At 46.0% G+C, this 71,279-nt stretch overlaps 2 protein-coding genes across 2 annotated transcripts in view; both read left to right on the top strand.

Annotated features, from left to right (window-relative positions):
• Positions 1-25,362: 25,362 nt before the first annotated feature.
• On the top strand, positions 25,363-30,536 carry C8H4orf36 (chromosome 8 C4orf36 homolog). Its single transcript, XM_062198916.1, has 3 exons — positions 25,363-25,427; positions 29,916-30,070; positions 30,292-30,536. Exons 1-3 carry the CDS (start codon positions 25,363-25,365, stop codon positions 30,534-30,536), a joined length of 465 nt encoding a protein of 154 aa, XP_062054900.1.
• Positions 30,537-55,652: 25,116 nt separating this feature from the next.
• Positions 55,653-71,279, top strand: part of SLC10A6 (solute carrier family 10 member 6) — a 25,615-nt gene continuing 9,988 nt past the window's right edge. The window contains exons 1-3 of the mRNA XM_062198543.1: positions 55,653-56,268; positions 66,906-67,024; positions 69,602-69,690. Coding sequence (XP_062054527.1) covers positions 55,892-56,268; positions 66,906-67,024; positions 69,602-69,690 — 585 coding nt within the window. The 5' untranslated portion in view covers positions 55,653-55,891. The remainder of the gene's footprint in view (positions 56,269-66,905; positions 67,025-69,601; positions 69,691-71,279) is intronic.

Here is a 71,279-nt window from a genome sequence, read left to right as displayed (position 1 = left end):
GTCCTCATTCTACTTTGAAGCTTGAATGATAATTTGGGAAGGACAGTCTATAAATTGGAAAGGACTTTCTAGAATGGTAAATGTTTCCTTCATGATTTTGTCAGTGAGCTCTCAGAGGTGTTGCCTAGAAACCTGATTCCTGATTCGTTATGTGGGATCTAAATTTTCCTTTGAGCCTTATTTCCAACCATGTCCTTGGTTTAGGTTAGAAAGCCTTCAACAGCAAGCACATGACAATAAAATCAAAAAGAAATTTTACTTACCTTACCTGAAATGTCCAAGTGGGGGATGGCCCCGAGATAGCCGACAGTTAATTCATCAACAGGCGACTTTATTATTGATACTGGTTTTTCTATTTTCCAGTCTCTCCCTCCTCTCTCTTTCCTTGGAGTAATTCTCCTCAGGGTCACAAGGTGGCTGCAGCAGCTCCAAGTGCATCCAGTATCCAAAGAGACTGTATAGAAGAAGACAAGACAATCTCCACAATTCTCTTTTTTAGGTATGAGGAAACCTTTCCCAGAAATCTCCAGGCCGGGGCCAGCATTGTGGTGCAGCAGAGTAAGTTGCCGCCATTTTTGAGTGCCAGTTTTCTTGTTATTTGTTTGTTTGTTTGTTTTGAGTCCTGGTTTCGGAGAGAGCTTTGAATCAGAGAGCAGAATGCTTGGAGCTTCACACTGCTGCTTTCGGCTCCTGCCTGAGGGCTGGGCTGCATTCCTGAGGTTGGGATAAGCCAGGATCCTTATTATACAGCCCCCTGTGGTTTAAACAAGTTCCCCTTGGAAGTTCTGTTATTTTTAACCAAGACACCTTAATTTAAGGAGTTATGGTCAGTCCTTTTGGACTATGGTTATGAAACCTCACAGCTTGTGACTTCATCCCGTGGCTCAGGGCCTCTTTCTCTCTCCCTCATCACCAGGTTTTACTTGTTGTAAACCTTGTGGGATATCAGATAGTTTGGGGAGGGGAGTGGAGCAGGTGTTAACAGGCAAGGGCTGGTACAGGGCATAGGTTTGGTTCCTGCAGCAATCACCAGGCTGCTTCCTTTCCATGTGGTATCTTCACAAATATTTGAGCAGATGCGTATGGCATATCAGCCTGAACCTGGTGATAAATTAAAATTTAAAGTGGTTGTGGGTCGCTGTTGTGTCCTGCAGAGATGCCAACAGGGGTCATCCGGGGCTGGCATTGTGGCTCAGTGGGTTAAGCTGCCATTTAGGACTCCTGTCTGCATCCCATATTGGAGCATGAGTTCAAGTCCTGGCTCCTCCACTTCCAATCTAGCTCCCTGCTAATGTATACTCAGAGGAAGAGGATGATGGCCCAAAAACTTGGCTTCCTGTAACCCATGTGAGAGAGCTGGATGGAGGGCCTGACTCCTGGCTTTGGCCTGGCTCAGTCCTGACTGTTGCAGGCACTTGGGGAGTGAACGGGTGCTTGGAAGATCTGTGTCGCTGTGCCATTCAAGTAGATGAAAACAAAAAAACATACATTAAAAAACAATAAGGGGGCTGGCGCACTGGCATAGCGGGTAAAGCTGCTGCCCGCAGTGCTAGCATCCCATATGAGCGTCGGTTCAAGACCCAGCTGCTCCACTTCTGATCCAGCTCTCTGCTGTGGCCTGAGAAAGCAGTGGAGGGTGGTCCAAGTGCTTGGGCCCCTGCACCTGCATGGGAGACCAGGAAGAAGCACCTGGCTCCTGGCTTCGGATTGGCCTGGTCGTTGTGACTATTTGGGAAGTGAACCAGTGGATAGAAGAATTCTCTCTCTGCCTCTGTCTCTGCCTCTCTGTAACTCTGCCTTTCAAATGAACAAATAAATCTCTTAAAAAAAAAAAAAAAGAAAAAGGAATGAATTTTTAAAGAAGAAAGTGATTATTTTAAAAAGATTTATTTGAAAGGCAGAGTTACAGAGAGAGAGAGAGAGAGCGAGAAAGAGAAAGAGAAGTCTTCTATCCACTGGTTCACTCCTCAAATTGCCACAATGGCCAGGGCTGGGCCAGGCTGAAGCCAGGAGCTTCTTCCAAGTCTCCCATGTGGGTGCAGGGGCCCCAGCACTTGGATCAACTTCAGCTGCTCTCCCAGGTGCATTAGCAGGAAGCTGGTTTGGAAGTGGAGCTGCTGGGACATGAACCAGTGCCCATATGGGATGCTGGCACCACAGATGGCAGCTTAAGCCTTGGCACCACAGCACCGGCCCCCAGGGATTATTATTATTATTTTTTAAAGTGGTCACCCTTAATTGTTTCACCTGCAGTCACTGTGCTGGGTGCCAGGCTCACCTTTATTCACCAGCCCGCCTCTACCTTCATGCAGTCAGGTTTGCTGTGGACAGGACAATTCCTGTACTGACATCCAGAGACGTATTGTGAGAAGCTGCAAACCGTTTGGGGCTTAACAAACACTTGTGTTCAGAATCTGAGTTGATTTTTTGCCATCTTGGGCAATGTGTTGACTTTCTGGAAATTCTGTTTCCTGACTGCTTTTCATTGGAAAGGCAGAGAGACACAGACAGACAGGTCTTGAATGCCATCTAAGGAGTTCAAGCATCTTCCAGGATAAACGTTTGACAGGTCATTTGCCACCTCCTAGGGTGTGTGTTAACAAAAAGCCGGGTTGAAAGAAGAGTAGCTGGGACTCTAACCAGACTCTCTGGTATGAAATGAAGCCATGCCAAGTGGCATCTTCATTGCTGCACCAAGTGCTCACCCTGTCTTCCATCACTTCTTTTTTCTTTTCATTTTTTTTAAAGATTTTTATTTATTTTTATTTGAAATGTAGAGTTACAGAGAGGCAGAGATCTTTCATCCGCTGGTTCACTCCCCAAATGGCCGCAATGGCCAGAGCTGGGCTGGCCCAAAGCTAGGAGCTTCTTCCGGGTCTCCCACACAGGTGCAAGGGTTCAAGGACTTGGGCCATCTTCCACTGCTTTCCCAGGCCTTAGAAGAGAGCTGGATTGTAAGTGGAGTAGCCGGGTCTCAAACTGGTGCCCATATGGGATGCTGGCACTGCAGGCAGTGGCTTTACCTGTTACGCCACAACGCTGGCCCTTTCTGTCACTTCTTGACTCAGTTCCTCATATATATGGAGTTAGCCTGGCCAAGTTACAATCCCCAGAGTCCTCTTCCTTGTATGATTTATGTTAGGATTGGGAACTCTTCACGAGATTTGGTAGATAAATTAAACCAGCCTTATGTTGTGGGAGCAAGACACAGAGAGGTTGGCATGTGCCAGTTTGTCCCCACTCCCCGAGCACACTGAGACACAGACAAAGGTGGTGAGGGTTCCCTGTGCCCTATTTTCCTTGTGTCCTTGCTCCCCTCCTGTCCACACCCAGCTCTCTTCCCAAGTACAGGCTCTGCTGACCAGGAGTGACCCTGGGCCGCAAGGTTCCACTCGGACAGCTGGAAAGGCGTGGCTTCCTGATGGGACCGTGTCCACCTCTGTGCGCAGGTGCTTCCGGGCACTGATTTGCCACCTTTCTCCGATCCTCCAACATCTGTTTTGGACTCTGAGTCCCCCAGTTCTTCCAAGACGAGCGGGTTGTACCTGTGTCTCCTTGCTATCCCAGAAGTCACCCCAGCTTCTGGCATACAACGAATCCTCAATAAACAGTCACTAAATTGATGATCTTTAGTTTAGAGAAAGAGAAGGGTGGGGAGAGAAATCAAGAAAAGAAACAGATAGGAACTACTTCTTTCCCTGCACTGGCCTAGATGGTAGATTCTCTTCTGCACACTGTTGGCTAAGAGGAAAAGGTGCTTTCCAATTTCTTATTATGTCTTAAAATAATCCCACGAGGCATATTCTTTTTTTTTTAAAGTCATGGTAGAAATAGAGAAATGAAAGTAGTTTGCTCAAAATCCTCAGGCAAGAGAGGAAGTGAACCCAAATCAGAACATATAATCATATTTTCCCCAACTACAGTCTAAGACTACTCAGAAACTCGCTGGAATTTATCTCCTTTCCCTGACCAAACCCCCTGTGCGGGCGGCAACCCCTGTGCCCCTGCTGCAGGCAAAGCAAGGATGAGTAGAGGGCAAATGTGCTATGGTATCCCTACTGAAACTTTACCAAAATTTCTTTCTTTTTTATTTATTTGAAAGACAGATTTCCCATTCATTGGTCCGCTTCCCAAATGCCTGCAAGGGCCAGGACTGGGCCAGGCCAAAATCATAAGCTGAGAACTCAGTTCCGGTCTTCCACTTGGGTGGCAGGGACCCAACCACCGGAGCCATCCCCAGCTGCCTCCCAGGAAGCTGGAATCAGACGTGGAACCAGGACTTGAACCCAGACACTCCAATATGGGATGCAGGGGTCCCAGCTGGTGTCCCAACCGCTGCCCCAAGCACCTGCCCCTTAAGCAAGATCTTATGCATAATCCTTGAAGTGCTGCCATTCTTGCTCATGACTTAACTTCACATCCCTAGTACTTGACCTTATTCTCAGTCCTCATTTGGGTCTTGGGGTTGTGATTTCCTCATGAACATACACCCAAAGTAGCTGAATGAGATTCATTAGGGATAGTTGCCCAAGGTCACGGTCTATCCATCCAAGACAGCATTTTATTATTCCCTTGGCAGGTGTTTCCTACATGTTACCAACAACCCTTTGGCAGAGAAGCCTCTTTAAAATGCAGAATCTTGGGCTCCACCCACTCCTGGAGAGGAGAAGTCAGGCAGTCCAGAAATTGGTGTTTCTCACAAGCTCCAGGGGGTCATCTCACTCCAGTGTGCTTCCGTCACTCTTGGGGAAATTATTCAGAAGAAGAATCATCTGGGGCACTCATTTTTACTGAGCTAATTCTTGATCCCTAACCCAGACCACCTGCATCAGAATATTTGGCAGTAGGGCCTGGGGATATGCATTTTTACTCATTCCCCGCTTGATTTTTCTGGAGCCCAGAGAGCTCCCTTTGAGAAGTTTGTTTGCTCCCCTATATTAAAGTCCACGAAATCCTGGTGGAGAGAGAAATAGAAACAATCAAGCCCTCCTTTGCAATAAACATCGATTTTTAAATCATCCCTTCCTAACCCTTAGAGTCTGTTTCTAACCTGTTGTGCATCTGAGCGTTTCCTGGGAAATGGTTGGGTTCCCAAGGTCAGCCACTCTTGCTCTCTGAAGAGCTCAGGGTTATAGAAGGGCCGGTCCAAGCCAGCCCTGCTTTGCCGGCTAAATGCTGTCTCCTACCGTCCAACTGTGGTCAGAACTTCAGACACCTAAGGGTATGCAAACTGTCTTCCTGGGAAATGGGGACTAGGCCTTCCTGGGGTCAAGTTCAAGCAACCATCTGCTCCCCTACCCCATCTAACACTTCACACCAGATGTCAGTTCTGTAAAAAAAAATTGTCATTCAGATGATTTGGGGGCATGATGTGGCTTCATGGATTGAAGGGGGATCCTGGGATGGATGCGAGTTTGAGTCTTGGTCTCACCTCTGACTAGGCCTGAGTTTGGGCCAGCTACTGAGCCCCAGAACAAGTCCAGAGGGTCAGCACTGCGGCTGAAAGGCAGCTGTGTGAGGTGAGGAGGTCAGCTGAAGGGGCTTGGCCCAGGACAGCACCCTTCCTCCTGATTCCACGCTTTCTTTCTTTTTTTTAAGATTTAATTTTATTTATTTGAGAGACAGAGAGTTACAGAGAGGGAGAGACAGAGAGAATGGTATTCTATCCGCTGATTCACTCCCCAAATGACCACTAAGGCTGGGGCAGAGCTGATCTGAAGCCAGGAGCCAGTGGCTTCTTCTGGGTCTCCCATGCGGTAAAGGGGTCCAAGTGCTTGGGCCATCTTCTGCTTTCCCAGGCCATAGCAGAGAGCTGGATCGGAAGAGGAGCAGCTGGGACTCGAACCGGCACCCATATGGGATGCCAGCCCCACAGGCAGAGTTTGGCCTACTGCACCACAGCATTGGCCCCCAGTGCTTTCTTGAACCTCACTCCTCCCTCTTCACTCACCCTTCCTGCCTCAACACCTGGACCATTTGTAGATTTGGACAGGGCTTCTCCAGTTCCCCCCAGCTTTTCTCCCTTTATGGAGGTCTCTCTACTTGCTCTCACCTGCCTCCTCTAACCAGGCTCTGCTCCTTGTCCTTCTCTCTAGGGTGGAAAGGGAATTTTGCTGAGCCTCAGGCAGGTGCGAAGCATCAAGGAGTTAGTAAGGTGCAACAGGAAATGTCTTTGGACAGTGCCTAGCTCCTCAGTAAGCCGTAGCTACTGCTTGCTGTTGTTATGCTATTTCTGTTTCTCCAAGACTCTACAGAGTGAGTCAAGATTGCTGATAGGCTCTTCTCGAAGGTGAAAATCACTTGTTCCTGCTCATACAGTAAGGAAGTGGTGGAACCGGCATGTTAACCCAGGCTCTGTGGCCTCAAAACTCAGGATTTTTCAACTACAATGTTTAGGATCTCAGCCTTAGGTCCTACATTCAGAACAAATACAGGAAAACATGAAAAGAAATGGCTAGGGGCCGGAGCTGTGGCGTAGCAGGTGAAGCCACCACTTGCAGTGTCAGCATTCCATATGGGCGCTAGTTTGAGTCCCGGCTGCTCCACTTCTGATCCAGCTCTCTGCTATGGCCTAGGAAAGCAGTGGAAGATGGCCCAGATCCTTGGGCTCCTGCACCAGCATGGGAAACCTGGAAGAAGCTCCTGGCTCCTGGCTTTGGATTGGTGCAGCTCCAGCCATTGAGGCCAATTGGGGAGTGAACAAGCAGATGCAAGACCTCTCTCTCTCTCTCTGTGTAACTCTGACTTTCAAATAAATAAATAAATCTTCAAAAAACAAAAGAAATGGCTAGTTCTATAGACACATACATAGTTAATTTTTAATAAAATTATAGTGATATAATTAATGAATTTAAAAAGAGTTACCCATTATTTATGGGTCTCCATAAGCAATTACTTAAGCAAGATAAAGGATGTTTTAATCATTCTGGCATTGGGTGAAGGGTAGACAGAGATTTGGTATATAAATCTCCTTGCTTTTGGATCTGTTTAGAATTTTCTTCATTGAAAAGTTAAAAACAAATGCCTCCCACATCCAGGCAGAAGCCAGGAGCCAGAAGCTTCAAATGGGTCTCCCACTTGGTCATCTGCTGCTTTCTCAGGTGCATTAGCAGGAAGCTGGATCAGAAGTGGAGCAGCTGAGACTTGAAATGGTGTTCACATGGGATGCAGGTGGTGGCTTAACCCAGTATACCACAATGCAGTCCCCCATAAAGCCTTTTAAAAATGATTTTTATTTATTTTCATCTACTTGAAAGGCTAAGTGACACAGAGAGACAGAGACAGATACACACACACATAACACACAGAGAAAGTGACATCTATCTCCTGGTTCACTCCCCAAACACCTGCAACTGCCAGGGCTGGACCAAGCTGAAGCTAGGTGCCTAGAACTCCATCCAGGTCTCTCACGTGGGTGGCAGGGTCCCAAGCACTTAAACCATCATTTGGTGCCTCGATGATCACTAGCAGGAAGCTGAACTGGAAGTGGAGTAGCTAGATCTTGAACTGGTACTCTGTTATGCAGGTAAGCCAGTGGCAGCTTCATTCATCAGGCCACAATGCCTGCCCTGCAATATGGATTTTTGTTTAAAGTTTCTCTAGAACACAGAGAAGTTAATGCCAAAGACCTCAGTGAATTTTCCTACATGTACCTTTTTTTTTTTTTTAAATTTTTGACAGGCAGAGTGGACAGTGAGAGAGAGACAGAGAGAAAGGTCTTCCTTTGCCGTTGGTTCACCCTCCAATGGCTGCCTCGGCCGGCGCGCTGCGGCCAGCGCACCGCGCTGATCCGATGGCAGGAGCCAGGTGCTTCTCCTGGTCTCCCATGGGGTGCAGGGCCCAAGACTTGGGCCATCCTCTACTGCACTCCCTGGCCACAGCAGAGAGCTGGCCTGGAAGAGGGGCAACCGGGACAGAATCCGGTGCCCCGACCAGGACTAGAACCCGGTGTGCCGGCGCCGCAAGGCGGAGGATTAGCCTAGTGAGCTGTGGCACCGGCCAAGGAGAATTCTTATGCAAGTAACTAGAAAAACATTAATTAAGTCACTAAAAGTATTATTTTGCTTGTGGGGTTTCAAATATTCTTTTAAAGACTTGAATCCCATGTGGGTACCAGTTCAAGTTCCGGCTGCTCTACTTCTGATCCAGCTCTCTGCTGTGACCTGGGAAAGCAGTAGAAGATGGCCCCCAAGTCCTTGGGCCCCTGCACCCGCATGGGAGACCTGGGAGGAAGCTCCTGGCTTTGGACGGGTCCAGCTCCAGTCATAGCAGCCATTTGGGGAGTGAACCAGTGGATGGAGGACCTCTCTCTCTGCCTCTGCCTCTCTATAACTGCCTTTCAAATAAATAAATAGGAGCTGGCACTGTGGCACAGTGGGTTAAAGCCCTGGCCTGAAGTGCTGGCATCCCCTATGGGTACCAGTTCTAGTCCTGGCTGCTCCTCTTCCAATCCAGCTCTCTGCTGTGGCCCGGGAGGGCAGTGGAGGATGGCCCAAGTGCTTGGGCCCTGCACCCGCATGGGAGACCAGGAGAAGCTCCTGGCTCCTGGCTTTGGATCGGCACAGCTCCAGTCATTGCGGCCATCTGAGGAGTGAACCAGCGGATGGAAGACCTCTCTCTCTCTGTCTCTACCTCTCTCTGTAACTCTGTCTTTCAAATAAATAAAATAAATCTTTAAAAATAAATAAATCTTAAAAGAAAAAAAAAAGACTCACAACTTGGAAAAACATAAAGCATGCCCTGGAATAGGAAGTATTATTCTCAACACTTTCAATCTCCTGAAATTTAGAAGGATTACCTGATTTAGAAACTGGAGGAAACTCTGTAAATCTACCAAAATACACGTGAGAGGATTTGCTTAACATTGGTACAGAAATGAGCTTATCCTGAAGGTGGGCATTATGGCATAGCTGGCGAAGCCATCCCTCCAGACACTCACATTCTGTATCACAGTACCTGGCTTGAGTCCTTGCTACTCTACATCTGATCCAGTTTCCTGCTGATGCATGTTAAAAGGCATCAGATAGGGGCAGGCGCTGTGGCATAGTAGGTTAAGCCTCTGCCTTTTTTTTTTTTTTTAATTTATTTGATAGATAGAGTTAGACAGTGAGAGAGAGAGAGAGAGAGACAGAGAGAAAGGAGAGACAGAGAGAAAGGTCTTCCTTCTGTTGGTTCACCCCCCCAAATGGCCGCTACGGCTGGAGCTATGCTGATCTGAAGCCAGGAGCCAGGTGCTTCTTCCTGGTCTCCCACGCGGGTACAGGCGCCCAAGTACTTGGGCCATCCTCCACTGCCCTCCCGGGCCACAGCAGAGAGCTGGACTGGAAGAGGAGCAACCAGGACTAGAACCCAGGGCCCATATGGGATGCCTGCACTGCAGGCAGAGGATTAGCCAAGTGAGCCATGGCGCTGGCCCCAAAGCCTCAACCTTTGATGCTGGCATCCCATATGGGCACCAGTTTGTGTCCTGGCTGCTTCTCTTCTGATTCAGTTCTGCTTTCGGCCTACATGCTTATGGCCTGAGAAAGCAGTGGATGATGGCCCAAGTGTTCGGGCTCCTGCACTCACTTGGGAGACCCAGATGAAGCTCCTGGCTTCGGATTGGCCCAACTCTGGCTGTTCTGGCCATTTGGGAAGTGAACCAGTGGATGGAAGACCTCTCTCTCTGTCCCTCCCTCTCTCTATATAACTCTGCCTCTCAAGTACATGAATAATTTTTTTTTTTTAAAAGAAGGCAGCAGATAGTGGCTCTAGTACTTTGGTCCCTGACAACCATGTGGGAGACCTGGCTGGAGTTCCTGACTCTTGGTTTCTCCTGGCCCAGCCTGGCTGTGGTTGGCTTTGGGGGAGTGACCCAGTGGATGAAAGAATTCTCTCTGTCTCCCTCTGCCTCTGTTGCTCGGGCTTTCAAAAAGATGAAAATAAACAAATATTTAAAAAACTGAACCAAGGTAGGGCCAGTGTTGTGGTATAGCAGGTAAAGTTATTGCCTGTGATGCCGGCATCCCGTAAGGGAGCCAGTTTGTGTCTTAGCTGTTCTACTTCTGACCCAGTTCCCTGATAATGGCCTGGGAAAAGCAACAGAAGATGGCCCAAGTGTCTGGGCTCCTGTCGCCTCTGTGGTAGGCCTGGATGAAGCTCCTGTTTTCAGCATGGCCCAGTTTTGGCCGCTGTAGCCATCTGTGGAGTGAACCAGCACAGATTTCTGTCTGTCTCTGCCTCTCTTTCTGTAACTCTTTCAAATAAATAAGTAAATCTTAAAAAAAAAAAAAAAAAAAAGGAAGACCACTTTCCATCACTTTACCTTTCAAATAGATGAAAGTAAATATTAAAAAGAGAGCTTGTTTTGGGGGCCAACACTGTTGTGCAGTGGGTAAAGCCAGTGCCAGTTCAAGTCCTAGCTACTCCTTTTCCGATCCAGCTCTCTGCTATGACCTGGGAAAGCAGCAGAAGATGCCCAAGTGCTTGGGTCCCTGCACTCATGTGGGAGATGTAGAAGAAGCTCCTGGCTCCTGACTTTGGATTGCACAGCTCTAGCTGTTGCAGCCATTTGGGGAGTGAGCCAATAGATGGAAGACCTTTCTCTCTGTCTCTGCCTTTCTCTGTCTGTAACTACCTCTCAAATAAATAAATAAAAATAAATATTTAAAAAAAGCTTGTTCTAGCATTTTCTCTCTCATCTTTCTCAAATATATATGCGATCAACCTTAGAAATAGAAAGTATATTAGATTGCAATGCTAACAATGAAATAAAATTGATTTATTGCACGTTCTTTAAACTGGGAAGCTGAGAAATAATCAAGAATTTCTGTTAAGAGTATCAAACAGACAAAAAAGAATCAAAAAGTAAAATTGTTAGACAGTTTTACCACTAGGAAGTCAGTGCTTATGCAATTAAAGGAAGTTCTGTGTTTTGAAAATTATTTTTATCCTGAGTTTAAGTAGACTGATATTTATTGGTGAGGGGGGCTTATATGCACTCTAATTTTAGAGTTTTACTTAAAAAAGGATCTTAATTTTTAAAGACAACTTTCACAGCTGACAAAGAGAGGCAATAATAATTGCCTTTTTTCATATTTCCCCACTTGAAAAATGTAAATTTTTTATTATTGACATAAATCTTAAGGTAAAAAGAGAGCTTTTTCACTTTAAGACTTATTTATTTATTTGAAAGAGTTACAGAGAGAGAGAGAGAGAAGGAGAGACAGAGAAGCAGATCTTCCATCCACTGGTTCACTCTCCAAATGGCCACAACAACTAGGGCTGGGTCAGGCAGAAGCCAGAAGCCTGGAACTCCATCTGGGTCTCCCACATGGGTAGCAGGGGCTCAAGCTCTTGGATCATCTTCTGTTGCTTTTCCAGGCTTTTTAGCAGGGAGCTGCATTGGAAGTGGAGTAGCTGGGACTTGAACTCGTGCTTATATGGTATGCCAGCATTGCATGTGGCAGTTTAACTCACTGTGCCACGATGCCAGCCCTGAGATTTTCTTATTTATAGAGGAGGTGGGAGGTGGTGGACAATGTTGTTATTTATCACAGAGCCTTGCACACAGAGAATGCTTATTAGATGTGTGTTGAAGTGTTTTGAATCCGATTGAATTAAAGCTTAAGATGAAATAGGAATCACTGAAATGCATACAATCATAAGAGTATACATACAAGGTAAACCTAGTATACAAATCTTCAAAGGAAGAAGTTTTAGAATATAATTTATGTACTTTTACACACTAAATTTAATGTTTTAAATATAAATCTATAATATATTATTTTCATTGAATAACTTTTTTTTTTTTATTTGACAGGTAGAGTTAGACAGTGAGAGAGAGAGACAGAGAAAGGTCTTCCCCCCATTGGTTCACTCCCCTAATGGCTTCTACAGCCAGCGCTGTGCCGATCCGAAGCCAGGAGCCGGGTGCCTCCTCCCAGTCTCCCATATGGGTACAGGGGCCCAAGCACTTGGGCCATCCTCCACTGCACTCCTGGGCCACAACAGAGAGCTGGACTGGAAGAGGAGCCAACGGGGACTAGTACCTGGCACCCCAACTGGGACTAGAACCCCGGGGTGCCAGCGCCGCAGGTGGAGGATTAGCCAAGTGAGCCACGGCACCGGCCTCAATAACTTATTAAAGTCATAATACTATAATATTTTTATGAAACATTTAGACAAATGAATCAAAAATGTTTTTGAGACCTATACATTAGCTTTCATAGATGATACAAAGAGGCCCAGAGCATTCCACAGTCATAAAGAATCTATAGTCCAGCTTTTTTGAACCATAGACTTCCTATCAGAACACGTCAGCCACTTTGGTCTCTACTTCTTCAGGAAGAATTCCATTAAATGTGATTATATCTGAAAAGTCAATAAAATGTGACTCATTTAAAAATATTTAATCTGGCATAGCGGGTGAAGCCTCTGCCTGCAAGGCCAACATCCCACGTGGGTGCTAGTTTGTGTCCCTGCTGTTCCACTTCCTATCCAGCTCCCTGCTAATGGCCTGGGGAAAGCAGCAGAAGTGGGCTGGCGCTGTGGTGTAGTGGGTAAAGCCATCCCCTACAGTGCCGGCATCCCATACGAGTGCTGGTTCATTCCCAGCTGCTCCTCTTCCGATCCAACTCTGCTATGGCTTGGGAAAGCAGAAGATGGCCCAAGTCCTTGGACCCCTGCACCTGCGTGGGAGACCCAGAAAAAGCTCCTGGCTTCAGATTGGCCCAGCTCCAGCCATTGTGGCCATTTAGGGAGGTCTCTCTCTCTCTGTCTGTCTGCCTCTGCCTGCCTTTCTGTAACTCTGCCTTTCAAATAAATAATTTTTTTTTTTGACAGGCAGAGTGGATAGTGAGAGAGAGAGAGACAGAGAGAAAGGATAAATAATTTTTTTTAGAGCAGCAGAAGTACCTGGATCCCTGCCACCCAAGAGGGAGACCTGGATGAAGCTCCTGGCTTCGGCCTGGCCCAGCTCGGGTGTTGCAGCGATCTGCAGAATGAACCAGTGGATGGAAGATTTCTCTGTCTTTCTCTCTCTGCCTTTGTAACACTGACTTTCAAACAAATTAATTAAACATTCTAATCAATTGTTAGAGCTCTCATCTCAGTTTTCTAATTGCTCCTGGTTTCAAGCCAACCATATGCTCTTGAAGTAACTTTTTGTAAATTGGCGTGAAATTGGAATTTCAGTTGGACTGTTACAGAGTGACACTGTAATACCCCCAAAGGCCTCCTGTATTAGGATGTGTAAAGAAAGACCTCTTTCCTATTCTTAGAATGTACCTGTTTGCTTGCCTGATGTGTAGCTTCAAGTGTAGTCCCCGGGGGCTGAGGTTTCCCCAGGTAAGCTGGGTTAGTGGTGTTCTGGCAGAGGCTCTTGTCTTTGGATTAGACTTGTTCCTAACTCACGTGATTAAAGCTTGTGGTAGAGGCCTTCCCAAGGTCAGAAGAAGAAAAAGGGAGGCATCCGTCCTGGCAATGAAATGTGGTTGTTATCTGCTTGCCTATGAATGCTTCAACTGTAGTCCCTATCTGCTTCTATGTAACCATTTCAGGTTCTGCTAGCTAGTACAGAGCAATGATGTTAACTAACCCCTGCCAGACAGCAGATGGCTTCAGTAGCTATGTTTGCATGTGCAGTATTGAATCAATCCAGGGCCTCCGTGTAACATTAGAATACCCAATCAAATGAATGGATGTAACCATATAACGGAGACAGAGACTAAAACCATATATAAGGAAAAACCCTTATTTGTTCTGGGCTCAGCCTTTTGGATAAGAATTTCCACCTGGGCCTTATGCCGGCATAACAAAGGACATCTTCCTGTTAAGAGGCCTTGGGGTCTTGTCTCAGCACACGAATCCTGCTACCGTGCTAGCTAGAGCCAGCAGGGATCCCCACTGCTGCACAGTTCGTCCTGAGGAGATCCTAAGCTGTAAGTCACATACTTTGTTAAAAAGATTTTTATTTATTTGAAAAGCAGAGTTACAGAGAGAGGGAGAGAGAGAGAGAGAGAGATCTTCTATCTGCTGGTTCACTCCCCAAATGGTCACAATGGCTGGGGCTGATCAGCCTGAAGCTCAGGAGCTGGGAGCTTCATCTGGGTCTCCCAAGTAAATTGCACACTTCTGGATCAGGATAATGGATTTTGGTGCGCTTTGCTTCTCAAAGAAGAGCACAACTGGGAGATTGTAACTTCTGCCTCTAAGGAGAGTAGAGGAGCCTGCACACCAGCCCTGGCCGTTGCTTTCTGTTCTGTTCAGGAAATAATATGCTGAAGAGACAGGAACCCATCTGATCCACAGCAAGCAAAATGGATGAGTGGGTGAATGTTATTGCAAGGATGCACCAAGACCCTCATGGCCAGGGAGTCCAGGGAACTCAAAGGGGTAACCCAGGTGTGAAAATGACCTGAGTTCAAATTTGGCTTTGCATCTTTCAGGTTAGGTAATCATAAACAATCACTGTACAGCACTTTAAGCCCTTTCTTCCTCTAACTCTAGGGAAACAATTTTCTTGCCTCCTAATCTGTGAGCTCAGATGTCATGCAAAGTGGCCATGAATGATAGCTGGGTTTAGAGTCAGTGTGCCCAGAAATATGCTTTAAAAGAGACTCCAATGAGGAAAGAAATAATTGAAATTAGAGAGGAAATAAACAAAATTGAAACCAAAACCACAAAAGATTAGTGAAATGAAGAGCTGGTTTTTTGAAAAAATAAATAAAATTGATACACATTGGCTCAACTAGACAAAAGCAAGCAAACAAACAAATAACAACAAAAAAAGGAGGGAAAAGATCCAAATCAATAGAATCAGAGATGACAAAGGAAATGTAACAACAGATACCAGAGGGGAAAAAAAAGAATCATAAAGAATTACTAAAAGAGCTATATGCCAACAAATCGGAAAACCTAGAAGAAATGGATAGATTCCTGGACACAAACAATCTACCACAATGGAGTCATAAAGACTTAGGAAACCTAAACAGAATGATAGCCAAGACAGAGATTGAAGGCCCTCCCAACAAAGAAAAGCCCAGGACAAGATAGCTTCACTGCTGAATTCTATCAGACTTTTAAAGAACTAACTCCGATTCTTTTTGAGCTATTCAAAACAATTCAAAGGGAGGGAATCCTCCCAAACTCCTTCTATGAATCCAGCATCACCTTATTCCTAAACCAGAAAAAGATACAACAGAGAAGAATTATAGATCAATATTCCTGATGCATATAGATGCAAAAATCCTCAATAAAATACTAGCTAACCAAATCCAACAACACATCAGAAAGATCATTCACCCAGACCAAGTGGGATTTATCCTCGGTATGCAGGGAGGGTTCAACATTCACAAATCAGTAAATGTGATACATCACATTAACAAACTGAAGAATAAAAAACAGATATGATCATTTCAATAGATGCAGAGAAAGCAGCCGATAAAATACAACATCCTTTCATGATGAAAACTTTAAGCAAATTGGGTATAGAAGGAAAATTCTGCAACACAATCAAGGCAATTTATGACAAACCCTCAGCCAGCATCTTAATGAATGGGGAAAATTTGGAAGCATTCTCACTAAGATCCAGAACCAGACAAGGATGCCCACTCTCACCATTACTATTGAATATATTCCTGGAAGTTTTAGCCAGGGCCGATAGGCAAGAAAAAGAAATTGAAGGGATAAAAATAGGAAAGGAAGGGGCCCAGTTCTGTGGCATAGCAGATAAGGCTGCCGCCTGCAGTGCTGGCAATCCTGTATGGGTACCAGTTCAAGTCCCAGCTGCTCCTCTTCCAATCCAGCTCTCTGATATGGCCTGATAAAGCAGTAGAGGATGGCCCAAGTTCTTGGGTCCCTGCACCTGCATGGGAGACCTGGAAGAAGCTCCTGGCTTCGGATTGGCACAGCTCTGGCCGTTGCAGCCAACTGGGGAGTGAACCAGCAGATGGAAGACCTCTCTCTCTCTCTGCCTCTCCTTCTCTCTCTAACTCTTTCAAATAAATAAATAAATAAATCTTTAAAAAAAATTGGAAAGAAGAAGTCAAACTATCCCTATTTTCAGATGACATGAATCTATATATAGAGAACCAAAAGATTCTTCTAAGAGACTATTGGAGGTCCAGCACTGTGGCTTAGTGGGTAAAAACTGCAGCCAGCAGTGCCAACATCCCCTATGGGTGCCGGTTAGAGACCTGACTGCTCCACTTCCAATCCAGCTCTCTGCTATGACCTGGGAAAGTGGTGGAAGATGGCCCAAGTCCTTGGGCTCCTGTACTAGCATGGGAGATCTGGAGGAAGCTCCTGGCTTTGGATCGGTGCAGCACTGGCCGTTGCAGCCAACTGGGGGAGTGAATCAGCTATGGAAGACCTCTCTCTCTCTCTCTCTACTTCTGCCTCTCTATAACTCTGTCTTTCAAATAAAGAAATAAATCTTTTAAAAAAAGGGAGACTATTGGAACTCATCAAAGAGTTTGGTAAAGTGGCAGGAATTTTATATAGCCTTTGTATATACAGACAATGGTATGGCTCAGAAAGAACTTCTGAGTTCAATCCCATTCATAATAGCTACAAAGAAATTAAATTTATTGCGATAACTTTAATCGAGGAGATCAATTATCTCTGATGAAAATTACAAAACATTAAATAAAGAAATAGAAGTAGACACAAGAAAATGGAAAAATCTTCCATGTTCATGGATTGGAAGAATTAATATCAAAATGTCCATACTACTGAAAGTAATTTACAGATTCAACATGATCCCAATCAAAATACATCTCAGATCTAGAAAAAAATGCTTAAATTCAAATGGAAATACAAGAGACCTTGAATAGCTAAAGCAATCTTATACAACAAAAAGAAAGCCAGATACATCACAAAATCAGAGTTCAAGACATACCACAAGGCACTTATAATCAAAACAGCCTGGTACTGGCCAAAACAAAACAAAACAAAACAGGTGTATAGATCAATGGAACAGAGTAGAGACTGCAGAAATCAAACCATGCATCTACAACCAACTTATCTTTGACAAAGGAGCTAAAATCAATCCCTGGAGTAAGGACAGTCTCTTCAACAAATGGTGCTGGGAAAACTGGATCTCCATGTTATTGGAAAGAGCAAGGGTTCTTGTCTTCGCGCAAGAAAGAATTCAGGTGTGAGACAGAGAGCAGGGGAAAGCAACATAGCAAGGTTTATTAGGGTAGGGACATCCGTAAGAACGGATGGGCGCCTCTTCAGACAGGCCCTGAGAGACAATGCCCAGTCGCTCAGACTGGGGAAGAGTGAGGTTACATGGCTGAATGGAGAGAGTACACCTGGGCAGGCCAGGTGGGAGGCTCAGTAGAGAGGCAGAGGGCTGAGCGTGCAGTCCAGTTGAGGCCAGGGTTTTTAAAGGGATGGGTCTTGTCTTCTCCTCCAGGAACAAAGGACTTTTTGGATGTAAATACTAAAAATTCTTTTCTGAGTTTTCCCCCTGAAGTTATCAGACAGGAGGAAGCCTGGCTGGCGTTGCCCCGGTTAGAGGAAGGATGAGCAGGACCCCCTGGAGGATCAGGATCTGGGGCAGGATGTTTGAAGTGCAGATAGTGGGCTGCACCTGGAAGGTTATTGGGTAGAAGGGGCAGGAAGCACACCCGGAAGGTTATCAGGTAGAAGGGGCAGGGCAGGATGTTTTAAGTGCAGATACTGGACTGCACCTGGAAGGTTATCAGGATGACTTTGAGATGCAGATGCTGGACCTAGATGTCAATTCCTTAGGCCTTTGTCACACACACATAAGCTCATTTCTGACTTCCTAACATCCACATGCAGAAGCATGAAACAAGATATCTACCTTATATTTTACATAAAAATCTACTCAAGATTATCAAGAACCTAAATCTACAAGTAACACCATTAAATTACTACAGAACGTGGGGAAACCCTACATGACACTGGCATAGGCGAAGTCTTCTTGGAAAAGACCCCAGAAACATAAGCAATGAAAGCCAAAATTGACAAATAGGATTCCATCAAGCTGAGAAGCTCTGTATTGCAAAAGAAAAACTCAGCAAAGAGAAGAGGCAAACCAACAGAATGGGAAAAAATTTTGTAAATCATGAAACTGACAAAGGATTAACTTCCAGGATCTATAAAGAGCTCAGGAAACTCAACAACAACAAAACAAACAATCCAGTTAAGAAATGGGCAAAGGACTTGAACAGGCATTTTTCAAAAGATGAATTTCAAATGGCCAACAGACACATGAAAAAAAAAGGCTTAGGGTCACTAGCCACCATGGAAATGCTAATCAAAACCACAATGAGGCTTCACCTCACCCCAGTTAGAATGGCTCTCACACAGAAATCAACAAACAATAATACTGGAGAGGATGTAAGCGAAAAAGGTATCCTAATCCATTGTTGGTGGAAATGTAAACTGGTGCAGCCATTGTGGAAGACAGTATGGAGATACTTCAGAAATAAGAAAATAGATCTATCATATGACTCAGCAATCCCACTCCTGGGAACTTACCCAAGGGAAATAAAGTCAGCATATGAAAGAGTTATCTGCACTCCCATGTTCATCGCAGCTCAATTCACAATAGCTAAGATATGGAATCAACCCAGATGTCTACCAACTGTTGAGTAGATAAAGAAATTATGGCATATATATACTATGGAATACTGCTCAGCAGTAAAAAAAAAAAAAAAAAGAAATGCTGTCTTGCAACAAATGGATGCAATTGGAAACCATTATACATAATATTAGCCAGTCCCCAATAGACAAATAGCATACGTAACTGATAGAGTATCTAAAATGTAATGTATAAGAGTGAAATGGACATTTTGAGATTTGATGATTGTTTACAGCTCTTGTCTCTGTTGAGGAACAGTGTTTTTTTTCCCCTCATGCTATTTCTTGAACTCTTTACTTACTGTAGGGTTAATCTTATAAGTATAAAGTAAACTGAAAATATATCATTGTAAAAATTAAGAGTGGGGGCCGGCGCCGTGGCTTAACAGGCTAATCCTCCACCTTGCGGCGCCGGCACACCAGGTTCTAGTCCCAGTTGGGGCGCCGGATTCTATCCCGGTTGCCCCTCTTCCAGGCCAGCTCTCTGCTATGGCCCGGGAAGGCAGTGGAGGATGGCCCAAGTGCTTGGGTCCTGCACCCGCAAGGGAGACCATGAGAAGCACCTGGCTCCTGGCTTCGGATCAGCGAGATGCGCCGGCCGCAGTGGCCATTGGAGGGTGAACCAATGGCAAAAAGGAAGACCTTTCTCTCTGTCTCTCTCTCAGTATCCACTCTGCCTGTCAAAAAAAAAAAAATAAGAGTGGGAATAGGAGAGAGGAGAGGAAGAAGGGTGGGAGCATGGGTAGGAGGGAGGGTATAGTGGGAAGAATCCTGTATTCCTAAATATGTGTATATGAAATGCATGAAATTTGTACACCTTAAATAAAACTAAAAAAAGAAAAAGAAAATAATAAATTAAGGTGTTCTATTGCACAGTAGGGTAGCAATACATTATGATAATGTACTGTATATTTTTCTTTAAAAAAATTGAGAAAGGACTTTCGAATGTTTTTACCATAAAGAAATGTTATATGTTTGAGTAGATAGATATGTTTACCATGATTTGAACATTACACAATGTATGTGCATGATGAAGTGTCATGGTAGCCCAGGCATATGTACAATTTTATGTATCAGCTGAAGATAAAAATAAAATTTTAAAAATAAATCACCCCTCCAAAAAAGTGACTCCAATGCTCTAAGTCCGCCCATGGGAGACTCAGAGGTCATTCTCAGAAATGAGCGAGCCAGAGGAGGTCGTTCAGAGAGTAGGTGATGAGTTCTATTCGGGTTACGTTGAACTTTTCACCTGTACAGCACAGTCAGGAAGGTCTGATAGACATGTAGGACATGATTCAGGCAAGCAGCCAAGTCTTGCTAGGGAACTAAGACTTAGGACTCATCCCAAACATTGGGTAATTTTATCAGTAAGAGCAGAGCTCTTGAGAGTTCTGAGACAGAATGAGTTTGAGATTTCAAAAATACTGAAATAGTTATTATGGAAGAATATGTATGGCTTCCAGTGTTGTTAAATTCTTTGATGATTTTAAAGTTCTTGCATATGTGTTGTTTTATCATTATCTTAGGGTTAGTGTCATTACTAAAGAAACTTTGGAAACAGCCATAAAAAAAGTTTGTTACATCTGTACTTTACACAGGCAGTCGAAAGAAATAAAATATCACTGAAATTAAAATGACTAAACACACATGCACACACATACATCATGAGGAATTGTCAGAGTACTTGAAAAGGGAAGCTGCAAAAATATTTACAAATATGTAATCCAGGGACTGGTGATGTGGCACCACAAGTTAAGATGCTGCTTGTGGTGCTGGCATCCCAAATCAGGGTGCTGGTTTGAGTCCTGGCTACTCTGCTTCTGATCCAGTTTCTGGCTAACATGCCTGGGAAATCAGTAGGACTTGGGCCCCTGCCACCCATGTGGGAAACTAGAATGGAGTTCCTGGCTCCTGGCTTTGCATCACACAGACTTGGGGGAGTGAACCAAGCATGAAAGTGTGCGCGTGTTTTCTGTCTTGTTGTGTGTGTGTCTCTGTCACTCTGCCTTTCAAACAAACAAAAAATAAATAAATCTATAAATCTAAATCTTTGCCCCAGTTACAAACACAAACCCAGAACCAGCAGTGTTGGGCTGAAATTCTGTGACCTTAGAAAGGTTCCTCATGCTTAAGATGCCTCACTTTTTCTTCTCTAATACCCCCCAATACCATCACTAAATTAATAGTACCATCTATTGTATGATAACTAAAGGAGACAATCTATACGAAGCACAATGAACAGTAATCCCACAGTCAATGTCATTACATTAGCCTTTTGCTGTTATTTTTCCTTTGCCTTCCTCTTTGTACTTTAGTACACTAGGTGGCAGTAATGCTCTCTCGACCAATTAAAATGACAATTGCCATTCCTGTAACAGGAAATGGGTGAAACCTTACCTAATTGAAGATGCGTATAGGGCAACAGCAAAGGGGGAAGGGTACAAAGAGGAGGGACATGGAAAGCAAGAAGGAGAGAAAAAATTTTTAGAGTTTGATATTTCAAAAACACTGAAATAGATATCATGGGAGAAAATCAGATTTTTATTGGACAATTTTCTACTTTCTAGAAAATTCAGTGTTACTTTTGCTTTTAAACACATGTCATGGGGGCTGGTATTATAGTAGCACAGTATCATATTTGTGATACTGGCATCCCATGTCAGGGTGCCAGTTTGAAATTCAGCAGCTCTGCTTCCAATCCATCTCCTTGTTAATTGTGCCTGGGAAGGCAGCAGAAGATGGCTCAAATACTTGGGCCTCTACCATCCATGTAGCAGACCAGGATGGAGTTCCTGGTTCTCAGCTTTGGCTTGACCCAGACCTGGCTGTTGGAGGGGCCATTTGAGGAGTGAACCAGCAAATAGAAGATATCTCTCTGTCATTCTGTCTTTAGACAGAATATAAGTACATGTGGTATATATATTTTTTTGTGCAGGTAATCTTTAAGATTTTAAGTGGTCCTGGGTGAGATTTAGCAAAATCAGCAACATAGTAATACTGTCTGTAAAGCATAATAATGTGTTCTACCACTATTTGGTATCTCAGTATTAGTCTCGATGACAAAAATATGACCATTTTCCTCCATGTAAAACATTCTTTCCACAATAAGACATTTAATATGTTAAATATTATCTATTGCTGTGTAACTATGACCCCAAAAGCTGGTGCTTTAAAATGACAAACATTATTTTTTCTGAGGACCAGGAATCGTGGAGCAGCTTAGCTGGGTGGATCTGACTCAGGGTCTCTCATGAGGTTCCAACCAAGACATCAGCTGGAGATGTAGTTATCCAGAGGCTTGACCAAGCTTTGGACTCTCTGTGTCCAAGATGGCTCACTCACATGGCTGGGGGCCAATGCCTCCATCGCTTTGCACATCCACTTGTCCAGAAGCAGCGTGGGTGCCTTCGGGATGTGGCAGCTGATTTTCCCAGGGCAAGTGATCCAGGAGAGACTGCAAGAAGCAAGCCACAATACCTTTTTTTTTTTTTTTTAAATTTTTTTTATTTTTGACAGGCAGAGTGGACAGTGAGAGAGAGAGAGACAGAGAGAAAGGTCTTCCTTTGCCGTTGGTTCACCCTCTAATGGCCGCCGCGGTAGCGCGCTGCGGCCGGCGCACTGCGCTGTTCCGATGGCAGGAGCCAGGTGCTTATCCTGGTCTCCCATGGGGTGCAGGGCCCAAGCACCTGGGCCATCCTCCACTGCACTCCCTGGCCACAGCAGAGAGCTGGCCTGGAAGAGGGGCAACCGGGACAGGATCGGTGCCCCGACCGGGACTAGAACCCGGTGTGCCGGCGCCGCAAGGCAGAGGATTAGCCTGTTGAGCCACGGCACAATACCTTTTATGACCTCATCTCAGAAGTCACACACTCTAACTTCCATCATATTTGTTCAAAGTGAGTCACAGGAAATAAGTGGACACAATTGTTAGGAATTTCATACATATGTAGGAAACGAAGTTTCTCACACAGGGAAATTAGTGGCTGTCGGCTCTCTTTCAGTGTGGCTCTGAAACCATGCCTTTTGTCTCTGCGCCTTGATTTCTTCATTTAAAGAGTGTTCAGGGGCTGGCACTGTGGTGCAGCAGGTTAACGCCCTGGCCTAAAGTGCCAGCATCCCATATGGGTGCTGGTTTGAGACCCAGCTGCTCCTCTTTCGATCCAGCTTTCTGCTATGGCCTGGGAAAGCAGTGGAGGATGGCCCAAGTCCTTGGGCCCCTGCATCCATGTGGGAGACCTGGAAGAAGCTCCCGGCTCCTGGCTTTGGATCAGCACAGCTCCGGCCATTGCTGCCAATTGGGGAGTGAACCATCAGATGGAATCTCTGCCTCTCCTTTCTCTGTGTAACTCTTTCAAGTAAATTAAAAAAAAAAAAAAAAAAAAAAAGTGAGAGAGAGAGAGAGAGAGAGAGAGAGAATGTTCATAAATCCATGAGGTGCCCTATCTGGGTATGACCTCAGGTAACTGTTTTTTCACCTCTAAAATGAAGTGATCTAAGACAGTGGCTTTCAAAATGTTTACACCCACTCTAAGAACTGTATTCTGAGCACGTACACGTGCATGTATGTCTGTTTACATCCAGAACAGCAATGAAGCCTTCACAGAACAGTATCTTCTTCTATTTATTTGTGTGTCGTAACTCTATTTCCTCTTTGAGGTTAATACATGAAAAGTAATTCTAAAAAGTCACATAAAAACCTATTACACTGGTCTCATGATCCATTAAGGGCTTCATCATTCTTTGTGTGAAAACCCAATATGCACTCTCACTCCTGGGTGCTTTTTTTTCCACTAGGACTACAACAGAAAGGTTAAAGGGTGAGCCAGACCTCCCCTTCAAGTTTCTGGCAGGCAGAAAATAAACTTGTAAAGATGGGTGAGCCCTGGGAGGTGCTACCTAAGTGGACAGGTTATTGTGGTTAACTTCAAAAGTTGGTTCTGAAAAAAAAAAAAAAAAAAAAAAAAGGTGGCTCTGCCCCTTGCCATGTGACTTTGGTAAGTCTTCTCTCCAATCAGAATAATCAGCAGTATCCCCTTGCCTATGTCATAAAGTTGTTACTAGGCTCACAATTAGGTAATTGGGCACTCACCGGATGACACAGAAGCTGAAGGCCTGATCTTTAATGTCCACATCTGTCTAGGATAGAGATTATCCCTGTTTTATAGACGCAGACAGATGTACAGAGGTGATACAAGCAAGATTTTCAAGTTAGCAAGTGGTAGGGCTGGAATTCAAAACCAGTTCTGACTGCAAACCCTCATGCCAATTGGAACAGTGAGCTACTTCCTGCGACCTCAACTGGTGGCCATCTGATATATAAAGATACAGACTCATAGGGAGTCACCACAGTGGAATGGCCTTAGAAACTGGCCCTGACCCCGTCATGATCTTAAGGTAAACACAGAAAATATCACGTGTGGGCTATGTGCTTGAGCGGAAGCTAAGGCTTTGGCACTTCAAGGTCGCCAGAGACACTGCTCACAGCCAGCCCGTCAGAACTGGGCACATTTCTCCTCATTTTTAAACATTAAGAGAGAGAGGGAGAGAGAGGGAGAGAGGGAGGAGAGTGTTTCTACTCCATGGTCCCCTCCCCAAATGCCTGCATCAGCTGTGGCTGGGCCAGGCCGAACCAGGAGCCAGAGACTCCTTCCCGGTCTTCCTCGCGGTCAGAGGGGCTCAGGTACTTGGGCCACTGCCTGCTGCCTCCTAGGGTGCGCGCATTTCGTTAAGTGGGACCCTCACGATCTCCAAATGTCTCCCATACACCCCCTGACCCTGGGGAGCCCCCTGAGAGAAAGGCCTGGCTTCCGGCCCGCTCCAGCACGCCCCGGTCTAGCTCCAGCGCTCGGGGAAGCAGACGCTGGGTCCCCGGGAGACCCCGCGGGGGCCTCTCCGCCGGCGGGCTTGCACCACAAAGCCCTTTATTGAGGCCCCGAGTGACGCGCGGCGCCCGCCGTTCCGCCCGCGAGCAGGCAGGAGGCGGGTGCCCGCCGCGCGGGTTCGCGGCGTGTGCGCGGCCCTGTGCGCCTAGGCCGGCGCCCGCGCACCCCTAGAGCCCGGGTAATGAGGCGGCCGGAGCCCGGGCCTCCCCGCCGCGCGTTCCGGCCACGGGGGCGGAACGGGGAGGCCCGGGCGTGGGAACGTGCGAGGCCCGGGCGAGCCTCGGCGGCCTTGCGCCCCGGGCTCTGTCGGCGGCCCAGGCCTCCACCCGGCCCGGGAACCGGTTCCCACCGGGAACTGCGCCACCCGCCCGGAATCGGCGTGCGAGGGCGGGACGCGGGAGTGGTGCTCGGGGTTGGCCCCTTCTTAAGCTGAGCATTGTGAAAGCGTGGGGAGGAGTGCTTCGTGTCCTGGGCCCAGGCTGGAGGCGGAGGTGCCTGTGCCCGGGCGAGCACGTTTGGTGAGGTGGTGTTTGTTGCTGGGTTGGCCCGCTCAAGCAATGACAAAACACCACGACAGAGCACCCATACAGTTAACTGAAACCTTGTCTCACGATGACAAATCCCCCCCCCCATATGATGGCGAGAAATGATAAGTTTTGTTCATGGAAAAAATAACACAATTGTAAATTCGGGGCTCAGGTTCAATGACCATTTATTAGGGACCTTCAGACATTCAGAAATGCCTTTTCTTGTTATTTGGCTATGAAAATATTCAGGGGAAAACCATTAATGAGGTGCATTGGAATCATTTCAGGCAAAGTGAACCAAATCTCTGGCATTCCCTCAGGCTCCTAGGTAAGACAGTGGGCCTTAAGAGTCTACCATGGCTTATGGCTTGCCAAGAAAGAACACAGTGAAAACCATTTTGAGGGGCAGTTGTTATAATGTGTAAGTATTTTTATCAAGGTAAGCATTGAGTGGGGTGGGGTATGTCTTGGCTAAGAATGAAAGTTCTGGACTATATGAGGTACTACCAGGTATCTAGATCCTTTTCTTTGTTTTCAAAGGCAACTGCTTTATATATATATATATATATATATATATATATATATATATATAAGAAATCTGTGCTTTGTCCTGTAGATAGTGGATCATTATGGGAACTTTGTTGTTGTTTTTTAGATTTATTTATTTGAAAGGCAGAGTTATACACAGAGAAAGAGATCTATCTTCCATCTACTTGTTCACTCCCCATAATGGCTGCAACAGTGGAGGCTGGACCAGACTGAAGCCAGGAGCCAGGAATTCCTTCTAGGTGTCCCACCTGGGTAACAGGAGCCCAAGGTGGCAGGAGCCCAAGCATTTGGGCCATCATCTGCTGCTTTCCCAGCAATATTAGCAGGGAGCTGGATAGGAAATGGAGCAGCCAAGACTTGAACCAGTGTTCCTATCTGATGCTGGTATTGCTGGCAATGGCTTACCCTGCTGTGCCATTATGCCAGTCCCAAGGCAACTGCTTTTATAAGAATATATAAATTATCTTTCCTGGCCTTTGCATAAAACAATATTCTCAAATGAAAAGATTGAGGTTCAGAGTAGAATTCAAAGTCAACCATCTAGTACAGTACAGGCTAAGGTGTCTGGATCTTCTTATTCCAAAACATTTTCTGCTGCCCCCACCGTCTTAGAATACCTCTTTCCTGCAGCCATTCTTGACCTAGGCTCCAAGCCTTGCCTTGGCCCTGGGCTCCCTGCCACCTTCTCTGTGTTTTGACATCTACATTTGTAAAATGGACACAATCCCCATGTGGTATGGATTAAAAATAAGTAATTCATGTGAAGTACTTGCATGTTGCCTGGAATATTGTGACTATGCAGTGAACACGTGTGGCTCCCATGTAGTAGGTTCACTCTGTGGTGTTATACTGCTACCTTTCCTCCTTTTTTTTCTTTTATGTTTGGATTTGTTTTATTTTGTTAACCCCTGTGCTACTGCTTATGACCTGTTTGCCATTATAGGTCAGTTGAATTTTTCTTCTTCACAATATTGAGATGTAAGTAGGGATTCCCTTACAGGATTATCAAACAAGAGCTATTGGAATAACCCAAAAATCTCATCATTGTATTTTGTTTAGTTTTGTCAGTTTGTTTAGACCTTGAACTATAGGCAAGTATTATAGTAAAGAACAACTTCTGGAGAATGATTTATTTTATTAAATAATTAAAATTTATTTATTTTAAGGGTAGAGAGATAAAAAGACAGACATAGATCTTCCACCTGTCGATTCATTCCCCAAATGCCTGCAAAAGCCAGGGGTGGGCCAGGCCAAAGGCAGGAGCCTGGAACGCAGTTTGGGTCTTCCATGTGAGGGACAGGAAGCCAGGTACTAGGGCCATCACCTGGTGCCTCTCGGAGTGTGCATTAGCAGGAAGCTGGAACTGGAAGTAGAGCTGAGACTTGAACACAGTCACTCTGATAATGGGACACAGTTATCCCAAATGACAACTACTGTGTCAGATTACTGCCCCCCCCCCCCTTAAGATTTATTTATTTGGTGCTAGCACTGAGGCACAATGTGTTAAGCCACAGCCTGCAGTGCCAGCATCCCATATAGGCACCGGTTCAAGTCCTGGCTGCTCCACTTCTGATCCAGCTCCCTACTGATGCACCTGGGGAAGCAGCGGAAGATGGCCCAGGTCCCTGGATCTCTGCACCCATGTTGGAGAACCAGAAGCTCCTGGCTCCTTGGCATCAGCCTGGCAGAGCCCTAGCCATTGGCAGCCATTTGGGGAGCAAACTAGCAGATGAGAGATCTCTCTCTGTCTGGTTCTAACTCTACTTTCAAATAAATAAATAAATCTTTCATTATTTATTTATTTATTTGTTTTGTAAGTCAGAGTTAGAGGGAGAGGCAGAGAGGGACTTTCCATCTGTTGGATCACTCCTCAAATAGCTACAGCAGCCAAGGCTGGGCCAGGCTGAAGTCAGGAGTCAGGAGCTTCATCTGGGTCTCCCATGTGGGTGACAGGGGCTCAGATGCTTTGGGCCATCTTCCACTGCTTTTTCCAGGTCGTTAGCAGGGAGCTGGATCAGAAGTGGAGCAGCCAGGACAAGAACTGGTGTCCATATGGGGTAGTAAGTGCAGACTTGTCCTGCAAGGTCCACACTGCCGGGGTGGTGGGGCAACGGCGTTCTTCTGCAAGAAGCGCCGGAGACAGGTTTTGGTGAACATGTCCGCTTTATTAAGGACCAGGCACACCTTTTAAAGGGCAGGCAGAGGAGGCGTAGCTAATTCAGGGCAGCACTAATTCCATAGGATAGAGCCGATATTGGCGCCGCTGTGCTTCTCCAATCAGTTTGAAGGTCACGTAGGCTATGGCAGCCTCCTAGGTGGGCCGGGGCCACACCCAGCAGCAGTTTATCTGATTGGCAATTACAAGGCTCTTCAACAGAAGGCGGGGGTGGGGGAAATGTGGCCTGGGGCTCCTGCTGCCTGCCAGCAGTCATGCTAACCTCCTGCATGGGCTAGGCAGGCAGTCTCACAGGATCACTCACAAGTAAGAGCTTATACCTTCACATGGTTGCTGTAGCAATTATGTAGTGTCCAGCATAGTGCCTAACGTAGTATTGCTATACTTATAATAGCTTTGATCAACACAGAAGGATAGATCTTCCTTGCATATATGCTCTGTATTATGTTTAATTAGGCTCTTGGTAGACATTAAAGTGATTTCTGTGTTTTTTTAAACAAGCAAAAACCCCAATGAACATTCTTATAAATACATATTTGTGAATTGTTCAAGTCTGCCTATAATAATTACAGACTCTGAGTCACTTCTTTTTTTAAAAAAATTTCATGTATTTATTTGAAAGAGTTACACAGAGAGGAGGAGAGGCAGAGAGAGAGAGAAGTCTTCCATCTGCTGGTTCACTCCCATTTGGCTCAATGGCCAGAGCTGCACTGATCCAAAGCCAGGAGCCAGGAGCTTCCTCCAGGTCTCCCACGTGGGTGCAGGGGCCCAAGGACTTGGGTCATCTTCTGCTTTCCTAGGCCATGACAAAGAGCTGGATCAGAAGTAGAGCAGCTGGGACTTGAACTGGCACACATATGGGATGCTGGCACTGCAGGCAATAGCTTTACCTGCTACGCCACAATGCCAGCCCCGAGTCACTTCTTGAAGTTAGGTGATACAGTAACAAGAAAGCTGGAGGAGATAGGGTGGCTTGTGTATGACACTGTCACTGTCACTTCCCTTACTGGGTCCAAAGCAGACCCTTCATTTTCCTCATGCAGGTGAGGATGGACTCATACTGATTACAGATAAGAAACAGGTAGCTGATATTTTAAATAGGATTTGGCTAAATAAAACATTTATTTAAGGTTCATAGTGGTTATTTCTTTAACATTTAAGTTATTTATTATTTATTTGAAAGGCAGAGAGCTTGAGAGAGAGAGACAGAGATACATATAGAGAGAGCACCCATCCTCTGGTCCATTCTCCAAATGCCTGCCACGGCCCAAGCTGGGCTGAGCTGAAGCTGAGAGCTGAGATTGTAGTCCAGGTATCCCCACAGGCAGCAGGAATCCAAATGAACCCTCACTGTTGCCTCCCGGGGTCTGCATGAGTAGGAAACTGGAGTCAGGAGCCAGAGCTGGGTATTGCGCCCAGTACTCTGATGTGGGACATAGGTGTCTTAACCTCTGGCAAAACACGCTCCCCATAGTGGTTATTTTCCATGCTGCAGTTTGGAATTTCATCCCGATCCCTAAAACCCACAATGAAAGTATTAACATATGCTATATTTTTAAATGGCCAGAAAGACTTTGGAGCTAACAGTGCTTGTCCACATCCTCTTACGTGGAAAGATGGAGTTACCATGGGGCTGGTGCTGTGGCTCACTTGGTTAATCCTCCGCCTGTGGTGCTGGCATCCCACATGGGCGCCGGTTCTGGTCCCAGCTGCTCTTCTTCCAGTCCAGCTCTCTGCTGTGGCCCGGGAAGACAGTGGAGAATGGCCCAAGTGCTTGGGCCCTGCACCTGCATGGGAGAACAGGAGGAAGCACCTGGCTCTTGGCTTCGGTCGGCGCAGCGCGCCAGCCGTGGTGGCCATTTGGGGGGTGAACCAACGGAAGGAAGACCTTTCTCTCTGTCTCTCTCTCCTACTGTAACTCTACCTGTCAAATAAATAAATAAAAAGATTGAGTTACCTCCACGGAGGCTTCACTGTGAACAAAAGTTCCTGGCATTAATATTTCTGGTCATTTTTTAAATCCTTCTTTGCTAGAGTGGCAACTCCAGAAAACCCTGAGAACTTCCCTGTAATCCAGAGTGTCCAGTGGCAAAAGAATTAAGAATGAATGTGATGTTCTCTGTACATTACACAGTATGGCTGCTCAGTACATTTATTGAATGAATTAATGCATTTTTGTCCCAGACAGGAACCTTGGGATCTTGCACTGCTTACAAAGACCTGGTACACAAACTTAGCCAACCTCAAGTTGCCTTTCTTGGAAGAAATTACATTTGGTAGTCCTATAAAGCTCACAAAATGTAAAACTGTTAAGGATGGTCTGCTCCCTTCAGCAGAATGTAAGTTCCTTAAGATCTATTTTAATAAATGGTAAATTGTCAGTAGCATTTGCTCATCAGAGAAATGTGTGAATGTACTTCTCCACACCCCTACCGCTCATCTAGTCTTACCAGCTTGTTCATTATTCAGAGATGTGAATTGTGCTGTGTGATAATGGTTTTGACTGAACTATACCTGGTGAAAATGGCAGTCAAATTGCCCCGTGTATTTTGTTTTTCAGCCATCAAAACTGAAAGGGAGTATGAAGTGAAGCGCCTGACGAAGCTTAAAAGTCAAGAAAAAGCCTCTGAGGGAGTTCAGTTATCCCTAAGGGGAAGGCCAGCTGGTTTCAGAAGGCCTTTTCCACCGAAGTCCCAAGCACCTCAGAATGGAGTCTGTGCTGTTCCCTGCGTCAGAGGGGATGGAGGTCCTGAGCCTTATGCTGTTGCAAGTTCGGTGTCGTCCTATGAGTACATCGTGACCTGACGGGTGTGCAGGTGCCACACATGTTGGCAGGTGGGACGCTCTGGCAGGTCTTCTGCATTCCTGCCAGGGCTCTTTGCCTTTGTGTCACAAGCGACAGCACTGTAAGTAGATGGAAATGCCTCTGGAGATGAGTCACTTACGCTACTCACTTTTGATTTTTGCAAACTTGCACTAAGCGGAAAGGAAACTCCTTGTTAGAGGCATTGTTTTGAAGAAATATTTTGAATCTGTGTCTTTGAAATTCCAAGGAGGGACTAAAAAGAAAGCAAGGAGCAATTCTCTTGACAATGATAAATGCTGAAAAATTTCATTTGATTAAGAAAAAATAACAGAGCAAGTCTTCAGTTTTCAATTTTCAGTGAAACATCACTGTGTTACTTTAAAGTAGCAAGTAGAACTTCCTTTGTTTTTTTGCCTAATTTCCTGTTTTTTCTCTGCATGACCCTGGAACATGTGGAACACGCATACTTACGTATGTGAAAGAGACATGAACATACAAAGAAAGTCTTATTATGAGAAAAACTGAATTGCACAGAGGGATTGGGGAATGGGGAAATTGATTAACTAGAAAGTATTGGATTTGGATGAACCAATTTTTCTAGATTTTGAATCCAATAAAGCATATTTGTAAATTAAGGTTATATTTTAGCACAGTTTGTTATTTATGTATTTTTATTTTATTTATTTGAAAGAGTTACAGAGAGAGAGGGAAAGACAGAGAGAAAGAGAGATCTTCCATTCACTGGTTTACTTCCCAAAAGACCACACTGCTGGGCCTGGGCCAGGCCAAAGCCAGAAGCGTGGAACGTCTTCCAGGTCTCGCGTTTGGGTGGCAGGGGCCCAAGCACTGGGGCCATCTTCTGCTGCTTCTGCAGGCACAGTAGCAGGGAGCTGGATCAGAGGTGGTGCCTATGGGATGCTGGCGTTACAGGCGGCTGCTTACCCTGCTGAGCCGCAGTGCTGGCCCCCAGCACAGTTTAGTGTTAGATGATTCAGTAGGCATTTTAGGATCTTCTGTTATCTTGCCCTTGATGTGAAAGAAGCTATGGCATAGTGTTTAAGAGGACAGACTTCAGACCTGGCTACCTCTCTTTTAAATCTCAGTTCAGCGGCTTATAGCGCTCTGATCTTTGGGGTAAGTTACTTTGTCTCTAAGTTTCCTTCTATATTAAACAGGAATCATACTAGTTCCTACTTCAGAGGGTTGTCATGAGGACAAAATAGAAACTGCCAGGTGCACTGAGAATTACTCTAGCATTAGCTGTTACTGTAAGCATCAACACCTTGTACCACTACAGTCTAGGTATAGAAGAGATGTACTATTGGACTGTGTATTAGCTGGATTATTGTCACTGTAGTGGGATATCTGAAACAGGCTCAGAAGAAAAGGAGATGTTTTTACCTCACAGTTTTGGAGGTTTAAGGGCATGGTACCTGCATTGACTGAGTTCTGGTGAGGGCTCCTCCCTTGGCTATGACACATCATGACACATGGCAGTCCGGGGAGTATGTGTAGGCGCAAGATTACATCTGGGTACCAGGAAGGAGAGAGGGCTGGAGGGCCAGGCCTGTTCCTCCTCGTCTTCCTCTCCTCCTCCTTTTTTTTTTTAAATTATTTATTTTTTTTTTCTTTCTTTCTTATTTTTTGACAGATAGAGATAGACAGTGAGGGAGAGAGACAGAGAGAAAGGTCTTCCTTCCGTTGGTTCACACCCCAAATGCTGCTATGGCTGGCGCTGCACTGATCTGAAGCCAGGAGCCAGGTGCTTCCTCCTGGTCTCCCATGAGGGTGCAGGGGCCCAAGCCATCCTCCACTGCCTTCCTGGGCCACAGCAGAGAGCTGGACTGGAAGAGGAGCAACCGGGACTAGAACCCAGCGCCCGTATGGGATGCTGGCACCGCAGGTGGAGGATTAGCCAAGTGAGCCACGGCGCTGGCCCTAAAAGATTTATTTTTATTTATTTGAAAGACAAAGAGAGAGAGGTAGAGACAGAAAGAAAGAGGTATTTGCTATCTGCTGGTTTACTACCCAAATGGCTGTAACAGCCAGAATTGAGCTGATCTGAGTCCAGGAGCCAGGAGCTTCTTCTGGGTCTCCCATATGGGTGCAGGGGCCCAAGGACTTGGGCCATCTTCTACTGCTTCCCCAGGTGCATTGGCAGGGAGCTGGATTGGAAGAGAAACAGCTGGGACTTGAACTGGTGCCCATATGGGATGCCTGCGTTGCAGGCCTGGGCTTTAACCTGCTGTGCCATAGCACTAGCCCCCAGTCCTGCTTCTTCTATGATAGCTCTCTGGAAAACTCCCAGGGGACAGCATGAGAACTGCCTCACCCTCTCAGCAATCAAAGAATCTCCCTCTAGACCCTATTTCTCAAAGTTTCCACTGCTCCCAGTACCACCATCTAGGAACCACGCCTCCAGTCAGATGTACCTTGGGGGACATCCAGACCATATCCACACCCTAGCAGGCTAACGCTGATAGCTTTGTGGAGACCAGAGTCTTGAGTTTGCAAAAATTTGATTTGTTCTTGTCAATGTATATTGCTTGCCACATCATATGACTTGGTTTTATAGTTTAAAATATGGCTACTGTATGTGTGTGTGTGTGTGTGGCAAATAATGATCATACCTATTTCAAAACAATAATCTCTGATGATCAGCTTGTCATTTTCCTTTTTTTAAATTTTTAAAAATTTTTTTAAAGAGTTATTTATTTATTTGAAAAGCAGAGTTACACACAGAGAGAAGGAGAGGCAGAGAGAGAGGTTTTCCATCTGCTGGTTAACTCCACAGTTAACCACAATGGCCGGAGCTGTGCCTATTTGAAGCCAGGAGACAGGAGCTTCTTCCAGGTGTTCCACAAGGGTGCAGGGGCCCAAGGACTTGTGCCATCTTCTGCTTTCCCGGGCCATAGCAGAGAGCTGGGTCAGAAGTGGAGCAGCCGGGATATGAACCAGCACCCATATGGGATGCCGGCACTGCAGGCAGTGGCTTTACCTACTATGCCATAGCACAGGCCCCAATCACTTGTCTTTTTCTTAAAAGTAGAATGGGGGCCGGCGTTGTGGCACAGCTGGTTAAGCTGCTGCCTGTGACACCAACATTCCACTAGAGCACCAGTTCAAGTCTGAGCTGTTCCATTTCCAATCCAACTTCCTGCTAATGTGCCTGGGAAAGCAGCAGAAGATGGCCCAAGTTGTTGGCCCCTGCCACCCACATGGGATACCCAGATAAAGCTCCTGGTTTTGGCCTGGCCCAACCCTGGCTGTTGGGGCTACCTGGGGAATGGATGAGTAGATGGAAGATCTCTTTCTCTGTCTCTCCCTCTCTCTCTTTGTAACTGTACCTTTCAAATAAGCAAATAAATAAATCTTTTAAAAAAAAAACAAACAAAAAATGAATAGAATGGAGAATTTGTGAGCAAAAGTGCCACATCTCGATGTCCGTTCTGTGTGACCCAGAAGCACGATAATCACTTTGTGGTCTGCCCGCAGAAGTCACCAGAAAGCCTAGAGCATTTCACACTTACCTCAGATTTGGGTTGTAAGGTACATGCCTCCATCCTTCTTCGGAGATATTGTGAAGATGAATGGAACATGTGTCTCAGGGCTGGCACTGTGGCATAGCGAGTAAAGCCGCCGCCTGCGGTGCCGACATCCCATTTGGGCACTGGTATGAGTCCTGGCTGCTCCACTTCCAATCCAGCTCTCTGCTATGGCCTGGGAAAGCGGTAGAAGATGGGCTAAGTCCTTGGGCCCCTGCACCTGTGTGGGAGACCTGGAAGAAGCTCCTGGCTCCTGGCTTCGGATCAGCGCAGCTCCAACTGTTGCAGCCAACTGAGGAGTGAACCAGTGGTTGGAAGACTTCTCTCTCTGCCTCTCCTTCTCTCTGTGTAACTCTGACTTTCAAATAAATAAATAAACCTTAAAAAAGAAGATGTATCTGTTTGCAAAATGGTTTCTGTTACAAACATTTTAAGTATTCCTTGAGGAAAGGTGAAGTTTGAGAAAGCTGTAGATTCTTGGTATTTTCTTGAGACAAAAATAGTTGCTTGTAGCTTTAAGAGTCATCTGATCATATCGTACTTTAGACAGATGATTCTGAACCACTTAAAACTGCACATGCTGAAATAAAATTGCATTGCAAGGGGCTGGCGCTGTGGCATAGCGGGTGAGGCTGCCGCCTACAGTGCCGGCTCCCATATGGGCGCTGGTTTGGGTCCTGGCTGCTCCACTTCCCATCCAGTTCTCTACTATGAGCTGCGAAAACAGTGGAGGATGGCTTAGTGCTTTGGCCCCTGCACCTGCGTGGGAGGCCTGGAGGAAGCTCCTGGCTCCTGGCTTCGGATCAGCACAGCTCCTGCTATTACGACCAATTGGGGAGTGAACTGGTGGATGGAAGACTTCTCTCTCTGCCTCTGCCTCTGTAACTCTGCCTTTAAAAAGTTTCAAGAGACCAATATCAGAAGGAAAAAATATACAATTTTACGTTAAACACCTTAAGTTATAAGAATTAAATTAAAATGGGCTGGCGCCGTGGCTTAACAGGCTAATCCTCCACCGTGCGGAGCCGGCACACCGGGTTCTAGTCCCGGTTGGGGCACCGGATTCTATCCCGGTTGCCCTTCTTCCAGGCCAGCTCTCTGCTATGGCCCGGGAAGGCAGTGGAGGATGGCCCAAGTGCTTGGGCCCTGCACCCGCATGGGAGACCAGGAGAAGCACCTGGCTCCTGGCTTCGGATCAGCGAGATGCACTGGCCGCAGCGGCCATTGGAGGGTGAACCAATGGCAAAGGAAGACCTTTCTCTCTGTCTCTCTCTCAGTATCCACTCTGCCTGTCAAAAAAAAAAAAAAAAAAAAAAAAAAAAAAAAAGACGGATAACTTCAATGGTGGATTCTACTCTCATATCTCTGCCCTCTCCCATTTTGCTATTGATGTCACAGATCATATTTTTATATTGTGTATCTGTTGGTGTGTATTTATAGTTTTTAATGGTTTTGTGTTTTTTGTATTCTGTACAAACTTAAAAGTGATTTATATGTTGACATTACAATACTGCAGAATTGTACATTTTGTCTGTGTATTTACTGTGCTAGACAACCTTGTATTTTAAATTGTTGTAAAATTTTGTTTGAGTGAGAGTGAGTGAGCAGGCGAGGCAGAGTGCTCCCACCTACTGGTACACTCCTCAAATGCTGACAATGGCTGGGACCAGACTGGGACCAAAGCCAGGAGCTGGAAACACAATTCAGGTGCTCTTCATGGGTGTCAGAAACCCGTTCACTTGAGCCATCACCGCTGTCTCCCAGGATCTGCATTAGTGGAAAGCTGGAGTCAGGAATGGGAACCAGGAATTGAACCCAGGTACATCACTGTTGATTGTGGGAGTTTTTACTGCCAGGTTAAACACTTGTTCCTGAGCCTTATATTTTTATACAGTGTTGAGTTTTTGTCTTGTGTCCTTTTGTTTCACTGTGAAAGATTCTCTTTAGTATTTCTTTTTTTTAAGATTTATTTTTACTTATTTTAAAGAGTTACAGAGAGAGGTAGAGATAGAGAGGTCTTCCATCCGCTGGTTCACTCTCTAAATGGCTGCAGCGGCTGGAGCTGTGCCGATCAGGAGCCAGGAGCTTCTTCCTGGTCTCCCACATGGATGCAAGGGCCCAAGGACTTGGGCCATCTTCTACTGCTTTCCTAGGCCATAGCAGAGAGCTGGATTGGAAGCGGAGCAGCCGGGTCTCGAACCGACGCCCATATGGGATGCCGGTGCTTCATGCCAGGGCATTAACCCACTGCGCCACAGCGCCGGCCCCTCTGCCTCTCTGCCTCTCTGTTAACTGTACCTTTTTATTTATTTATTTTTAAAGATTTATTTTATTTATTTGAAAGAGTTAGAGAAGGGGAGGCAGAGAGAGAGAGGTCTTCCATGAGCTGGTTCACTCCCTAATTGGCCACAATGATTGGAGCTGCACAGATCCAAAGCCAGGAGCCAGGAACCTCTTCTGGGTCTCCCACACAGGTGCAGGGGCCCAAGGATTTGGGCCATCTTCTACTGCTTTCCCAGGCCATAGCAGAGAGCTGGATTGGAGGTGGAGCAGCCAGAACTCGCACCGGTGCCCATATGAGATGCCAGCACTGCTAGGCAGTGGTTTTACCCTCTACACTGCAGTGCTGGTCCTGTGCCTTTTAAATTAATAAATAAATCTTTAAAAAAACGGAGCAGCAGGGACTTAAACTAACACTCCTATATGGGATGATTCTGTTGCAAGCGATGGCTTGATCCACTGCATTACAATGCCAGCCCTTCCAATATGTTTATTTCGAATTTTTTTGTCATGTAACAAATAGATTTTCTTGGCCGGCGCCGCGGCTCACTAGGCTAATCCTCCGCCTTGCGGCGCCAGCACACCAGGTTCTAGTCCCGGTCGGGGCACCGATCCTGTACTGGTTGCCCCTCTTCCAGGCCAGCTCTCTGCTGTGGCCAGGGAGTGCAGTGGAGGATGGCCCAAGTGCTTGGGCCCTGCACCCCATGGGAAACCAGGATAAGTACCTGGCTCCTGCCATCGGATCAGCGCAGTGCGCCGGCCACAGCGCACCAACCGCGGTGGCCATTGGAGGGTGAACCAACGGCAAAGGAAGACCTTTCTCTCTGTCTCTCTCTCACTGTCCACTCTGCCTGTCAAAAAAAAAAATTAGATTTTCTTTTTGGAAATTATTTTGGTTCTTTCACTGGGCCATGTTTTCCTGTTTCGTTGTGTGCCTTAGGGCTTTTAGTTGAGATTTGGCCATTTGAGAAAACGAGCCTCTTCTCCAAACCTTTAGAGACTGGCTGTGAACAGAAGATCATCATTAAGCAGTCCAGCTAGAACTTACGGGGATCCTTTTAGACATTCTGGGGGTACATCTTTTCTGGGCTTGGATAATTTCCCAAAAACATTTGCCTGTTTGTATACTAGAGCTGTAATTTCTTGCTCCCCCTGTGTCTGTTGGTAGTAATACAGCCTCTTTGGTATTGTAACAAACTTGTGATGCTCACCTTTGTTTTCAGTGACCCTCAAGCTGGTTTCCAAATTGCAATTCCGATGAGCATTCAAAGTCAGACAAAATAGGATTCAGCCCCTTCAACAGTGCCCTGAACAACCAGAACATTGGATGGATGTACAGGCTATTCTTCTGTTTTCCCCCTGAGAAATAAGCCAGGGTTGGGATTTTTCTCCTGGTAGTGCCTCTCTATGCAGGCGTGTGGTAGTAGTTAGGTCAAGTAAAGTGTCATGAATTTTCCAACTCACTACAATGCATGTCTTCTTGGCTTTGCACTTGCTTGGGGTGTTGCAACATCTAAATTGGTTTCTAGAGGTTTTTTTTTTTTTTTTGACAGGCAGAGTGGATAGTGAGAGAGAGAGAGACAGAGAGAAAGGTCTTCCTTTTTGCCGTTGGTTCACCCTCCAATGGCTGCTGTGGCCGGCGCATTGTGCTGATCCGAAGCCAGGAGCCAGGTGCTTCTCCTGGTCTCCCATGCAGGTGCAGGGCCCAAGCACTTGGGCCATCCTCCACTGCCTTCCCGGGCCATAGCAGAGAGCTGGCCTGGAAGAGGAGCAACCAGGATAGAATCCGGCGCCCTGACTGGGATTAGAACCCAGTGTGCCGGCGCCGCAAGGCGGAGGATTAGCCTGTTAAGCCACGGCGCCGGCTGGTTTCTATAGTTCTTGAAAACGAAAAGCAACTTATTGTGTATGTTTTTGTTAAGTTTTTTTTTTTGATATCACACTGATTTTATTCTACAAATGTAGAATTTTTGATACATTGATATCTGTGGAATTTTAGGGTTATATATAATGTTGAGGTTGCAAACCCATACCTGGGTATAAGTAGGTAGCAAAAATGTGCAAAGAGGGCCAACGAGAGTGACCGTTTGGGGAGTGAATATAGAAAGACTGGAGATGTCGAGCGCACGTGCTTCCTCCGAAGGGGCAGTGGCTCCTCAGCTCTTGCCTTGGATGCTGTGCTAGGATGGCATTAGAAGAAAGTTTCCAATTCAGTTTTCCCCCGTGGGAAAAATATTTCTATTTTTCAAGAGAATCTGAAAATAAAGTTGAAAGCAGAGCACAAATAAGTTTTATTATGGTGAATTTAGATGTACAAGAATAGTAGGAATAAAAAAGTAAACCTCATGTCACTATCACCCAGCTACCCCACTTACCAACTCATAGCCAGTTTGTTTCACTTGTACTCATTCACCTTCCACCCCCCACCCCACCCCACCCCCGCAGGGTTATTTTGAAGTAAAACTTAGAATCAAATCAATTCATCTATAATTACAAAAAAGCAGATTTTATAAGTGGATTATGTGGCCCAATCAACACAGACTGTAATCCACAAGGCCCAAAGTTTGACCTCAGATTAGGGAGCTGCGTCCAGAGGTCGATGTTTAGACACCATCGTCCGTGTCATCCTGATGCTGTCCTCCACCTCTGAGATGACGGCTCAGACCAAGGGCACCTGTCCTCAGTTAACCTGAGTTAGCGGTCAGCTACCCTGGAAAAAGGTGCCAGGAACCCAGGCTCTGTTTGTAGCCCTGGTTATATGACTCTAAGAAGATGGGATTTCCACATTCCTAGTCCAGATTTTCCTCCTAAAATTCCCATGTGCTTTGGGTAGGATGTTTCTCTGCCAACCAGAAATACTCCCAAAGTTTCTTGACTGCATGTTGGCGGGGGGAGGTCAGTCACCCAGTTCTACTGCTTCTGTCCACTTTCTTTACACACCTGTCCTCTCTAGTTTTTTTTTTTTTTTTTGCCATTTTTACCAATTTTCTACCTCTGCTAAGGCTATCATAAATAGGATATTTGGGTTGTTAACTGTGTAAAGTGTGGAAAATGGCCATTTTATGATCACGCAACCAAAGAGTAGGCTTTAACAAGCATTCAGTGTTTCTATTTCTCTGGAAATCAAAACCGATTCACTGTTTTCTTAAAACAATTATATCCAGCTGTATCAGCATATACTTTGCACTGTACTTGGATTAATGCTGTATGTTTATTTTTGTACTTCACATCCCACTGAGTGGCCTGCACTCTCCCTTTTTCGGGTTGCTGTCACTAATCCACTTAGTCCCAGGGATAATACCTCCAAGAGTTTCTTTGATACTGTAAATGTTTCCTAACCTGAAGTCCACAAGTCTATTGCATAATATATTGAATATTGTTGTCCTTAGGTTTAACTTCTTAAAAATAAGTTTAGATAAGGTAGTAACAGAAAATTCTATGTTTTACTTAAGACTCCCCTCATAACTAATTGTGTTTCCATGAGAAAACCTTTTAATTTCACTGGAAATCACTTTGTTTCTCCTTTTAAAAATAGCCAATTATGAATGCATATTAAAGGGTCAAAATTTCTAAAAACAAATGCCTTACATAATTTAATGTTTTATTTATTTGAGAGGCAGAGAAAAAAGAGTTCCCATTCACCAGTTCAATCCCCAAATGTACACAATGACTGGGGCTGGGGCAGGCCAGAGCCAGCAGCGAGGAATTCAGTTCAGGTCTCCCACATGGGTAGCAAGGATCCAAGCAATTGAGCCTTCACCTGCTGCTTCCCAGAGTGTGCAGCAGCAGGAAGCTGGAATTTGGACTGGCGCTGGGACTCACACCTGGGCCCTCCAATGAGGGATGCAAGCATCTTATTGTGGGGCTCAACCACTAGGCCGAATGCTTGCTCCATGACTCGCTTCTTTCTTATTTATTTATTTGAAGAGAGAGGGAGAGATGAGAGGTAGGAAGAAAGAGAGAGAGAGAGAGAGAGAGAGAGAGAGAGAGAGAGAGATCTCCCATCATCTGATTCACTCTTCAAACGGCCATAATGGCCCACGCTGGGCCTTTCTGAAGCTAGGAGCTAGGAGCTGGGAGCTTCTACTGGGTCTTCCAGTAGAAGAGTGGCAGAGCCCCAAGCACTTGGACCGTCTTCTTCTGCTTTCCCAAGTGCATTAGCAAGAAGCTGAATTGTAAGTGGAGCAGCCAGGACTTAAACTAGTGCCCATATGAGATGCCTGCATCACAGGTGGCAGCTTTACCTGCTATGCCAAAATGCCAGACCCCTCTGCCCACCCCCACCCCCAAGATCTGCTTTTTAGAAACAGTAGTTCCCTATACCTCCACCATTCACTTTCCCCTCTACAGAGACAGCTTATTTTGCTGTTTTTACCTATTTTATTATTTAACTCCATGCCCCTAGATGATACTTTTTAATTGTTACTTCTTTTTTTTCTCCTTTTAAGGTGTGATCTTTTGATTTGCCAGTATAGGAGACAGCATTTTGTTTCTGTTCTTTCCCCAAGACTTACCACACATGCATAAAATTTCCCCTTCTCTTAAATATGTTATGTTAAATCAGGATATTAAATCTTAACAATGTTATGAGGGTGTGTCTTAGTCTCTTTGGGCCGTTAGAACAAAATAGCATGCACGAGGTTGATTATACACAGCAGAAATTTGTTTCTCACGGGTAAGGAGGCCGGGGAATCCAAGATCAAAGCAGATGGGGTGACTGTTTGGGGCCTACTTTCAGGCTCGTAGTCAGCACCTCTTCCTGTGTTCTCTCAGGGTGGGAGGGATCAGCTGTTTCTCTGAGATGTCTTTCACAGGGACACTAGTACCAGAGTCCCTGTGGCCTGAAGACTTCCCCGGAGGCTCCGCTTCCCAACATCACCACCTTGCAGGGCAGGGTTTTAACATATGAGTTTGGGAGGACACAGTCACTCAGATCACACCGTCCCATAAACCTGTCACAACTGAGCTGTGTGGTACAGTATGAGTAATTTTCCTCCCCTTCCTTTTTATTTTTTTAGGATTAATGATTTAGTAATTGCTTAATTTTTAATGTATTTTTCATGAGACCACTGCATTTCTTTTAATCTTAATCTCTTTGCTTGTTGTCAGTCAAAATATTGCCATGTAGTCCAGCATTTCATTTCTCGGAGAAGTGCCTTGAGAAGTGCTGTGCTGCTCCAACCTGGACAGTCATCAACTCAGTGAGCTCTTGTTCTGATTCTAGTGAGGGGTCTCCAGTGATCCCTCTGTGCACCTCCCCTCCTTGTCACTCCATTCTAGCAGCAGCTCTTGGAGACGCTACCTCTAGAATATACCCCAAGTGTATTGATTCCTTTTTTAATTTTTTAAAAGATTTTATTTATTTATTTGATAGGTGGAGTTATAGGCAGAGAGGGAGAGACAGAGAGAAAGGTCTTCCATCCACTGGTTCACTTCCCAAATGGCCGCAACAGCCGGAGTTGGGCCCATCCATAGCCAGGAGCTTCTTCTGGATCTCCCACGTGGGTGCAGGGGCCCAAGGACCTGGGCCATCTTCTACTGCTTTCCCAGGCCATCAGCAGAGAGCTGGATCAGAATAGGAGCAGCAGGGACTAGAACTGGTGCCCATATGGGATGCCGGCACCACAGGCAGAGGCTTAGCCCATTACGCCACAGTGCTGGCTCCGTGTGTTAATTTCTTTCTCTCTCCCTACTGGCCTCATCCAAGCCTCCATCATCCTTTGAATGTGCAGAAGGCATATTCTTAACTGATTGCCTTCCTTCCATTCTTGACTTTCCTGTAGCACATCCTCAATAGCCATCGTGATCTTTAAAAAATGGCAGTCATGCCACTGGCCGAAAGAATCTGTCACTGTCTAGTAACACCCCCTCCCTTGGCCTCAAAGGCCCTGTGCTGTCTGACACTTGCCTTCCTGCAGAGCTCATCCCTCCCACTTGTCCTCCGTCCCCATGGGCACACTGGCTCACTCTGTGTTCTCTGATGTGTTGGAATTGTTCCTGCCTTGGAGCGTTTGCACATGCTGTTTACTTTCCCCAGGATTCTCTGGGCTCCTATCTTCACAGGGCTGCCTCCTCCTTACTGAGCACTTAGCTCAAATAACACTGGCTGGGGTGGGGGGCGGGTGGTCTTCTGGGATCACCCTAGATAAATGGGCCTCTGCTTTTACGCTTTCACTATCAGTAACAACTCCCTGGTTTAATTCCTTTGCAGCAATCATATGACTGTCTGCAGTTACGTATTTGCTTGCTTGCTTATGTGCCTATGCTATTTCTCTGTGGTGTCTCGAGTCTACAATAGTACCTACCAGTGGCAGCCACTCTATGAGTATTTGTTTAATGCTGATATTATCTTAAAACATACATTACTTGGGGCCTGCATCATGGTGTAGCCATTAAAGCCAATACCTTCACTGCCAACATCCCATATAGACACTGGTTTGTGTCTCAGCTATTCTAGTTCCAATCCAACTCCCTGCTAATGGCCCAAGTATTTAGGCCCCTGCCATGCATGTGGAAGACCTGTATGAAGCTTCTAGCTCCTGGCTTTGGCCTGACCCATCCTTGGCTGTTGCAGCCATCTGGGAAGTGAACCAGAGGATGGAAAATTTCTTTCTCTTGGGACTAGTGTTGTGACATAGTAGGTTAAGCCACCACCTGCAATGCTGGCATCCCATATGGGCACTGGTTTTGTCCTGGCTACTCCACTTCCAATCCAGCTCCCTGCTAATGCACTTGGGAAAGCAGTAGCAGATGGCCCAAGTACTTGGGCCCCTGCACCCATGTGGGAGACCCAGATGAAGCTCCTGGCTCCTGGCTTTGTTCTGGCCCAGACCTGGCCATTGTGACCATTTAAGGAGTAAACCAGCAGATGAAAGATCTCTCTCTCTATCCCCTTCTCTCTGTAACTTTGCCTTCCAATGAATAAAATCGATCCTTTAAAAAAATCTCTTTCTTTCTCTGTAACTGTTGACTTTTAAATAAATAAATAATCATTAAAAACAGTATATTGCCTTTAAAATTGTTAAAAAGTTACCACTTTTGAAGATAGAACTCAAGGTATTTATTTCCTATTGTTTCCTTCTTATATACTCTGATTTACATATTTTTCAGCTTTATTGAGGTAAAATTGGCTGCTGTATAAGCTGTAACTATTTAAGGTGTACAATTTTCTACATTTTGACATATGTCTGTATCAGTGGGCCATCCTCACAATCAAGCTAATGACAATGTCCATTGCCCCCAGGAATTTTCTTGTACCCCTTTGTCATCCGTCCCTTCTCACTGTTCCTTACTCCCAGCCTTCAGGTCCCACTGAGGGCTTTACTTCCTGATGCTATGGATTCATTTGCAGTTTTGAGAATTTCCTACAAATAGAATCATTCAGTATGTACTATATTTTGGGTCCAGCTTCTTGTACTTGGCATAATTATTTTGAGATTCATCCTTGTTGTGCGTATGTTCCTTTTCATTGTCGAGTAGTATTCTATTGTATGGATAAACCGCACTTTGTTTATCCATGAGCTTATTGAGAAACGTGTGGGCTGTTGCCAGTTCTGAGTGGTTACGAAGAAGCTGCTGTGAGCCATGTGTGGGCATACGCTTTCATTCTTTTTGGGTAAATACTGTAAGGAGAGAAATGTCTTGAGTTACAGGTGCATGTTCTACCTGGTGCATTTTCAAATCCCTGTGTTAGTTCTGAAAAAAGGATCTGCAATTTTGGGTGATACAGCTTTTCAAGGAGTGTAACTGAGGAGCAGCTCCAGTTCCCTGTGATTTCCAGTCTGCCCTTTGACAAGCCTCCTGCTTGGTCCATCTTTGACCTGGCTGCCTTGCTGGGCTGTTGTATCTGCTGAGACCTTGCTTAGACCACTGGTTCTGGTTAAGGCTCTGGCTCATGCCTGCCTGTGTTGCTTGAGGACTAGTAAGTGTTGCCTACGTAGTGCTTTTGCAGCCAGTGTTTGCTGAGGTCACCTTCAGCCAGCATTTTGCTAAGTAAGGTTCTTATAACTGAATTTTATTTCAAAAGGCCAAGGCCCGGGTGGTATTTGCTTCAGTCCAGTGTGTGCAAATGCTATAGTTTGGATGTGGTTGGTTCTTCAAAGGTTCATATGCTGGAAGCTTGGTCCCTGGTGTGACGTGGTTGAGGTGGTGGGACCTTTAAGAGATGGGTTTAGTGGAAGGTGACTAGGGCGTAGGGCTTCATCCTCATGAATGGATTGGTGCTGTCTCATAAGAGTGGGTAAGGTCTTCCATGACTGATTAGTTCTTATGAGAGTAAGTTGTTATAAAGCAAGGCTACCCTATGCTGTGGCCCCTTCTGTACCCACCTGTGTCCCTTCTGCTTATCTGCCATGTTGTGGTCCAGCCAGGGGGGCCTTCACAAAACACTATACTATTTCAACTTTCCAGACTTCAGAATTGTGAACCAAATAAGCCTTTTTTTTTTTTTTTTAATTTTTTTAGTTGAAAGGGAGAGTGGCAGAAAAAGGAGAGAGATGAGCTAGAGATGGAGATAGAGATATAGAGACAGAGATCTTTCATCTACTAATTCAGTTCCTAAATGTCTGCAACAGCCAGGCCAAAGCCAGGAGACTGGAACTCCATAAGGGTTTCCCACTTGGGTGGACGGCACCCAAGGACTTGGGACATCATCTGCTGCCTCCCAGGAAATTAGATTGGAAGCAGGGTCAGAACTCAGTCCTAGGCACTCTGATATGGGACCTGGGCATCCTAGCTGGCAGTTTGCTGTGCGCCACAACTCCCTTCCCAACCTTTTTTCTTTACATATAACTCAGCATCAAGTATTCTATTATAGTAGCAGAATATAGACTAAGATATCCAGTGAAAGTAGGCTTTGCTTTTTATATATTATTTTAAAAATTCATTTATTTACTTGAGCGACAGTGTCAGAGAAAGAGAGAGGGAGTCAGAGAGAGGGAAAGAAACAGATGGATACAGAGAGGGAAGAGGGAGGGTAAGTTCCTGTTCATTTGGCCTATTCCCCAGATGCCTGCAATGGGTGGCACTGGGCTGGGCGGAATCTGTGAGCCTACAACTCAATCCAAGTCTCTCCCCCATGGGTGGCAGGAGCCCAACCACTTGAGCCATCCCTGCTGCCTCCCAGGGTGTAGATTAGCAGGAAGCCGGAGTCAGGAGATGGAGATGGGCACTGAATTCCTGTGCTCCAATGTGGGACTTGGGTGCCTCAACCGGAATCTTAACTGCTAGGCCAATTGCCCACCCCGGCCTCTCTTTACAACCAGCACGTGAAAAACTGCCATTGCCTCAGCGAGCAGCCGACGTGAGAATCTCATGTGATCAGTATCTTTGGCTGAGACTGCTTGCTTAGGTCACAATACTTAAAACCCTAACTGCATCATTGTGAAGTGCAGTCTCCTTACCCAGTAATAACATCTTGGAAGTCTTGAGGTCAAAGTGTCCTTCCTTTCTTTTGAATCCAAGGAACAAAGCCATAAAGCCAAATACTCTGTCCCGCCAAAATACTTCTTATTTTGACCCCCACAAATTCCACCCTAATTCTTAGTATTTGTGGTCAGTTGGGCAAGATGTTAGAGTTTTAGGGACACTGAAAAAGTGATAACCCTGTTCCCTCGTCCAGGATCTGAACTCAATGTGAAATAAAGTGAAAGAGTAAACAGAGTAGAAAGGCAAATATCTGTTTTATTACGGAGAAAGCTAATGCTGGAGAATGGTTTGATACGAGGCGAGCAGGCCCTGCATTACAATTTGGAGGGAGAGAGATTTCCCCGTGTAATCCCTTGTGGCCGTGGGTCATAGCAGACCTGGATGGCAGGATGGCAGGGCCTTTTCCAGCAAGTCCCCTGGTGGCCTTGGCTTACTTTAATTGTAGCTGTGGGCATAATCGAATAATCTTAATTGATCCTAGGGAAAGAAAAAGTTGTATAAGCCATTCTACCATCTACCAGATGCTGTTGGGATTTTTCTCTAAAGAGGCTTCCACCTTCCATGCACGTGTACTGGTTAGTGCCAGTCCCACTCCAGTCATCAAACTCCACTCTCAAGACTTGCTTTCCATTTTGAAACTTTCACAGCATTGGAATGTTAAGTGTAAGCTCTCTTGTAGACTTCAAATGCAGGTGTCATTCTCCCACCCCCCCCCCCCATGTCAGGTCATTTCTCTATCAAATGAACAGTCTATCAAAGTAACTTCTTCCAAGTGATCGAAGCAGACTCTCTCTCTTATTGCTCTGGTGATTGCTCATCCTATAGCTATTTCCTGTTGGAACTTAGCTTCCTACCCTTGCCAACTATGTAGAGCAGGAAAGACAAGCATATTCGGATCCAGACAAATGCCCAGACTTTCCCTGGGCTGGGTTACCGGCACCGCCTTCTTCTCTAGGTGTTTGTTGCATCAAGACTTGGTGTGCCCAGGAAAGTGGCTGCCAGGATTCTAGCCCTGCATGCACTTTACCAATTTTTTTTTTTTTTTTTTGACAGGCAGAGTGGATAGTGAGAGAGAGGAGAGACAGAGAGAAAGGTCTTCCTTTTTGCCGTTGGTTCACCCTCCAATGGCCGCTGCGGCCAGCTCATCGTGCTGATCCGAAGCCAGGAGCCAGGCGCTTCTCCTGGTCTCCCATGCGGATGCAGGGCCCAAGGACTTGGGCCATCCTCCACTGCCTTCCCAGGCCATAGCAGAGAGCTGGCCTGGAAGAGGGGCAACCGGGATAGAATCCGGTGCCCCAACCGGGACTAGAACCCAGTGTGCCCGCGCCGCAAGGCGGAGGATTAGCCTGTTAAGCCACGGCGCCGGCCAGCACTTTACCAATTTTGATGTTACTTTACACAAGCAGTGGAAATAACTGCGAAATTTCCTTCAAAATAAGAGGAAGGGTATTTCCTACTGGTGGTCTCCTTTCATCACAGGATCACATACGTACTCGTATTTATTTATTTTTCTCATGACTTTTTTTTTTTTCTTTTTTTTTTTTTCTTTTTTTTTTTTTTTTTGACAGGCAGAGTGGACAGTGAGAGAGAGACAGAGAGAAAGGTCTTCCTTTTGCCGTTGGTTTACCCTCCAATGGCCGCCGCGGTAGCGCGTTGCGGCCGGCGCACCGCGCTGTTCCGATGGCAGGAGCCAGGTGCTTCTCCTGGTCTCCCATGGGGTGCAGAGCCCAAACACTTGGGCTGTCCTCCACTGCACTCCCTGGCCACAGCAGAGAGCTGGCCTGGAAGAGGGGCAACCGGGACAGGATCGGTGCCCTGACCGGGACTAGAACCCGGTGTGCCGGCGCCGCAAGGCGGAGGATTAGCCTGTTGAGCCACGGCGCCAGCCCTCATGACCTTTTTATTTGAAAGAAATTTCTAAGTTTCATTTAAAAAAATCTTTGAAAAACAGATCAGAAAATTGGAAGCAGAATGAAGGCGAATATTTTTTTTTTTATCCCAACATTGTTAGATGCAGCAGATGTTACCAATAACAAAAGCCACCACAAAAGCTCATATTTATTGAGCACTTAAAATGCCCCAGGCGTCCTGGCTAGAAATGGTCAGATCAGAAGGCTGGAGGTTTGTACCAGATGCCCGGGATTGATCCCCAGTTTTCCTGTGAAATGCCAGAGCTCAGCAGCGTGCCTTATTCTGATGAATTTTGGCTGAAGTACGAGGTGCGTGTCCTTCTGGCCTGGCAGTCAAGGGTGGAGGGAAAAGCACTTCTGATCTTTTGTAGCTGTGGGTTTAGGATCTAACTTCTGATCCACAGAGTACAAGGGGAGAATGAATAGCTACTTGCTTTTTCTTTAAAAATGTTTTATTTATTTGAATAGCAGAGAAGAGGGCGATTTATCTCCCATTTACTAGTTCAGTCTCCTAATACTTGCAAGAGTTAGGGCTGGCCCAGTCCAAATCTAGGAGCCCAGAACTCAATTTGGGTCTCCTGTGTGGGTGGTAGGGACCCAAGTACTTGAGCCATCACCTGCTATCTCTCAGGGTGCGCATTAGCAGGAAGCTGAATCGGAAATGGAGGCTGCCAGACTCCAAACCATGCACTCTGATGTAGGCTGTCAGTATCTCAAGCAGCGTCTTAACTGCTGTGCCAGACACCTGCCTGAATGGTCAGTTTCGTAGTATGCATTGTGAAGTGTCTGACTTTCTCTGGTTCCATTTCCATTCTGGGAGGGTAGTTGGTTGATGTGGGCAAGAAACTGTTTTGCTTATGTTTTTATTTATTTGAAGGGCAGAGTCCAAGAGAGAGAGGGAGGTACAGAGAGAGATCTTCTATCTGCTGTTTACTCCACAAATGGCTCCGAGATCCTGATCTGGGCCTGACCGAAGCCAAGAGGCAGGAACTCCGTCTGAGTCTTCCATGTGGGTAGCCAGAGCCCGAGCGCTCAGGCCACCTTCCACGGCTTTCCCTGCAGCATCAGCAGGGGGCGCTGCAGTGGAAGTGGAGCAGCTAGGACTTGAACTGACACCCATCACGGATGGTGGCATTGCAGGCAGCGGCTTCACTCTCTGCACCACAATGCTGGCCCTGCTTACGTATTTTTAGGGAAGCCACTGTAAAGTAATTCAGAACCTATGATCAGTGTCCTAGGAATTACCCTTTGTATCATGAATGCTTGAATGAGGCCATGATTTCAAAAGAAAAGAGCTTAAGGTATGTAAATGAGGACATTATCCTTTTCCATACGGGTATTATTCTTTCAGACTGTCAGTTAACATATTTAGTGTACACCTGTGTCTAGTACCTTGTGAAGCACACGAGTTAAAGGTTTACTGAGGTGAATATTAGTGATCAGGATGTGACATTTAGTTTGCGTAGCAAGAATAGTGTTTTATACAAGTAAACATCATGACCTTTTATTATTTTATTTATTTTTCATACATAATTGACTTGGGAGTCAGTTTCCATCATCTTGCCTTGTTTTCTAGTTGAGTCTGTGGCAAGTGCTCTATCTCGATAGGCCTCTCTTCACTCACGGTAAATGAGATAATAATGGCACCTGCTTGGTAGGGGGGTCGGGAATACTAAGTGAGATACATAAGGGACCTATCACAGGGCCTGCTACATAGCAGAGACTCCGTGAGCGGCTGCTGTCGCAGAGAAAATCAACATCAGTAGTTTGCCCTAATGACCGACAAACCTCATTCATCTCATTTATTACAACTTGTAATACATTTTCTTCTCATAATTCTAGGCATTAACCAGGCTGTGAGCAATTATGTGTATAATTTGAATAACATCTGATCTGGTGAGCAGAGGCCAGGAAAGGTGGTTGGGCAAAGGACCACAAATACTGTTATGAATAGCATGCTGCCGGTGCCGGGTGAGCAGGCCTTCCCGGCTGGCTTTGTTGACGAGGTGCTTTGTTTTCCTTTCTGCTTACTTCACCTAGAAGGTGGAGCAGGTGCAGTTTCAGGTTGAGCACTTTGCAGCCACGTCCACCACGCTCCTCCGGGGCCCGACTGGGCTGGGCAGTCCTCCTCATGCCGTCCGTTCTGCTCTCTGCAGGGATCCCTTACCTGCAAGCTCACGTTTTTGTCAGGCTCCCTTATTAAAACTTTAGAACCCTGGCAGCCACTGAATCCTTGCAGCTGTCTGGTTCCTCACGACTCCGGGTCATAAGGTAGGTCACGACTTATAAAGAGCTGCATGAAGTAACCCCTACTTCCATAAAAATGGTAATTGGCAGTCATTTCAAAGACAGTGGATAGTATAACAAATACAAAGAAAACAAGTCCATAATCCTTCATACAGAAGCAATCACTGTGAACACATTGGAGATTTTCCATTCATTTGCTTTCTGTGCTTATGATTATAGCATGGTTGGAAGCATTCTGTCCATACCATCTGGTCTTGTTTTTTTTTAATTTTAGTTTGTTTAACCTTCTACCATACACATTTCTTCTCGCTAAGATGATGTTTGTATTGTTAAAAGTTTATTTGGGGGGTGGATGGGAGGGAGAGACAAAGATTTGGTAGATACACACAGAGATTGCCCATCTGCTGGTTCACTCTGCGGATGCCCTCAACAGCCAGGTGCTGGGCCAGGGTGAAGCCAGGCGCTGAGAGTTCAATCCAGGTTACCCATGTGGGCGACAGGAGCCCAGGTACTTGAGCCGTCACTGCTGCCTTCTAGGATCTACACCAGCAGGAAGGTGGAGCCAGGCTCCCCGGTATGGGATGCCGGTGTCCTAAATCAACTTGTTAGGCCACATGCCTACCCCACTGTTTACACTTTAAATAACTCTACAATGCCTCAGTCTGTGGTTGTATTATAATTTACTTAGTCTCTCCTTGGACGTTTGTTCTCAACTTTTGCTTTTCTAAATATGCTATTACAAGAAGAATGTAAGTAACAATATATACATATATAAACAATAAATAAAAATGGAAGTAATAATGCTATTAGAAATAGGAATGTCTTCCTCCTACACAATATATCATTGACAATATTGAAGCTTATTTATTAAGATAGCTTCTTGGGCTGTTTGTACGAAATTGCAGACTTTTTCCAGAAAGACAATTTCTGGTCCTACCTGAAGTATATATGAGATGTCTTCCCCTCAATTCTTACAGCAGGGTGTGTTCACCTTGAAATTATTTTTTTTTCTTATTGACAATAAAACGTGCTACTTTAATGAACTTTTACAAAATTGTCAGTGATGTCAAGCACTTTAGTATTTTTCCACCTCTTTTGTTTTGATTTGTTGTTTTTTGCTTTTGGTGAATTTGAAAGTATTTTGCCATTCTTCAAAGTGGTTTTTTTTTTGTTTTTTTGTTTTTTGTTTTGCATATTGAATTAGGTTTTTACTCTGTGTTCTGCAGAGGTAAATGGTCCATTTTCCCATTATTGATAATTTCCTTTGGGATGTATCTCCCATAAATTTACCCAAGCTCTTTTTGAACTTGTGGGGTTTTCATGATCTTCAGGCTTCTAGCAGATTCCCCTTGCATTAATTTGCAGTATTTGGCAGATTCCCCTCAGCCTTCCCATCCCCAGCCTGGAGAGCACTTGGTTTTCCTGAAGACTCTCTTCCTCCCCTCCTTCCATTTGCAGAGACTAGAAATACATGAACATTTCCTGGGATTTGTAAAACTGGATCACGCATAGCGAACACATTTAGGTGCCTTTTACATGTGTAAGTATAGGAGGTAAAATTGGAGTTGAGGGACTAGTGAGGTTCTCCCTCTTGAGACCACTTTGGTGTTTTATACCTGAGCTCTCCAGCTAAGTTGCTGTCAGTCTTTTCAAGATGGTCACGCTGTTGACTGCTTCTCCTTTCTCCCTTGTGGGTGTGCTCCAGGAAGACGCACACGACTTAGGGGGGATATAAAACCCAGTCCTCAGCCTCAAATGCCGAGAGAGTGACTCTCCAAAAGGAAGTCAATTATTCTGAGAATGAGTGGGATTATAAATTGGGATATGCATGCTGTGTGGAATCATAGGCTGAGGAGCCCGTGGGGGGGGCAAGTTTTTTTTTTTTTTAAGATTGTGTATTTATTTGAGAGGGAGAACTACAGACAGAGAGAGGAGAGACACAGAGAGAGAGAGGTCCTCAATCTGCTGTTTCACCCCCAAATGACCGTAGCAGCCAGAGCTGGGATGATCCAAAGCCAGGAGCCAAGGAGCTTCTTTCAGGTCTCCCATATGGGTGGCAGGGGCCCAAACACTTGGATCATCCTTTGCTGCTTTTCCCAGGCCATAGCAGGAAGCTGGATTGGAAGTGGAGCAGTGGGGACTGGAACCAGTGCCCATATGGGATGCCAGTGCTAAAGGCAGAAGCTTAACTTCCTATGCCACAGTGTTGGCCCCAAGGGGGCACTTTTTTTTCAACTTTTATTTAATAAATATAAATTTCCAAAGTACAACTTTTGAATTCTAGTGGCTTTTCCCCCATAACCTCCCTCCCACCTGCAAACCATCCTATGTCCCACTCCCTCTCCCATCCCATTCTTCATCGAGATTCATTTTCAATTATCTTTATATACAGAAGATCAACTTAGTATATACTAAGTAAAGATTTCAACAAACTGCACCCACACAGACACACAAAGTATAGAGTACTGTTTGAATAGTAGTTTTACTGTTAATTCGCATAGTACAACGCACTAAGGACAGAGATCCTACGTGGGGAGTAGGTGCACAGTGGCTCCCATTGTTGATTTAACAATTGACACTCTTATTTATGACATCAGTAATCACCCGAGGCTCTTGTCATGAGCTGGGGAGCAAATTTTTGGAGGCAGAAAGGAGAAGTCCATGTAGGATGCTTTGAAATAAGTTTGGTCCATGCAGTGAAGTGATTATAGGCCACAATAACCTATTACATGTTTTCCGAGCAAACAAGAGAGGAGCTCAAAGCTCTAATCGTAAAGTAGTGACAAAGAAAGGGGAAACATTTATTACCCTGATTTTGATCAGTACATGTTAGATACGATTATTGTAAGGGTACACTGTACCCCATAAATATGTACAATTATTGTCAATCAAAAAGATTTTTTAAAAGTTTAGAGATGGGAATGTTAACTAACCTGATTCGATGTTCACATATTGAATACATGTATTGACTTATCACAATGTACCCCATAAATATATACAATTAAAATAATAATAAGTAATAAAAATTATTTGGAAAAAAGCTCATTGGTTCCAGGCCCTTTCACATGTAGCGATGCTTGTATCGGCCTTGCAAGGAGAGGGTCTTTCAGAAGCAGCCGACTGCTGGGGGCAGTGTGGTGAGGCTGCTGGTAAGGCTGTTGAGGCCTGGCTGTTACTAGAAAGATAGCCTCATAGAAGACCTTGGCTTTTTGCAGAGTCTTTTGTAATAGTTCGTGTTGTTGGGCAAATATGCATGAGGACCGTCCATTTGTGGCCTCCCAACTCCACTCTATTAGGGTTTGACATAGTGACTCCATTTTGGTTCTGGCCACTTTCACATACTTCAGGTGCTTGATAACCTTGGACCAAGCACATAGTCCCATCAGGCCTTTCCCCTCAGTGCACAAAGTGGAGGGTGATAGTACTTACCTCTCAGGGTGGATGTGAAGTTTAAAGGTGGGGAGGGCTCATGGCCTGCCACACTAGTGTGGGGGGCCAGTTTGGTCTCACCTTTAAACAGTCTCTAATTAGTGATTTGAATCCTTACATGCAAATAAGGGCAAGAAATCTAGGATTGTATATCGTCAACTTTTTGAAATCCCTGAGGAAGTCTCATTTCACAAAGGAAAGAGGTTATTTTGGCTTAGCGGTCTGGAGGTTCACAGTCCCCAGTCGGGTGGGCCCATGGGTTCAGCATCTGGTAACAGTGTTCTTGCTGGCAGAGAGCATCACATGGCAGGAGACAGGAGTGTGCATGCCTGACTCAGTACCTCTTAGTCCTGTTCACATAACACTTTGGGGAACTAAACCTCCGTGTGAGTTTTGGAGCCAAGTCATATTCAGATCCCTTATGTGACATCTGCTTTTCAGATTGACCAAGATCCCCATGGGTGGAACTCCTCTCCAGTCCTACATGGGGAGAAGCTCAGAATAGACTGACCAGTCCACTGATAGGCCCTGGTCTCAGTTGCTGCGGTTGTATGGGACTCCTTGAGGCGTTCGTTGTCCCTGTGCCCGTTGCAGTCATATCTCTTCTGGTCCAATCCTTGAACACAAGTTGGTGGTGGCCAGGCTTGGGCTTTCGGCGTGACATCTCTCAAGCTACATCCGCATAGTCATTGTGTCCTGTGTCCCCTGTGGCCTCTGTGCTGGGATAACTGTGTCTGGAGGAAACTGTCCTCGGTCAAGACAGCCCTTGCAGAGGTTAATAGGACCTTGGTATCTTTTCCTGCCAGCAGCCTCAGTTGGAACCATCCTAATTCATCTGGGAATTTTCGATAACAGGAAATTTTAAAAGAGAGCTGGCCGCAGTCACCCTACTCCCCTCCCCCCACCCCAGGCTCCTTAAGGCCACTGTGAGAATCCCAGCCAATCACACAAGTCCTACCACACTGTCTTCATCAGGACTGGGGTGCTTACCAAACTTGTGTTAACAAAAAATTGTGTTAACAAAAAATGGCTACTCGAGTAAGAAGGTCCAGGAAGGGATTTTTTTATACTGTGCAGCTAGAAGCATCTGACATCCTCTCTTAGTAAGTACAAAAGATAAAGTTGTGCTTCACTAGACACAGCCGCGTGTGTGTAAAGCAGCCAGCAGACCCCAGTCACCAGAAGCGCTCAGGACAGATCAGTTCTTGTCCCCCTCCAGTCCTTCTCAGCCCGGCCACACCTCTGCATCGTTGAAGCTGGGAAAAACCTCGCTTTCCAGAGACCTGAGCCCGTCCTCAGAGAGGGCCCACCCTCTGCTTGACTTCACCTAATGATGTCCTTGAGCCGACCTCTGATGTCAGAGCTGCTTGTGGGGCGTGTTTACCCAAGGCAAGTTATCCTTTCTTCCAATAGAATTGATCTTATATTTTGTATTCAATTTGTATTTTTAGGCAGCCAACATGCCCTGTGCATTTTGTCATGGAAAAGAATTTGCCAGTCCAAGAATAAACAGTGCACAGCCAGCTAGAATCCCAGGTAAGGCAGGTGGAGGCGTTGATAAAGTGTGCCTTGTTACTGCAAATAAACTTTCTGCTCTCTGTGAGAAAGGGTGTGGCACTTGCTTGTGTGCAGGTTTAGTTTCACGGAACCATATTGTCATCACTGGTGCTTGCTTAGAATGCACAGAGGGTCCCCTGGGGCATTGTGGTCTGTGGCTGTCCCAGGCTGTCTCCAGATGGCAGACTTTCTCTTGCAAAATTCCCAGACTTTACCAGAGGGCTCCCCGGCGGGTGGGCTCTCCAAAACAAAGTGGCAACTCCCTTGAATAAAAGAGATGAGTTTCCACATGTTTCTTGAGAGATAATCAGGTGCTTAATCCCATATTATTCTTGCAGGTGTTTAATTATTGCCTATAGACACAAATTCTCATAGAAATAGAAAGAAGAAAAACTGAGACTGATTCCAAAGTTCTTTTGAAATTAATCATATCTCTCCTGACAGTTCCTCCAGTGGTTTACTTTTGCTGCAGTATTTCTACCAGAAACATTTTGCTAATGCTGCGAGGTGTGGCTTTGTTTTTTCCGGAGTTAGCCTTTCTCCCTACAGAAATTTGCATCCTGGCTCTCTGAAATCCCTACTGAATTTGGAGAAATTATGTCTTGGCACCCAATCTACTTTCCTGGAACACAATGTAATGCTGACGACACAGCCCAGTCACTCCACTTGACAATAAGTCTGCTTGTCTCATTTCGTTTGAATATTCAGTGGTGAGTAAGAACAGAAGGAGAGAGCCTTGCTCGCCACATTTTATTTTCGGTTTCATGCCCATGTTAATGGCCTTTATAGAGCCACTTTGTGAGTACATCGATCAGATTAGGATGAATCACTTGACCAGCCACCAGCTGTTGGAATGATTCTGCACGCGTGCGTGACTTTGTTGCATTATTGCAAAACGTGGCAAGGTAGAGCTGCCCAGTCTTCGTCGCTGCTGCTCATTTGTAATGCTGCCTTGAGGAGATGAGAGCGAACTGTTGCAGCCGCTCAGTCCACCCTGCCAACGGTTCGGAGGAGGAGCTGCCAGTGGGGCTGCAGGCACATGGCGACCTGGGACTTGTTTTCACAGTGGCATCTGCTGTGATGATGGGCCTGCTCATGTTCTCCTTGGGATGCTCCGTGGAGATCCGGAAGCTCTGGTTGCACATCCAGAGACCCTGGGGCATCGCCGTGGGACTGCTCTGCCAGTTTGGGCTCATGCCTCTTATAGCCTATCTCCTGGCTGTCAGCTTTACTCTGAAGCCAGTCCAGGCCATTGCTGTTCTCATCATGGGGTGCTGCCCAGGGGGAACCATCTCTAACATCTTCACCTTCTGGGTTGATGGAGACATGGACCTCAGGTAAGTGACAGCTGGTCAGTTCAGCCGGCTTCTCTGGATCCTGCCTGGTGGGATGGGGGTAACGGATACTTTCTGTGTTGCAAACTCTTCCCATTTCCTGATGGGAAACATTGTGGGGACTTGTTCAGCCTCGGAAGGGTTTTGTTGTGGTCATCCTCCACTTGCCTGGCAACCAGTGCTGTGAGCGGCAGGCTCTGGGTCAGATGTAATAGTGGAGGCAAGTTTCCACCTCGCTCAGTGGCCCTTCCAAAGCACAAGTTCTGCTGACCCACTCTGGTGTCTCTAATAACAGTCTCCCAGGACAGAAGCTGAGAATCCCAAGAAGCTACTATAGTGTTTTTTGGTAGTCATGGTCGTGGTGGTGGTGGCGGCTGTGCCATAACCAGAGGGAGGCTTTTGCATCTCTTACCAGTAAGTGTTGCCTCAGTACCTACTTTATGAACTAAGCCTAAAGGAGCTTTTGGGGTATCTGGTCGACATATCCTGCTTTAAGTGCTCATAGCGGTCTGTTCTCTTACCATAGGGAACAACTCGGAGGTCCCCATGGTGAAAATTGTTCTTTCTCGTAGCTTCGCAGAAGCTTAACATTCATCCCTAGACTGAGACCCTTCATTTAAGCTGGTGACCTTATTCCTAATTATAGTGTCACCACATAGCCCTGGGAGGTGTTAAGCTTTATCTTTGTTTAAGCTTTAACGAGGAAGAAGTAATCACATGCTTTTTGGGATAAAGATTCTGATGGGGGATGAGCAAGAGCATTTGAGGAAGAATAGAGGGGTCAGGAGTGCGGCAAAGAAGAGCACAAGCAGTGGTCCTTCTAGGCTCTTTGCTGATGTCCATCTGAAAGCACCGCGGGCGGGAGGCACCGCGCATGAACCGACGTTGTCCAGTGTGTGTGCGGTTAGCTGAGATTTACGGAGAATGAATGAACCACAGGTGATAAGTGAGCTGGGAGTTGACGTCAGTGAGTCAGCTGCTGGTCTGGGTCCCTGGTTTCCTGCATGTGCTGAATGTTCAGCGTGTGGAACATATTTCACCTATAAATGTTAATGGGTTCATACCATTCACACTAGTAATTAGCCTTTACATGGCAATGTCTTGGTTACCCATTTAGGAGAGATTTAAAAAAATCACTTGATGGACTTTGCTAAGCCGCTAGTGTACATCACAAATTCACATTCAGTAAAGTTAGTTATTCACATAACTGGGGCATGATAGACTTTGTATGCAGTTCATGTAAAAGGGATAAATTACAGGGCCTTAAAAGGTTTTTGGTAAGAAAAAGGAAGCTCATGTTTATTAAGTACACTGATAGCTATAGGATAGATGTTCTCTTCTGTGTTCTCATAATAGCCTTGTAAGTGACCTTTTATTATTCTGAATTTTATGGCTGAGAAGATTGTGATCCAGTTTGGTTGAATAGCTTGCCGCAAGGCCACAATTGAGTATGGCAGAACTCAGATTTGAATTCCCATCTGTTTTACATCAGCCTGCAATTTAGGTACTTCTTTGCGTGACATTTAGCAACACAACTGGATCTTGTGTTTCAAGTAGAAGCATAAATCTTAAACAGTGTTCCCAAACACTTCTGTGCCGGGAAAGAGAGCATTTATTACCCACGGCTCTTATTAGTCAGCATTGTAATAAAAACACCAATGAAAAGGAAGCCTGTGAAAGATAAAAAAGGTCCTTTTTCCTCCCTTTGCCAACCTTGTCCTTCATTAGCTTTTAACATTGGACGTATTATTTAGCCTATCTAAGCGTCATGCCCTCATTTGTAGGATGGGGTAAAAATGATCTTTCCTTACAAGAGTGTATTTTAAGAAAAATATAGATATGTATACCCATACACACACATGATAGAGATGCAATAACTATTAGCTACTTTCTTCATTTTTTAAAAAAGATTTATTTATTATTTATCTGAAAGTCAGAGTTACACAGAGAGAGGAGAGGCAGAGAGAGAGAGAGAGAGAGAGAGAGAGAGAGAGGTCTTCCATCCATCCGCTGGTTCACTCCCCAATTGGCCACAATGGCTGGAGCTGTGCTGATCCGAAACCGGGAGCCAGGAGCTTCCTCCAGGTCTCCCACACGGGTGCAGGGGCCCAAGGAGTTGGGCCATCTTCTACTGCTTTCCCAGGCCACAGGAGAGAGCTGGATGGGAAGTGGAGTAGCCGGGTCTCGAATTGGCACCCATATGGGATGCCAGCGCTTCAGGCCAGAGTGATAACCCGCTGCACCACAGCGCCGGCCTCTCCTCCTTTTCTTAATTTTGAGTCTCACAAACAAAACAAAAAACAAGCAAAAAAATAAATCATATGAAATGAAAAAAAAAATTAAGATTTACTTATTTTGAAAGAGTTACAGAGAGAGAAAGAGACAGAGATCTTCCATTTGCTGGTTCCCTCCCCAGATGGCCACAACATCTCTGGCTTAGCCAGGTTCCTGGCTGAGCCAGGTTGAAGCCAGGAGCTTCATTCAGGTCGCACACATGGTTGCAGGGGCCCGGACTCTTGGGCCATCTTCTGCTGCTTTTCCCAGGTTCACTAGTGGGGAGCTGGATTGAAAGTGGAGCAGCTGGGACGTGAATGGGCACCTGTTATAGTATGTGGGCATCGCAGGTGGAGGCATTACCTACTATGCCACACTGCTGGCCCCATGAAATTAAATTTTAAAGTGGAGACTAAAAATTGGAGTCTTCAAAAGCTGATAGATACAAGACTAATACCATCTTAAATTATTAGTAAAAATAGTAGAAAATGCAGTGTTGTTGAGTGAAACAATATCCAAATTTATTACATTTCTTCATGATTGGTTACCAACAAAAATGACTTTGAAGCAAACATTCAGTGGATGGTCATTAATAAGAATTCTACCTGGTTTTGATGCTGGATATAATGCAAGAGCATTTAACGTGGCCTCTGCATTTTCAACTCTCTGCAGCTGACCCCAAACATGTTTCTCATTCCTTCACCGTGTGCTTCATTCTACTTGTGGTTCTCCATGCGTCCAACCCAAACAGGTGTTCCAGAATCCACAGGGTTGGCGAGGGCATTTGGCTATGGTTAAGACTGCTAGGGACACCTGCATCCGTGTCGGAGGGCATGGGGTCGAGACCCACCTCTGCTTCTGTTCAGCTTGCTGCCAATGCAGCAGGTGATGGCTTCGTGTGTGAGACCTGAATTGGGTTCCAGGCGCCTGGCTTTCGCCTGGCCCAAGCCCCTGCTGTTGCAGGCATTTGAGGAGTGAAGCAACAGATGGAGGATTTTTTTTTCTCTCTCTCTGTTCCTCTGTCTTTCTTTACATTCCAATGGCTCCCCTCATTCCTCACCTTATTCTGCAACCCACAGCCAAGCCCTGCAGTCCATCCTCTGGCTGTGTTGTTCACAGCTCTTGTTTCCTGTCTCTCTCACAATTCCATTCCTGGCCAGTTGTGGTACCTTTACAACCGTGCTCTGTACCTTCAGCCTCTCCATCGTGGTTTTGTAGTAAGTGGGTAAGGCAGGCTCTCGGGCCAGTTTGCCTCCACTCAAATCCCCACTATGGGCCTCTCTGAAAGTGGAAATCGTAACACTTCTCTCACGGTATTCGGGGAGAAAATGAACAAGTTATCCAAATGAAGGTTTCTAAATACCTGCTAAATCGGTAGAAACTACTAAGCCAATGTGCCCTTGTTTCCTGGGTTTATTTCCCATTATCCCCTTCAGCTCAACTGGTCCACAGTCAACACAGACCACTCGCTGTTCTCCAAACACACCCCATGCTTTCCCAGTTTTCTTAGCCCATGTTGTTCCCAGGGCCTGGGATGCCATCTGGCTCTGTTCTGTCCTCTTCGGTCATTACTGTTTCCTTCCTTACCACTGTCTGCAAAGCAAGGGTCTCCTTTGTGTGGAGAGCCTCACAAATTATCCTGCCCCTGCCCCTGGGCAGAGTTGGATCTGGGCCGCATTCTTCCCGTGTTTGGGGATTGTGTAAATGTGGACTGTTCTCAGCTGGGGCAGCTAGGCACTCCTCCATAAGGTCTCTCATTTCCCAGCGGGCTAGCCTGGGCCTACTCACGTGGCAATGGTAGGGTCCTGAGCCAGGGAAGCATGCAAGGTTTCTTGAGGCCTGGACTTGAATCCCGGTTCACCATCACTTCCACCACATTCCATTGACTAAAGCAAATCGCAGGACCCACGTGGATTCCAGGGGTGGGGAGGTAGATTGTGCCTTTTGATGGGGTGAGTTGTAAAGTCACAGTGTGGGGAGCTTGGATAGGGAGGGTTGAAGAGCTTGGGATGTTTTTGCGATATGTTGTGATGGGGATGGACAGAATTCCTGCCTTTGAGAGAATGACATGAAAATGAAGATTGGAGGCACAGTGCAGCTGTCCCACTGATTGCCCGGGAAACAGGAAGTAGATCTTGGCAGACTGTCAATTCTCTGTGCTTCAGTTTCCTTGCTTCTAAAATGAGGAGAAATTTACCTATCTCAGGATTGTAGTGCGGACTGGACAATTTAGATCAGGCGCCTGTCTGAACTGCTGGTACTGTGTGAGGCAGGCACAGGAGCCCCGTTTGTGGGCGTCTGTTTCAGCCTCTGCTTAAGGAGCTGTGTGCTTTTGAGCTACTCAGCTTACCTCTCTGTCTTCAGTTCCATCATCTGTAAAAGGCTTCTCTCAGATCCTTTCTACACTGTTGTGCAATCTGGATAGAATGGCACCACTTTAAAAAGCGCATTTCAGTGGCGTTCAGTACCTGCCCATTGTGATGCTAACGTCACCACCTCCACCTCCAGAACCTTCTCACCTGCTCCAATGGAAACTCTGTTTCCATGAAAGGCAGCAGAGGCCTGGCAACCAGCAGCCTCTATTCTGTTTTCTGTATGTATGAATTTGACTAGGTATCTCCTATAACTGAGATCATAAAATATTTGTCTTTTTGTTCCTGGCTTATTTCATTTAGCATAAAGAGTCCAAGGTCACCTGTGTTTAGCATGTGTCACAATTTTCCTTCTTTTAAAAGCTGAATAATATTCCTTTGTATCCATGTAACATGTTTTATCTTCTCACCCATCAGTGGATACTTGGGTTGTTTCCAACTTTTTGGCTGTTGGGATTGGTGCTGCTTTGAACGTGGGTGTACAAATATTTGAGTCTCTGTTTTCAGTTTTCTTGGGTGTATGTTCAGGAGTGGATCTGAGGTTCTCCAAATAATTTTTTTTTCCAGAGGCAGAGAGAGAGAGAGAGAGAGAGAGAAATAGAGAGATAGAAAGGGAGAGAATGCTCCCATCTGCTGATTCATTCCCCAAATGCCTGCAAGAGCTGAGACTGGGTAGGGCTGAAGCCGGGAGCCAGGAGTCAATCCAGGCCTCCCATGGAAGGTGGCAGGGACCCAACCACTTGAGCCATTACTGCTGCCTCCCAGGGTCTGCATTAGCAGGAATCTGCAGTCAGAAGACGCACGTGGGCATTGAAACAAGGCACTCCAGTATGGGGCCTGCGCATCTTAACTGCCAGGCCAAATGTCTGCCTCAGGTTCTCTTAAGTATTGAGTATTTTCCGATTATGGGAAAAGAAAAACAAATTATGCAAAATGGGTGTCTCTCTTACCCTATCACAATTTTTAATGTTTCTCCTAAAACCATTTGATGGAGATGCCTTTCCTGTCTGTTCCCATAATTCCAAATATGTAAATCTTCCTTCGCATCTATTGGAAGGTGTTCTGATAGCTGGGCTACTTATTTGCCTCGCCGGCTCGGTCTGTAAGCTGACTTCAGAGCTTGTTCAGTTTTGCATTCACGGGGCTAGGCTGGTAGTGGTAGGCACTTGATAAATCCGAATGAATGGCTGAAGGAAAGTTTCTGATTGCCTGTGTGTATTGCAAAAGCCACTCCTGAAATGCAGTGTGGTCCCGGACAGCTCCCATTGTCTTCAGCCTGATGGCCTTTGATGCCCATGAGGTCTGTTCTTCTCCAATGCTGTATTTGTGTCTTCAGCCACAGAGAGAGGTCTCTGACCACCGGAAGTACAGAGCTGTGGAGGTCAGCGGCCAATGTTGATCACTGGAGTTCCCTTGACCTTTAAAGAAATCCTTGGTCCTTCAGGATACTAGAAAGAGGACTTGAGATTCCTCAGTTCTGGCTGCCACGGCCTGGTGGAGAGCTGGAGGTCCTGTGGGCGTAAGGCTTTGGAGACAGGGCTGAGATCGAATCCGCATGACTGTGTGTGAGCTCTTCTCACTCTGTGCCTTGGTTTCTGTGTCATTGAAATGGGAATGCTATGCACACATAGGATTTTATGTAGATGAAAAGAGCAAGTATATACAGAAGCGTGAGGCACAGTACCTAGCAAGTAGTGCTCAATGAACACTCGCTGCTGTCATCAGGAGGCAACAGATAAGGACATGTTCATATCTGGGGACGGAAAACTGAGCCTTGAATTCTTTTCTAGGGTCCAGTCTATTGATGTGATCTTACAGCATATTTCATCTCCAAGTCATTAGCCAGATAAATCTTTTATTTATTTCAGTATGGAAGCAAGGCTGTCCTTACCTAGTTTTGAGAGTTAGAATTTGTGATTTTTTTAAACTTTTATTTAGTAAATACAAATTTCCAAAGTACAGTTTATGGATTACAATGGATTTTTCCCACCATAACTTTCCTCCCACCTGCAACCCTCCCATCTCCCGCTCCCTCTCCCATTCCATTCACATCAAGATTCATTTTCAATTCTCTTTATATACAGAAAAGAATTTGTGATTTTTGCAGTTAAGATTTTCCATAAAAACCTCAGTTACAAAATGTTATCGACACTGCGTTTTGGTGTATGTATTTACTCGGCTTTAAGGGAGGTTCAGGATCGACCTGTTTGTCTAGACTTGCTGAATCTGTCTCATTATTCTTTGTAATAGTTTGGGGACGATGATGTCATTGTTCTTAATGCAAGTGGAATCTTGTTCTGTTGAATTCAGAATTTGCTAACAATTTTCCTACATGAAGCAGCCAAGAGATGCAGTTAGCCACGTCCTCTGTTTATGCTACAGTGGAATTTTGTGGAAGTACAATAAAAGGCCTGACTTCCAGCACTCACATTCACTATGTGCTTTTCCTGCTTCTTGGTATTTATGATATTGGTAGAGTCCCACGGTAATCTATGTTCATCCTTGACTGTGAACCTGAGCAACATGGGCATGGGAGACCCGGAAGAAGCTCCTGGCTCCTGACTTCTGGCCTCAGATCGGCTCAGCTCCAGCTGTTGTGGCCAACTGAGGAGTGAATGAGCAGATGGAAGACCTCTCTCTCTCTCTCTCTCTGCCTCTCCACTGTGTAACTCTGATTTTGAAATAAAATAAATCTTTTTAAAAAAATGTGCATCATGCACAGTGATACTGACTCTAATTTTAAAAGAGCTTCGACAAGTTGAAAAGTCAAGTATGACTGTTTGTAGAGAAGGTTATAGAAGAGGCCCATAGGGGCCGGCTTGTGGTGCAGCCTGTGGCACCAGCATCCCAAAAGAGTGCCGGTTAATGCACCTGGGAAAGCAGCGGAAGATGGCCCAAGTGCTTGGGCCCCTGCTGCCCGTGTGGGAGACCCAGATGGAGTTCCTGGCTTCTTGGTTCTGTCTGGCGCAGCCCTGCCATTGCAGCCATCTGGGGAGTGAGGCAACAGATGGAAGACGTCTTCCTCTCTCTGTGTGATTCTGCCTTTCAAATAAACAACTCTGACTTTTTTCGTAAATCTTAAAAAAATAAAAAAAAAGAGGCCAATAAGCTCAAGAGAAATCATGACCTCATAGAATCAAGTATAATGAAACAACAGCAAGATGGCATTTTTCACTGTTCTTAGGAGAAATCGAAGGGAATGACTTCACCCAGATTGGGCAAGTTTGTGCAATGCAACAACCTTTTTTTTTTTTTTTTTTTTTTTTTTAGAAATAATCTGGAAGTATCTATCAAAATAAGAAACACAGACTTTTGGCATAAAAGATCCCACTTTTGGAAATCTACAGAAATAAAAATCATTTCAAGGGAATATTTACAGGAATGTTTATTGTAACATTCTTTATAGCAGCAAAAAAACTAAAAGCAACTTTCCGTCATTAGTGAGGTGATTGTAGAAGCCTATTCATAGCATATTTAGATTATGGAGTACTCCGAAGTTCTTTAAAAGAATGACTTTAAATATGTTGACCTGAAAGGATGTCAGTGATGTATTGAGTGGGGAACATAAGGCAACCAAGTTCCAGAGGTAGGTAAATTGTATGCTTCCTTTAAAAAGAAAAAAATACTGAAAGAAAAAAAAATCCCATTAATTGAACGAGCAAGCATGAAATAGGACTGCTTAAAAGAAAACAGAGGAGCAAGGATGCATGCAAATACTTGAAATGACCTAGGTCTGGATTTCGGAAAGGGACAGGAATCAGCTAAATATTTGCCCCTGAAAATTTTTCTCACTTTTGTTCTTGGAAGAGCATAATTTATAGGAAGTCTCTGGTCTTTTGGATTGCAACTGAATCAAGTCCCTAAGGAGCATTTCACTGAGACTGTTAGCAAGCTCCCCCTGTGGATATGTGGCATAAGGAAGGTAGAGATTTTCCTAGCACCAGCGTGTCATTGCAGTGCTTCCCCGTACGTTCATTCAACCAGGATTGAATGAGCTCTGCCCATGTGCAGCCCTGGGGACCGTGGTGGGGCCTGGGGGTGGGGAGGAAAGCATGGCCCTTGCCCACAAGCTGCCGCCAGTCTGGCAAGATTGGCAGGTGCAGAGGCTCGTGTGGAGGGTACAGAATGTGTGGTGCATGAAGTAATGTCAGTATTGACCAGAGGGCAGTAGTAGATTTGCCATCCCGGAAGTGGGGCTGCTGATTGTGTTCGGTATCACCAGGCTCGCTCTAGGGGTGCACCATTTTCACCAGCAATCAGTGGGTGTGCAGAAGGAGTATTTTTTACCTTTGAAGTAAAATAGATGTTGCTTTTCAAGAGCATAAACATTTTTTTCTGGCAGAAACTGTTAATGTCACCATCGATTGTTTTATGGGCAGCATCAAAAGACATAAACCCAGGACGCGAAGTCGAGTTTATTTACTTTAACATCAGGCTTGGAAAGTCTGGGTGGGAATCTTTTTAATAGTTCATGTTGAAAGCCCTCACACCAGACTGCCTTGCCCATCGTATGTGGTCAGCCTGTGTCGCTGGCACGGATGACTGACAGGTATATGACAAGCTTCCTGCCCCAGGGGAGAGGACGGAGACCCTTTCAACATCCACTGTCTTGTGCAGCGAGAGCGAGGAGCCCCCAGTCCCATGGTGGGCCGACAGATCAGATGTCATTCTTCCTGCCACTAGCTCCCTGGCTCCGCAGCTCTGTATCTACCCAGCTCTATCCAGCCTGCCCTGCCTGGGGGCAGTGACTACCGGGTGCCTTCAATACCCATTGAGAATCTTACCGCACGTGATGTTTGAGTGATTTCCTCCTGACATAATTACTAACATGTCACACAGGGAAGGTGCTTAGCTTTGTAGCATTTTAACTTGCCCCATTCCAAGTCCCCTGGTGCCAAAACTAGACAAAGACTTCAGAAGAAAACTACAGACAAGTAAGGATCTGTTGTGAATATGTGTGCAAAAATCCTCAGCAAAATACTAGCTAACTGAATAGAGCAACATAAAGGCTTGTATTCAGTGACCAAGTGGGATTTATCCCCATAGGCAAAGTTAGTTACTACAAAAGCACACGAAGATCAATGTAATGTACCATATTAGCAGGATAAAGGACAACAGTGCCTAAAACATAATGAAGCTGGCAGGCGCCATGGCTTAACAGGCTAATCCTCCGCCTTGCGGAGCCGGCACACCGGGTTCTAGTCCTGGTTGGAGCGCTGGATTCTATCCCGGTTGCCCCTCTTCCAGGCCAGCTCTCTGCTGTGGCCAGGGAGTGCAGTGGAGGATGGCCCAAGTGCTTGGGCCCTGCACCCGCATGGGAGACCAGGAGAGGCGCCTGGCTCCTGGCTTCAGATCAGCGAGATGCACTGGCCGCAGCGGCCATTGGAGGGTGAACCAACGGCAAAAAGGAAGACCTTTCTCTCTGTCTCTCTCTCACTATCCACTCTGCCTGTCAAACAAAACAAAACAAAAAAAACATAATGAAGCTTTCTCGGCCACAAATACGGCCATCATTCATTGGATATGAAGATAGAAGTGAACTTCAAGTGGATCACTTCATGTCATGTCCTAGGAGTTGCTTTTGATAAAGACTAACTTCTTTATTTTTTTTATTATTTTTTTTTGACAGGCAGAGTGGACAGTGAGAGAGAGAGAGAGACAGAGAAAAAGGTCTTCCTTTGCCGTTGGTTCACCCTCCAATGGCCGCTGCGCTGTGCTGATCTGAAGCCAGGAGCCAGGTGCTTCTCCTGGTCTCCCATGGGGTGCAGGGCCCAAGGACTTGGGCCATCCTCCACTGCCTTCCCGGGCAACAGCAGAGAGCTGGCCTGGAAGAGGGGCAACCATGACAGAATCTGGCGCCCCGACCGGGACTAGAACCCGGTGTGCCGGCTCCGCAAGGCAGAGGATTAGCCTAGTGAGCCGCGGCGCCGGCCAAGACTAACTTCTTAAATTTCCAACTCTGCCTCCTAAGCATTATTGTGATTTTGCTTTCAGCATCAGCATGACAACCTGTTCCACAGTGGCGGCCCTGGGGATGATGCCACTCTGCCTGTATCTCTACACCTGGTCCTGGAACCTGGCACAGAACCTCACAATTCCGTATCAGAGCATAGGTCTGTACTGGGCTTGCGACATGGAGTAGGAACGGTAATGGGGCTTACAATAGCCGTTGTAAATGATATACTTGTAATCTCTTCATGCAGGGGTCTTTGGTGCTATAAAAAGTTAATTTAATTTCCTAAATAACTCACAGTATAGATCTTATTACTAATTCAATTTTGTAGATTTTCAGGCTTAGAGAGGTTAAGTAACTTGACCAAGATCATATAACTGATAAATGTAGAACTGAAATTCTAACTCAGAGAGCTGAATGCAAAGTCCAGGCTCTGAATCCCTACAAGAGTTCATTTTTTAAAAAATAGAGTCAGAGAAATTACTTCAAAAAAAAAAAAAAAAAACCTTATACCATTAGACTACAAATAAATAGTTTCTTTTAAGAATTTTTATGGCCGGCGCCGTGGCTTAACAGGCTAATCTTCCGCCTTGCGGCGCCGGCACACAGGGTTCTAGTCCTGCTCGGGGCGCCAGATTCTATCCCGGTTGCCCCTGTTCCAGGCCAGCTCTCTGCTATGGCCCGGGAAGGCAGTGGAGGATGGCCCAAGTGCTTGGGCCCTGCACCCCATGGGAGACCAGGAGAAGCACCTGGCTCCTGGCTTCGGATCAGCGCGATGAGTCGGCCGCAGCGGCCATTGGAGGGTGAACCAATGGCAAAGGAAGACCTTTCTTTTTGTCTCTCTCTCTCACTGTCCACTCTGCCTGTCATAAAAAAAAAAAAAAAAAAAAAAGAATTTTTATAATTTTATTTATTTGAAAAGCAGAGAGATAGTGTGAGAACAAGCATTTCTATTTGCTGGTTCACTCCCCAAATGGCTGCGATGCCGGGGGCTGGGCCAGGCTGAAACCAGGAGCTTGGAATGCAATGCAGGTCTCCCACGTGGGTGGCAGGGACAAAGTACTTGAGCCACCACCTGCTGCCTTCCAGGCTGTGTGCTAGCAAGAAGCTGAACTCAGGAACAGAGCTACTGCACAAATCCATGCACTCTGGTATGGGATGCATCTGTCTTAGCTGGGGCCTTACCTGCTAGGCCAAATGCCTGCCCCTACAAGTGGACTCCTCGATCCACAATTTAACTGGATCTGGTAACTCTAATTAGAGTTTAGTTTCCAGGAATTTACCTCTAATCGCCTGTGTGCCTTAACTCTTTCTTATGGATTGAAAGTAAATGATCCCTATTGAGTTTTTAAAGCTCATCCATGTGTTAAAACCACACCCAGCTATATTTCATCAGCTCCTTTCCTGAATGTTTTTCTCATTAAACTCTTCCCTGTTTCTAAAGATCTCTTTGGACAAACTAGGCTTGCAAGGGAATTGTTGGTTCTAGTTGGTTGGAAGCATTGGAGAAGTGCTAGAAACTATGATTCTTAAAACTTCAGTTAGTGTCAATCTGTAATCTGCAGCAAGCACCTTGCGGGTTCACAGCCTACGGCTCACAGTTCAGAACCATGTCGAGAGCTGGGTAACAGCTAGAATCCAGTGAACTTGTAAAAACTTGAGACCTTAATTTAGAAACCATGCTTGGGGCCGGTGCTGTGGTGCAGCAGGTTAATGCCCTGGCCCGAAGTGCCGGCATCCCAGGCATCCCATATGGACACCGGTTGGAGTCCCAGCTGCTCCTCTTCCGACCCAGCTCTCTGCCATGGCCTGGGATAGCAGTGGAAGATGGCCCAAGTCCTTGGGCCTCTGCACCTGCATGGGAGACCCGGAAGAAGCTCCTGGTTCCTGGCTTCAGATTGGCACAGCTCTGGCCATTGTGGTCACCTGGGAGTGAACCAGTGGATGGAAGACCTCTCTCTCTCTATCTGCTTCTCCTCTCTCTGTGTAACTCTGTCTTTCAAATAAATAAAAGAAACCATGATTTTATTTACACGCAACTTTTTCTGATCTGTAAGTTCTGTATTCTGTATTGATGATATGTTCTGAAAAGCACTCAGAACCAATTAAAACTCCACATGTGCTGGGCACCCCATAGAACGCTGAGGCCATTATTGTAGGTGTGTGGTCAGATTTGGAAAATGGCACTGGCAGAGGTCGGCGTATGGATCCTGCTGGCACGTGGACGGGCACTTCTGCTCCGCCCAGCCTGTCTCCAGCGCCTTCGTGCCCCTGAGCTAATCACAAGGCGTCTTTAGCCTCAGGTCTCCTGGGGACGCTTGGAGCGTGTGGGAAACTGGGGTGGCCGTGTAGCACATGCTGCTGTCCTGCCTGTGACAGGAACGTCCTCTGTGAAGCAGATGACCCCGTGGCCTTGAGTGAAACAATAATAGCTCTGGGTGCAGGGGGTGGCACCATGCGCAGCAACCGGAGCAGTCCCTGGGCTGACAGACGGCCTCCTGTCTTCTCGCCATTCTAGTCTAGTTGTCTCTAAAGTCCCGTGTGATTGGCGGGGGGTTTCTGAGCGGGAAATGCTGGCTCAGGGACAGGGGTGGCCTAGGGTCACGTGCCCGTCAAAGACTGCCTTTCAAAGTTTGTTTTTGAGGTGGAGGGGGAATAAAATACAGCTTTAATTAATGCTGCTTATTCAGCGGTAACAGACTTTGCTAAGGAAGATCTGGGCTTTTCTGCTCACCAGGAATCACCCTCGTGTGCCTGATCATCCCCGTGGCCTTCGGAATCTGTGTGAATTTCAAGTGGCCCAAGCAATCCAAAGTCATTCTCAAGGTAAGCAACTGCCCGTCACAGCGCACCCTCGGACCAGACCCGAGGGACAGGGGCAGGCGGGGGCTGGCACCGGTGAGCTGACCTGGGCAGCCGCACCCCAGCCGGTTACCAGAACGGCCCGTGGGTTTGGGCCCAAGCCCTCAGGTTTGGTCCACCTCTCTGCGCCTTGCTGTGGCCCTCCACCCAGGTCCACCCTGAGGACCATGGCACCCCGGGAAACACGGGGCTCCTGATTTACTGGCAGAAAAGCTAAGGCCCGTGTGTGGACAGAAAGCCGGGGCCGTCCACTCATAAAGCTTCAGTGGACGCTCTCAAGGGCAAAGGTGTGCCAGTGTGCAGGGAATGGAGCCCAGCGTTTAGGAAAATAGCTGGATTCCTGGAAAAGCAGGATGGAGGCTGTCCTCGCCTCTGAAGCTGTGGTCTGGACACATGAGCAAGGGCCGCTGAGCACGTGGGTGCAATTCAACGCAGTCGCCCAGAGGCCTTGCCTTGGAATGACGGTAACTAGAGCTCTTGACTGCTAACTTTGAAGGGTTCTCTTTTGGTCTGTGGGAGAAACCAGCAGGGTTCTCTGATAAAGAAGTTTTATTTTTAAAGATTTATTTTATTTATTTGAAAGAGCTACAGAGAGGTAGAGACAGAGAGAGAGAGACTTCTTCCATCCACTGGTTCACTCCCCAAATGGTCGCAATGGCCAGAGCTGAGCCAAAGCCAGGAGCTTCTTCCGCATCTCTCAGGTGGGTGCAGGGGCCATCCTCTGCTGCTTTCCCAGGTGCATTAGCAGGGAGCTGGATCGGAAGTGGATTAGCCGGGACGAGAACCGAGGGCCATAGAGGATGCCCGCACTGCAGGCCGGGGCTTTAACCTGTTGCACCACAGCACCGACCCGTAAACAACTTTTAAAACTACCTAGCTAAAGAGGCTCTCTCAACACTGATGTCGGTCTCCTAGGGGGTTGTTCAGTTTTCCCAGTGGCGTTTTAGAAGCTACAAGGCTGTAATACGTGTTGTTTTCATGAACCTGTAAAACATAGTTCAGTTGTATTTTATAAGGAGACAAACACTTGGGGTTAATTAGAGGGTCGGTAAGGAACCCTCCCTTGAGCTGAGTTAGGGGTTGCTGCTGGGCTCTGCCTGAGGGGACCCAGTCACACGTCGGCCTCCCGGGTCTGCATAAGCCCCGGGAACTGCGGTCAGGAGAAGAGGGGTGGGCGCGCCAGGCAGCCGGGCTCAGCAGGTGGAGGAAGGCTCAGCACCGCACGTGTGCGTGCACGTGGGAGACTGCAACGTGGACCCAGCGCGCTGGCCTTTCTTCCTGGAACACTGTCCCTCCCGCCCCCGCTCGGCTCTGTTTCTGTCTGGTTCTGATTTTTGTTTACAAAACAAGAGGAGGGAGCATGATCATGGAAACTCTTTGCTTTTCCAGGGACTCTATTTTCTGTTACTCCTCTTTCAAGGGCGTTTAACCAGGACTACAATGTTGACTTCCTGTTCCCAGTTGCTCCGTTAGCTTCCCAGCACCCCGGGAGAAACCAGATCAATTTTCCACGTGTCAGTCCTATCATCTGTACAGAGAAAACTTAATACGCA

This window comes from Lepus europaeus, chromosome 8 (genome assembly GCF_033115175.1).
Source record: "Lepus europaeus isolate LE1 chromosome 8, mLepTim1.pri, whole genome shotgun sequence".
NCBI classification, from domain to species: Eukaryota; Metazoa; Chordata; class Mammalia; order Lagomorpha; family Leporidae; genus Lepus; species Lepus europaeus.
Note: the sequence above shows the minus strand (reverse complement) of the source record. Positions and strands in the feature narration are given on the sequence as shown.

Coding starts and splice junctions, on each gene's coding strand:
- C8H4orf36 (XM_062198916.1), top strand. CDS start 25,363: ATGGCTTATGGCTTGCCAAGAAAGAACACAGTGAAAACCATTTTGAGG. Junction 25,428..29,915: donor AGGGGCAGTTGTTATAATGT/GTAAGTATTTTT, acceptor TTTTTGTCCCAG/ACAGGAACCTTGGGATCTTG. Junction 30,071..30,291: donor TCTGCTCCCTTCAGCAGAAT/GTAAGTTCCTTA, acceptor TTTGTTTTTCAG/CCATCAAAACTGAAAGGGAG.